Source organism: Rutidosis leptorrhynchoides, chromosome 3, assembly GCF_046630445.1.
Source record: "Rutidosis leptorrhynchoides isolate AG116_Rl617_1_P2 chromosome 3, CSIRO_AGI_Rlap_v1, whole genome shotgun sequence".
In the NCBI taxonomy this organism is placed as follows: Eukaryota; Viridiplantae; Streptophyta; class Magnoliopsida; order Asterales; family Asteraceae; genus Rutidosis; species Rutidosis leptorrhynchoides.
The window spans coordinates 332,452,239-332,518,787 of NC_092335.1; the positions used below are offsets into that span (position 1 = coordinate 332,452,239).

The window sequence follows — 66,549 nt, forward strand, 5'->3', positions numbered from 1 at the left end:
TGAGTTGAGAAGGTGGTGAGTTGAAGTGGTTGTAACAAGGGTATTCATGTTTTTGGGTTGTTGATCGAGTGAAGTAGAAATAAGAGAGTGAGAAGGGAGATGTAAAATTTGTACGTCAATATGCAAATGCATATGTGAATATATATAGAAATAGATACATGGTTGTGAATGAAAACAAAACCACCAGTAATCCTAAATCAATAATCAATTTTCATTCATGTCAAATAGTGGATAATGTTTTAATATTACAAGTGGAAATGAATGATTCATAAATATCCAGCGCAGCAGTGAGAATTCTTGGTTTATTCTACCGACAGTTTTCACGGACTGCTAAATCGTACTCCGTTGTTAAATCAGTGGCGGATAAAAAGGTCTCAGAAAAATCCCAAACTTTTAGATTAACTATATTTATTTATTTTGGTCATTATGGTATAAAATTCGATCCTTAATTTGTTAAATAAAAATTACATCAACTGTCCCTCTCATTTCTGGGTAAAATATAAAAAGTGTTAAAACTTAACAAATAGTTCTTAAATACATTTTTAATAAGCCTAAAATTTATAGAACTCATTTTCGTATCACCGTTTATTTTAAAATTACATAAGTTTGAATTTAACTTGCTTAATATCAATCGAAACATCAAACGAGTATTAAAATCATTTAATATTTATTTTTAATATACTTTATTTATATACAGAGATATATTTTAAATAATAATTATTATAATATCCTATTTTTATTTTATTAATTTTTAATAACAACAATATATAATACTTCAAATTATATTTTGAATTATTATATATATATATATATACATACACACATATATATTTACAATTAATTATTCGTGAATCGTCGAGAGTAGTCGAAGGTCAATTGAATATATGAAACAGTTCAAACTTTTTGAGACTCAACCTAACAGACTTTGCTTATTGTGTCAAAAATATTAAATCATATCGAGAGTTTGGTTTTAAATTAGTCGAAATTTTCCGGGTCGTCACATAAGGAAGAGAAAGTTTTAGTTTTTTTTTATTGATTACTGATTTTTTTATTTTCTTGATATAATATGTATTATGTTATGATATTCTATAATCATATTATATTTAATACACTAATTAATATGTTTGATTATGTATATAAGTTTACTATCATATTTTACAAAGTTAATACTATATTATTTGTTAATCTCGTGAGAAAAAAGTTATAATTTGATTTTGAAAATCAGATTCGGTTTAAATCGAAATCGAATCAAATTCAAATTCATTATTTGGTTCAGTTTTGATATTTGAATTCGATTTTGGTTTGGTTTTCATTTTAAAAGTTTTTAAACCGAAGAAACCGAACTGAATAAATAAAAAAATAAACCCAAACCGATTAGCGCATCCCTAATTTTTTCTATTTTTATTTATTATGTGTGAGGAATATTCAAATGAATCCAACTTTTTAAGTTCAGATTCAAGGGACCAATCAGAGTGCGACATGTTGTGCGACGATCACAAGTGATTGAAAAAAAAATTATTTCAAAAAAAATTAATTTTTTTATTTTAAAATTAATTTTTTTGAAAATTTATTTTTTTCCAAAAAAAATTTTCCAATTTGTTTTTCTTTCAATCACATGTGATTGGATTTGACATGAAGTAAATCACATGTGATTCTGCATGCCAATCACATGTGATTGTAATATTTGATTTACTGTATATCAAAACCAATTACATGTGATTGTAAAACCCAATTACATATTATTCTGCATGTCAAATCCAATCACATGTGATTGAAAAAAAAAATTATGAAAAAAAATATTGCGAAATTTTTTTTTCAATCACATGTAATTGGATTTGACATGCAGAATCACATGTGATTGAGTTTTACAATCATATGTGATTGGATTTGACATACTAAATTTTTATTTAAAAAAATTTAGAAAAAAATAATTTTAATCACACGTGATTGTCATACCACATGTCACACTCTGATTGATCCGCTTAATTTCAAGCAAATTCTTTAAGAGAAATTCTAGAAACACAAATGTTTTACTAACATTTTTTTACAAACTGACATGGAATGGTGAGTTGGCATCCCACTCATCTAATTCTCTATTTTATAATTAAATATTTAATTTAATACGTATTTACATAGTCTTCAAATATGGATAATATTTACTAAATAATTACTTGATTTTTGATAGCTAATATTACATAGGTAATTTAACACCCTAAACAATCATCTTTTTCTTCACACTCGCAATTCATCGCCTTAATATGAATCGATCTTCATCTTCCTCACTAAACATAGATGAGTCATCTTACACATCTTCTCCTTTACATGATGATGGATTGTCATCGGGTACACAAGAATCTCTTAACGAAGAAAACGAGTAAGTCCGTTAATCCGTTATTGTTTCAATTGAATTCGTAGGTATTTATAGTCTTTTTTCTGTTATTTTGCATTCATGTTGTAATTGAAAAGGGTTCATGAAAACCTGGATGATGATGATGGAAATGATACTAGTTGTTGTGATAATGATAATAAGAATAATATGAATTTTCTTTCATTGATTCTAATATATAAACTTTGGTGACTGTAAGCATACATTTACTAGCATTGAAGAAAAAGAGACATATTGTAAATTAAACTTAAATGAGGATGAATGTCATGGAGAAATTTCTCCTGAAGATAACCAAAGAAACAGTGAGCATTGTGATCAAAATACTGAATTTGAAAGTCAAGAAGATGTCAATGTTCAAGAAAAATTTGAAAAAAAATATGCACCATGAAGAAAATATTTTAGAACCAAAAGTAGGTATGGTATTTGACACAGTTGAGGAACTAGCCAGCTTTTATGCAAATTATGGTAAGAAAACAGGATTTGGAGTTTCTAAAAGGTCTTCCCGAAAGTCTCTTGAGGATGAGGAGAAAAGGTATGCTACAATTTCGTGTCATCGAGCTGGAAAGTCACAATCAAAAACAAAAAATAGTTTGAATCCACGTCCTATTACAAAAACAGAATGTGGAGCGAGAGTTAATGCAAAATGTGGAAGTGATAATAAGTGGTATGTTTCAAAAGTTCAACTCAAGCATAATCACCCCTTTAGCCCGAGCAAAGGACGATTTTATCGATGTAATCGGGTCATAAATGTTCGTGTGCGAAGGCAACTTGAAATCTTTCAAAGAGCAGGAGTAAGAATGAATAAGGGTTTCAATACATTGGTAGTGGAGAATAAAGGATATGAAAATATACCATTTACCGAAAAAGATTGTCGCAATTACATTGATAGAGTAAAATGGTTAAAGTTTGGGGAAGGGGATGCCGAAGCAATTCAAGGTTATTTTATGAAAGTTCAATCTACTGATCCTAACTTTTTTTATGCATTGGAGTTGGATGATGAAAATCAGTTGAAGAGTTTGTTTTGGGCAGATGGAAGGTGTAGGGCAGCTTATGAAGAATTTGGGGATGTTGTCACATTTGATACAACTTATTTGACAAATAAGTATCACATGCCAATGGCTCCATTTGTAGGTGTAAACCATCATGGACAATCCGTATTGCTCGGTTGTGGATTGGTTTCAAATGAAGATACTAAGTCTTTTATATGGCTTTTTCAAACATGGCTTACATGTATGTCTAGACGTGCTCCTGCAGCCATCATAACAGACCAAGATCAGGCAATGAAAAAAGCAATTGAAGTTGAATTTCTCGCTGCACGTCATAGGTACACCATTGAACATATGATTATGTTTAAATTTTTAAAAACAATACTACTTATTTGTTATCTATAATTGTAGAATCAAATTAATACACTAGTGCATTTGATCACGTCATACTTGCAGGTGGTGTTTATGGCATATACTTAAAAAGCTACCTGACAAGCTTGGTAGGCATAAGAGATATAAATTAGTTAAGTACAAGCTTAAAAAATCCGTGTATGATACTTTTACTCCTATTGAATTTGAAACCGCGTGGAATCGTATGCTAGAAAAGTGCCACCTCGAAAATAATAGGTGGTTGAAAGGTTTGTTTGATGAAAGACACCGTTGGGTCCCTTGTTTTGTGAAAGATATTTTTTGGGCGGGGAGGTCTACTACTCAAAGAAGTGAGAGCATAAATTCATTTTTTGATAAATATGTAAACAAAAAAACGACGTTGAAGCAGTTTGTTGAACAATATGAAAATGCATTAAGGGACATGGCCGAAAAGGAAAATGTAGAAGATTTTAATTCTTACAATTCGTGGTATCCGCCAATCACCCGTTATGCCATGGAGGAACAAGTAAAGGCTGTTTTCACAAATTCTAAGTTTAAAGAGTTCCGAAATGAGTTAATGGGAAAAATGTATTGTGAGATTGGTTCTTCAAAATTAGAAGAGGAGTATTTACAATATGAAGTAGTTGAGGATATTATGATTGATGAAAATATAATAAAGAAGTCATTTACTGTTAGGTTGAAAAAGGCTGATTGTGTGGAAGAATGTGATGTTAAATGTGTTTGTCGCTTGTTTGAGTTTCGAGGAATGTTGTGTAGGCATGCACTTACGGTACTCATCGGTAATAACATATATTCGGTACCAACTAGATATATCCTAAAAAGATGGAGAAAAGATGTGAAGAGGAAGCATACTAAGGTTAAGGTAAGTTATAGTGATTAGGAGGGCTCAGAAGTTGGGAGTCGTTATGATAAAATGTGTAGTGCTTTCTCTGAAGTGGCAGACTTGGCATCAGAGTTTGAAGAAAAGTGCAGTCTTGTACTTAATAGAGTCAACGAATTAAAGAATGAGGTCTTAGATGGAAAAAGTAATGATGGTATTTTTGTCTATACTCAAAAGGCGAGTCCTTCTAACAAGGATAAAGTTACGATCCGTGATCCGGTGTGTAACACCCCGTTTTTCAGTTACGCATTATTTCGAACGTCATTCGAAATACGAGACATGTAAGCGTATATTTGGATCCCAAATAAATTTGGAATTGAGGTTCTAAAACCTTACCATTGGATAGTAAATCTCATTACGTTTCCAACGATATTTGATTCATCAAAAACGGAGTTACGATTTGAAAGTTACGACCAAAACAAGTTCAGAAAACTGAGTCAGTTAATCTGGACGCCGTCCAAGCTTTTTGGACGCCGTCCAAAAGGCCTGACGGGCCAGCTGTGACATTTTGAAGTTGTTAAAAGTGGGTATTTAGGTCTTTTCACTTGGGGGTCGTTTGGGCCATCAAAACTGATCTAAACTCACCCTTATCCTCATTTTCACCCACAAACACTCCCAACCAAACCCTAGAGAGAGAGAGAGGTTCTAGAGAGAGAGTTAGGGATTTGGAGAAGAAGAAGTGTGATTCGGGTCGGGTCACGAGAGTTAAAGTTGTTCTCCTCGTTCACGGCTACGTTGTAGTAGTGTTGGTAAGTTCTAACTCCGAGTTTTTATTGTTTGATTTGATAATCAATTTGGGGTTTAAACTTGTATGTTCTTGGGATAACCCGATTAGCCATTAATGGAAGATTTGAACTAGTAGTCGGGTTTATTGTTGATGATTGCGGGTTTTGGGTTGGTGAACGACTTAGCCTTTCTTAGAGCTCGTAAATAGTGTATAATCACTAGTGTTAGTGATTAAAGGAGTGTTGGAAACCATTTGAATATATTTGGTTGACTACTTTTGAAATAAGTCAAAATTAGGGTTCGTTAGTGATCTTGGATCGGTTGTCGATTTTGTAAGGTTTATAAACCTAAAAGGGTTAAGTTAAGAGTATAAACTTGAATTAAAAAGTGTTTTGGCGTCAAAACTAGCAAACGTTGGAAATTGACTTTGTTAAGGGTCGAAATGGGTTTTTGGTGCAAAACTCGAGCTAAAGAGTGTTTAAAGGCTAATTGTGATGTCATAGGGCATTTAGGGAAAACGGTCAAGCCTTGTTAATTTTGGACCCTCGGATATCGTTAAAAGTGCAAAAAAGGTGTAAATTGCACTTTATGGCAATTTGAGCGGGTCGTGAGTCCAAATGGGGGAATGGTTGATCAAATCTTTTGTAACATGTGTTATTGGAACATAATCACAAGTTGATTGTGATTATGAGAAGTTCGGGTGAGTTTTGACTTAGTCAAAGTTAGTGCATGTGTAAATGGTCGAAAATTGCACTTATGGTGATTTGAGTATAAGCTTAGGTGTAAAGCTTATTCTTTGTGAATCTCTTAGGTTATTTACTTTTGGATGATTAGGAGCTCAAGCGGGATTGGCTCTTCATGTAATCAAGGTGAGTGGAGTAATTATATGTATGTGTATATGGCATGTTTATTTGTGGGTGTTATGGCATGAACCATCGAGCCGGTAGTGCCATAACATGTGTGCGATAAGATGTGAACCACGAGCCGATAGCATCGAGTGTGAACCACGAGCCGGTAGCACTATAAACTAAGATGTGAACCACGAGCCGGTAGCATCGAGTGTGAACCACGAGCCGGAATGTAACGACCCGGAAATTTCCGACCAAATTTAAACCTTAAACTCTATATGTTTCTGACACGATAAGCAAAATCTGAAATGTTGAGTCTAGAAAGTTTGAAATCCACATTCGGATAATTAGTTACCCTTTGACCAAGCCTGACGATTCACGAACAATTAATTATACATAGATTGTGTGTATATATATATATATAAATAATTATTGAACCCTTTTTGATCAGGTTTTAAACAGGTAATGAGTGAAATAATTAAATATATTTAATCTAAAAATTTAGAGTTTTTAGGAACAACTTTATACGTTACCTGTTTAGCAATAGACACGATATAACACTCTTAATAGGACAAACCTCTACTTAGCTATTTAATTGTGTTACTATTTGTCCTGTGATTCTTATTTGTTCTTGTCCCGTGATGTTTTTATCCATCATCTATCTTTTTATATATACACATATACATGTCTTACATATACATATATCATTATATATAGGCTCGATCAAACCCACAAAACATGGTATCCAAATCATTGTTTGACTACTTTCCTAAAAATTATGAACTATCTTATACCCACCACTAAACACCCACTTAATCATTTGTCTTCGGTCTTGAACCATCATCACAAATCGAGCCACCCTAATGACCACCATGAACAACCACATCGACCACCCATCATCAAACCACCATAATCACCATAGTAAACTACCTTGTGTATCCTAGTTTCTATTTCGGTTTATGATCGAACCCATCATCACCATGACAACCACGATTCACCAATTCACCCCGTTCATTAGAATCGATCACCTCATGTCTCTCTTCTTTGAATCAACCACCACTTTGAACCACCACAACCATAAACCGCCATCTTTCTCTCTTTACGTCTCTCTCTCCTCTCTCTTAAACCTCATCGCCACCACTTCACACCTTGAATCCCTACAAAACCGTCACCATTAAACCATCATGATACCGCCGCCATTTGCTTCTGTTTCACCACCATACAACCGCCCCTCAACCAACATAATTACTACTGCTTTACAGCTTATCCAACAAATCATGTATTTGTTTCCATCTGTTTCTGTTTTGGATCAAAACCACCACCACGAAACCCACCTGTATAATATTCCTGTCTCCTTCAATTCGAACCCCAACCTGCAAACCGAACCAATTTGGGTGTTGATTGCTTCCTTCTGTTTTGTTGTTCGAAGGTCTAAAACCCAACATAATCATCACCGCTACTATAATTTTTTTTTATTTCCTCCTGTTTGTCGCTATAGCTACAACCTGTTTTGGTTTTGGTGTTGTGAAAATCATATCACGACCACCATCAAGAGCCTGATACGATTACTGCAATACCACCGTATCATATATTTATTCTTCTTTCTTTTCCTCTACTTTGTTCACCCTCATTCGAAACAGGTTGTAACCATCCCCGTCTGTTTCTATAAATATTTTCTGTTAACGATGATGATAAATAATGATGGTGAGTGGCTGTGATGATACATGATAATGATATTATATAAAAAAAAAAGAGATAATATTAATAAACGATAGGCTGTAAACCACTTGTGGTGTTTGTCCCTTTGTGTGTACCGAATTGTTTTTAAAACCTATCCATAATAATAGCCGTCGGTGGACTTCCAGAATGGAATTAGGATATCGATCTCATGGGCTAATCTTTAGGTCGAAGAATTAATTTGCTGTTTGTGCCGAAGATATTTTGTTGGGATGTGACCCGAAATTCAAGCAGGCTGCTGTTAATCCGGCCATATAGAAATAAATTAGGAGTTGATTCAAGAAAATAGAAGGCAGATGGACGGTCTAGGGTGTTGCTGAGTTATCTAGAGGTCTGGAGTTCAATCCTAGCTTTCAGCAGTTTTTTTTTTATTATTTAACAATCAACCTGCTATTGGACTGGAGCAACATGTTGGGCCGAGGTCCAGCTTATATCTGCTGTTGGGCTGTGTTTCGTTTCTGTAACTGGACCGAGAGATTTAATAACGAGGACAATACTTGATAATAAAAAATTGAAGTCGATATTATAACAAATAAATTCGGACAGAGGAGTGGTTAGGAGTATTTTGTGTTGAGCGGAAGGTTGCGGGTTCGAGCCCTGATTTGTGCATTTTATTTTTAAAAGGAGTTTTCTAAGGTAGATTTCAGTTTTATTATTATTATTATTATTATTATTATTATTATTATTATTATTATTATCATTATTAATATTACTATTATTATTATTAATATTTTTATTATTGAAATGTTTTTTTTTTAAAAAATATTAGTATTTTTAATATTATTATCATTAATTTACAATATTATTAAAAACTATCATTATTATTATCATTTTTATTTTAACTATCATTATTAATTCAATTATTATTTTTGTTATTAGTTTATAACAAATAAATATTATATTTATATTACATATAATTATATACTAAACATAACAACATCATTTTTATAAATATTACAAATAACAAATTATTGATAAAAATACTAATATACATATTAAGATATTTATATGCATTAATATTAATTATTTTAAATATATACAAATTAAATACATATAAAATAAATTAGGATATATTATATATATGTTCGATTACAATTACGTGTGTTAATATATATATATACGAATGATATAGGTTCGTGAATCCGAGGCCAACCTTAAACTTGATCAATGATGTTATATGTATTTTTACTACAAAATACAGTATGGTGAGTATATAGTCCCTTTTAAACTCTACATATTTTTGGGCTGAGAATACATGCGCTATTTTTATAAATAATTTACGTTATGGACACAAGTGATCAAAAATAAATTCTACGTTGAGTTGTACCATGACATATCTCTTTATACTTGGTAACTGCTAATTATGTGAGGAGCGTAAACGCGAATCCTGTTGATAGATCTATCGGGCTGACATCCCCAACCGGGCTGGACGACCAGCATTTAACGGTTGCACAGTACTTCGTTCTCGTTACTACACTTTGGTACGGTGTAGGGTTTATTTAAGAGTATGCTGCTGTGACTTTTAGTTAAGTATGGTTACCAAGTGCTCAACGTCTTTTCTATACACGAGGAGTGTATTATGTATAAACTTTAAATCTTGTGGTCCATTGTTATAATGCTGCTAGCATCAAACCTATATATCTCACCAACTTTATGTTGACGTCTTAAAGCATGTTATTCTCAGGTACGAATTAAGTCTTCCGCTGTGCATTTGCTCATGTTAAGGACAATACTTGGAGTCGATCATCGCAAAGGAACCAAATGTTGATGACTTCGTCCGGGGGATAAGGACGGGTCCTCACAGGTGGTATCAGAGCGTTGGTCCTAGCGAACCAGGTCTTGCATTAGTGTGTCTAACTGATAGTTGTTAGGATGCATTAGCGAGTCTGGACTTCGACCTTAGCTGCATATTATATGTATTGTTTATCATACCTAGTGGAAAATTATCTGCTTATCATTCCTAAGTCTAGACACGCCTTATTGCCTTTATTGCATAGATAGTGTATAGACAAATTTATATCTTAGCGTATCTATTACGGTAAACTTTACCTGATATCTTCCGTAAATTTCTCCGTAATTTAAGGGATCCTGGTACTATATATATCTAGGCATATTATGCATTAAAAATACCACCCAACTATCATTTGCTGTCACAAAGCTTTTCATATCAAAAATCTTTTCTGTGATCGCGTACGATGGCTTCTACGAATCGACCAAGTTCTTCTGACTCCGAAGATAGCGTGACGGGAGCGCACCAACCGATCAACTACCGTGATTTCTTTAGAAAGTAGGGATGGGTTCGCGAAATACTTACCCTATTTAGAAATGAAGAAGGTACTCCATATCACGAGCCGAACTTACCACCTAACGTCGGAGTGCTCGACCCGCTCATCGGCGAACCTGTTCGCAACACCGTTTATACCCTTTTTGCAAGAATTTTTCGTCTTGAGGCTACCATTAACGGAACTAGAGAAGATATCCGACCTCTACCTCACACTGATAACCAACCAGGGTTAGTAGAAGAAGGTAAAGAACTCCGAGCTCGAGTGTTAACTTTAGAGAGCACGGTACACAATTTGCAAGCACTAGCAGTATCATCAACACCAGTAACATCACCAGCCTCAGCACCAACAGCACTAGTACCACCAAGAACAACATTCGCGTCACCAGCTTCGACATTTCATTCTGTACCTCGAGTATAATCATCGTTCTACGAATCGTTCTACATCGATTATCTTCGCTCGACATGGCGATTATGTAATTTCTAAAGTTTTAGAGATTATGTAATCTAGTATTAACGGTAAATCAAATGAGTTTAATATCTTATTGACTCATTAAATCCATGATTACATCTGAAGAAAATATATATGCAAGTATATTTTCATAAAGATTGTAATTAAAATTCTTTTGTACAAACTGCTAATGGTGAAAATATTTTAACGAGTAGGTAATACCCGAGGAATATTTAGATTTCACATTAATCAGCTACACGGTACATTCTTCGACTCTGATTCAACAGTCAGTCACTATCCTACTTTTATCCATCGATGTACGTATCCGTTCACCACAGAATCCATTTTTGTTCAATTTCATATTTGGATTTTGACCTATCAGAATCCAACAAGTGGCATAATGAAGAAAACATTGGACAAAATAAAATTTGTTAGAAACAAACGAATTAACTAATTGAAATTTTGTTAAGAATCTACGCTAACTGTTCCAGCTAACTGTTCCTAGCTAACTAATTACATTTTATTTATCGCAATTTAATTATCGCAATTTTATTTATCGTCATTTAATTTCTGTTATTTACTTTACGCATTTAATTTATCGTCATTTAATTTCTGTTATTTATTTTACGCACTTTAAATATCGGGACACGTATACAAGGTTTTGACATATCATATCAACGCATCTATATATATTATTTGGAATAACCATAGACACTCTATATGCAGTAATGCGGGAGTTAGCTATACAGGGTTGAGGTTGATTCTCAAATAATATATATACTTTGAGTTGTGATCGAGTCTGAGACATGTACACGGGTCACGATAAGTATTAATTAATTCGAATGTTATATATTAAACTATGTACGAACTATTGGACTATTAAATGTGGACTATAGACTGTGGGCAAATAATATTGGACAATTAAAATGAATTAAAATATTGATTGTAACATATGAAACTAAACATTTCTTCAAGTTTGCCACTTGATCTCATTTTAAACCTCATTTGTATCTTGACGATTACAATCTGCGTTCAAATCTTTCATGATTCTTGAAAACACCTCGATCGAGTGGATGAACCAGCCGCATTTCATCTACGGAAGAAAAGGTTGATGCATATAGTTATGCACCTGAAAAACCCTCGGAAACTGAATAAACGTTTAACACATAGCTGTGTTAATTTCTTTAGTGTTATTATTATCCAAAATAACTTTGCAATTCTTCTTCAAATTAGCCAAATTTGTCACAGTTCCAGCAAGTCAATTCCGACTTTTCATCCGAAACAACCTTATTATAACCTTGATATATATGCGTACTCTTTATTGATACTGGGGAACCTTTCATATTTCACCATATTACCATCAGCGTTTAATCATCTAAAAACACAATTCTCTTGAAATCACCTCGGATTGATAACCGATGATTCAGATACGGCTGCATTAAATGCAGAGGAAACAGTGAAATTATAGATGGCCTAAATGGTCAAGAGTTTAATGATAAAGAATAGAGTGTTGGGAACGCTCGGTAGAAAATTTGGTACTGAAAAAAAAAAAGATTTAGCTAACCATGAAGGAAACAAAGAACAAATACAAGGACCAAACTCTATAAAATCCAGGAAAATCTGGATCCGATGAAATCTTTAGAAAATATTTTGCTCCGAGCCCACGTTAAAATCTTGCGGAAAAATTTTTCTTCATCAAGCTCCGAACTTAGAAACTCTAAAATATCATCAAAAATATCTTCGATATTTCAGAGGATATTTTCATAAATATTCTTGTCCGAAATTATCTACCTCTTCGTGTTTTCTGTATTTCATTATATGGGAAACTCTAAGTATAAATTATGAATGAATTGTGGAGAAGTGTTGGGAATTGAAGCATGAGTTAGTATAATATAATGACGCTCGGCCAACGTGATTATATCACAGTAAGTCATGCTGAGTTTCTAATGAAACATGATGATGTTTCACAGTAGATTATACCATCATCATGTGTCATGTAACCTAACTCTTTCATTCTACATAACCTCCGAACATATCAAGAAGAATATATTCTTGACAGTTCTATCTTCAGTAATTTTGATAAATTTGAAAATCAAATCGTGCTATCACGTTCCTTCCTGCTTAGAACATTATAATCATTCGAAATTCTATATCTACGAATTCTGGACCATTATTCGCTTGACTAGAAGCCGGGAAGAGAAAACAAAAGCATAGAGCCTCGAAATATAAGGGAGAATATAAAGCCCGATAACAACGCATAAATTACAAACCTTGTATGTCAACGTTTATCGCAACATAAAGACACGGAAGAATTAAAAACACTATAACCCCAAAGGCGAAGTAAAAGAAAGTAGATTCCTCTGGTGGAAGTTGAAAAAGGAGAATGAATGTTGCGATAGTAAGGATGAGGACAAGGATCAGAACTGGATTAAGCATTTTCACAATCGTTTGAAAGTATGGACCGAGAAAGAAAGAATTGGAGTGATGAAAATAATGGAACGAAAGAAGTTCATTTATAGAGAAGATACCAGACAAAGCAATCGAGACAAATAATCGCATTAAATTAAAGAGGATCTTAATTTTCCATAAATTCTGAGGAATCATATCCTATAGATTTCCAAGATTTTCTTTTAAATCCCTTGAATTCCGGAATTCAATCGAGACAATGTCAAAAGTTAAGACAAACCTTATTCTCCAAAAATTCAACTATGACTAGTCAAAAGTTATGATGAAATTTGCCTTTCTCGTTTCACTCTTTTGTGATAGCTTCACTCGTGCGCTTCACATGATCGAATTATTTTATCTATATCTTTCAATACTAATAAAACTCCATTAATACCTCATATTTGTCATGAAAACATTCCTATTGTTTCTATGACAACCTCTACAAAATTTCGGGGACGAAATTTCTTTAACGGGTGGGTATTGTAACGACCCGGAAATTTCCGACCAAATTTAAACCTTAAACTCTATATGTTTCCGACACGATAAGCAAAATCTGAAATGTTGAGTCTAGAAAGTTTGAAATCCACATTCGGATAATTAGTTACCCTTTGACCAAGCCTGACGATTCACGAACAATTAATTATACATAGATTGTGTGTATATATATATAAATAATTATTGAACCCTTTTTGATCAGGTTTTAAACAGGTAATGAGTGAAATAATTAAATATATTTAATCTAAAAATTTAGAGTTTTTAGGAACAACTTTATACGTTACCTGTTTAGCAATAGACACGATATAACACTCTTAATAGGACAAACCTCTACTTAGCTATTTAATTGTGTTACTATTTGTCCTGTGATTCTTATTTGTTCTTGTCCCGTGATGTTTTTATCCATCATCTATCTTTTTATATATACACATATACATGTCTTACATATACATATATCATTATATATAGGCTCGATCAAACCCACAAAACATGGTATCCAAATCATTGTTTGACTACTTTCCTAAAAATTATGAACTATCTTATACCCACCACTAAACACCCACTTAATCATTTGTCTTCGGTCTTGAACCATCATCACAAATCGAGCCACCCTAATGACCACCATGAACAACCACATCGACCACCCATCATCAAACCACCATAATCACCATAGTAAACTACCTTGTGTATCCTAGTTTCTATTTCGGTTTATGATCGAACCCATCATCACCATGACAACCACGATTCACCAATTCACCCCGTTCATTAGAATCGATCACCTCATGTCTCTCTTCTTTGAATCAACCACCACTTTGAACCACCACAACCATAAACCGCCATCTTTCTCTCTTTACGTCTCTCTCTCCTCTCTCTTAAACCTCATCGCCACCACTTCACACCTTGAATCCCTACAAAACCGTCACCATTAAACCATCATGATACCGCCGCCGTTTGCTTCTGTTTCACCACCATACAACCGCCCCTCAACCAACATAATTACTACTGCTTTACAGCTTATCCAACAAATCATGTATTTGTTTCCATCTGTTTCTGTTTTGGATCAAAACCACCACCACGAAACCCACCTGTATAATATTCCTGTCTCCTTCAATTCGAACCCCAACCTGCAAACCGAACCAATTTGGGTGTTGATTGCTTCCTTCTGTTTTGTTGTTCGAAGGTCTAAAACCCAACATAATCATCACCGCTACTATAATTTTTTTTTATTTCCTCCTGTTTGTCGCTATAGCTACAACCTGTTTTGGTTTTGGTGTTGTGAAAATCATATCACGACCACCATCAAGAGCCTAATACGATTACTGCAATACCACCGTATCATATATTTATTCTTCTTTCTTTTCCTCTACTTTGTTCACCCTCATTCGAAACAGGTTGTAACCATCCCCGTCTGTTTCTATAAATATTTTCTGTTAACGATGATGATAAATAATGATGGTGAGTGGCTGTGATGATACATGATAATGATATTATATAAAAAAAAAGAGATAATATTAATAAACGATAGGCTGTAAACCACTTGTGGTGTTTGTCCCTTTGTGTGTACCGAATTGTTTTTAAAACCTATCCATAATAATAGCCGTCGGTGGACTTCCAGAATGGAATTAGGATATCGATCTCATGGGCTAATCTTTAGGTCGAAGAATTAATTTGCTGTTTGTGCCGAAGATATTTTGTTGGGATGTGACCCGAAATTCAAGCAGGCTGCTGTTAATCCGGCCATATAGAAATAAATTAGGAGTTGATTCAAGAAAATAGAAGGCAGATGGACGGTCTAGGGTGTTGCTGAGTTATCTAGAGGTCTGGAGTTCAATCCTAGCTTTCAGCAGTTTTTATTTTATTATTTAACAATCAACATGCTATTGGACTGGAGCAACATGTTGGGCCGAGGTCCAGCTTATATCTGCTGTTGGGCCGTGTTTCGTTTCTGTAACTGGACCGAGAGATTTAATAACGAGGACAATACTTGATAAAAAAAAATTGAAGTCGATATTATAACAAATAAATTCGGACAGAGGAGTGGTTAGGAGTATTTTGTGTTGAGCGGAAGGTTGCGGGTTCGAGCCCTGATTTGTGCATTTTATTTTTAAAAGGAGTTTTCTAAGGTAGATTTCAGTTTTATTATTATTATTATTATTATTATTATTATTATTATTATTATTATTATTATTATTATTATTATTATTATTATCATTATTAATATTACTATTATTATTATTATTAATATTTTTATTATTGAAATGTTTTTTTTTAAAAAAATATTATTATTTTTAATATTATTATCATTAATTTACAATATTATTAAAAACTATCATTATTATTATCATTTTTATTTTAACTATCATTATTAATTCAATTATTATTTTTGTTATTAGTTTATAACAAATAAATATTATATTTATATTACATATAATTATATACTAAACATAACAACATCATTTTTATAAATATTACAAATAACAACTTATTGATAAAAATACTAATATACATATTAAGATATTTATATGCATTAATATTAATTATTTTAAATATATACAAATTAAATACATATAAAATAAATTAGGATATATTATATATATGTTCGATTACAATTACGTGTGTTAATATATATATATATACGAATGATATAGGTTCGTGAATCCGAGGCCAACCTTAAACTTGATCAATGATGTTATATGTATTTTTACTACAAAATACAGTATGGTGAGTATATAGTCCCTTTTAAACTCTACATATTTTTGGGCTGAGAATACATGCGCTGTTTTTATAAATAATTTACGTTATGGACACAAGTGATCAAAAATAAATTCTACGTTGAGTTGTACCATGGCATATCTCTTTATACTTGGTAACTGCTAATTACGTGAGGAGCGTAAACGCGAATCCTGTTGATAGATCTATCGGGCTGACATCCCCAACCGGGCTGGACGACCAGCATTTAACGGTTGCACAGTACTTCGTTCTCGTTACTACACTTTGGTACGGTGTAGGGTTTATTTAAGAGTATGCTGCTGTGACTTTTAGTTAAGTATGGTTACCAAGTGCTCAACGTCTTTTCTATACACGAGGAGTGTATTATGTATAAACTTTAAATCTTGTGGTCCATTGTTATAACGTTGCTAGCATAAACCTATATATCTCACCAACTTTATGTTGATGTCTTAAAGCATGTTATTCTCAGGTACGAATTAAGTCTTCCGCTGTGCATTTGCTCATGTTAAGGACAATACTTGGAGTCGATCATCGCAAAAGAACCAAATGTTGATGACTTCGTCCGGGGGATAAGGACGGGTCCTCACAGGTGGTATCAGAGCGTTGGTCCTAGCGAACCAGGTCTTGCATTAGTGTGTCTAACTGATAGTTGTTAGGATGCATTAGCGAGTCTGGACTTCGACCTTAGCTGCATATTATATGTATTGTTTATCATACCTAGTGGAAAATTATCTGCTTATCATTCCTAAGTCTAGACATGCCTTATTGCCTTTATTGCATAGATAGTGTATAGACAAATTTATATCTTAGCGTATCTATTACGGTAAACTTTACCTGATATCTTCCGTAAATTTCTCCGTAATTTAAGGGATCCTGGTACTATATATATCTAGGCATATTATGCATTAAGAATACCACCCAACTATCATTTGCTGTCACAAAGCTTTTCATATCAAAAATCTTTTCTGTGATCGCGTACGATGGCTTCTACGAATCGACCAAGTTCTTCTGACTCTGAAGATAGCGTGACGGGAGCGCACCAACCGATCAACTACCGTGATTTCTTTAGAAAGTAGGGATGGGTTCGTGGAATACTTACCCTATGGAGAAATGAAGAAGGTACTCCATATCACGAGCCGAACTTACCACCTAACGTCGGAGTGCTCGACCCGCTCATCGGCGAACCTGTTCGCAACACCGTTTATACCCTTTTTGCAAGAATTTTTCATCTTGAGGCTACCATTAACGGAACTAGAGAAGATATCCGACCTCTACCTCACACTGATAACCAACCAGGGTTAGTAGAAGAAGTTAAAGAACTTCGAGCTCGAGTGTTAACTTTAAAGAGCACGGTACACAATTTGCAAGCACTAGCAGTATCATCAACACCAGTAACATCACCAGCCTCAGCACCAACAGCACTAGTACCACCAAGAACAACATTCGCGTCACCAGCTTCGACATTTCATTCTGTACCTCGAGTATAATCATCGTTCTACGAATCATTCTACATCGATTATCTTCGCTCGACATGGCGATTATGTAATTTCTAAAGTTTTAGAGATTATGTAATCTAGTATTAACGGTAAATCAAATGAGTTTAATATCTTATTGACTCATTAAATCCATGATTACATCTGAAGAAAATATATATGCAAGTATATTTTCATAAAGATTGTAATTAAAATTCTTTTGTACAAACTGTTAATGGTGAAAATATTTTAACGAGTAGGTAATACCCGAGGAATATTTAGATTTCACATTAATCAGCTACACGGTACATTCTTCGACTCTGATTCAACAGTCAGTCACTATCCTACTTTTATCCATCGATGTACGTATCCGTTCACCACAGAATCCATTTTCGTTCAATTTCATATTTGGATTTTGACCTATCAGAATCCAACAAGTGGCATAATGAAGAAAACATTGGACAAAATAAAATTTGTTAGAAACAAACGAATTAACTAATTGAAATTTTGTTAAGAATCTACGCTAACTGTTCCAGCTAACTGTTCCTAGCTAACTGATTACATTTTATTTATCGCAATTTAATTATCGCAATTTTATTTATCGTCATTTAATTTCTGTTATTTACTTTACGCATTTAATTTATCGTCATTTAATTTCTGTTATTTATTTTACGCACTTTAAATATCGGGACACGTATACAAGGTTTTGACATATCATATCGACGCATCTATATATATTATTTGGAATAACCATAGACACTCTATATGCAGTAATGCGGGAGTTAGCTATACAGGGTTGAGGTTGATTCTCAAATAATATATATACTTTGAGTTGTGATCGAGTCTGAGACATGTACACGGGTCACGATAAGTATTAATTAATTCGAATGTTATATATTAAACTATGTACGAACTATTGGACTATTAAATGTGGACTATAGACTGTGGGCAAATAATATTGGACAATTAAAATGAATTAAAATATTGATTGTAACATATGAAACTAAACATTTCTTCAAGTTTGCCACTTGATCTCATTTTAAACCTCATTTGTATCTTGATGATTACAATCTGCGTTCAAATCTTTCATGATTCTTGAAAACATCTCGATCGAGTGGATGAACCAGCCGCATTTCATCTACGGAAGAAAAGGTTGATGCATATAGTTATGCACCTGAAAAACCCTCGGAAACTGATTAAACGTTTAACACATAGCTGTGTTAATTTCTTTAGTGTTATTATTATCCAAAATAACTTTGCAATTCTTCTTCAAATTAGCCAAATTTGTCACAGTTCCAGCAAGTCAATTCCGACTTTTCATCCGAAACAACCTTATTATAACCTTGATATATATGTGTACTCTTTATTGATACTGGGGAACCTTTCATATTTCACCATATTACCATCAGCGTTTAATCATCTAAAAACACAATTCTCTTGAAATCACCTCGGATTGTTAACCGATGATTCAGATACGGCTGCATTAAATGCAGAGGAAACAGTGAAATTATAGATGGCCTAAATGGTCAAGAGTTTAATGATAAAGAATAGAGTGTTGGGAACGCTCGATAGAAAATTTGGTACTGAAAAAAAAAAGATTTAGCTAACCATGAAGGAAACAAAGAACAAATACAAGGACCAAACTCTATAAAATCCAGGAAAATCTGGATCCGATGAAATCTTTAGAAAATATTTTGCTCCGAGCCCACGTTAAAATCTTGCGGAAAAATTTTTCTTCATCAAGCTCCGAACTTAGAAACTCTAAAATATCATCAAAAATATCTTCGATATTTCAGAGGATATTTTCATAAATATTCTTGTCCGAAATTATCTACCTCTTCGTGTTTTCTGTATTTCATTATATGGGAAACTCTAAGTATAAATTATGAATGAATTGTGGAGAAGTGTTGGGAATTGAAGCATGAGTTAGTATAATATAATGACGCTCGGCCAACGTGATTATATCACAGTAAGTCATGCTGAGTTTCTAATGAAACATGATGATGTTTCACAGTAGATTATACCATCATCATGTGTCATGTAACCTAACTCTTTCATTCTACATAACCTCCGAACATATCAAGAAGAATATATTCTTGACAGTTCTATCTTCAGTAATTTTGATAAATTTGAAAATCAAATCGTGCTATCACGTTCCTTCCTGCTTAGAACATTATAATCATTCGAAATTCTATATCTACGAATTCTGGACCATTATTCGCTTGACTAGAAGCCGGGAAGAGAAAACAAAAGCATAGAGCCTCGAAATATAAGGGAGAATATAAAGCCCGATAACAACGCATAAATTACAAACCTTGTATGTCAACGTTTATCGCAACATAAAGACACGGAAGAATTAAAAACACTATAACCCCAAAGGCGAAGTAAAAGAAAGTAGATTCCTCTGGTGGAAGTTGAAAAAGGAGAATGAATGTTGCGATAGTAAGGATGAGGACAAGGATCAGAACTGGATTAAGCATTTTCACAATCGTTTGAAAGTATGGACCGAGAAAGAAAGAATTGGAGTGATGAAAATAATGGAACGAAAGAAGTTCATTTATAGAGAAGATACCAGACAAAGCAATCGAGACAGATAATCGCATTAAATTAAAGAGGATCTTAATTTTCCATAAATTCTGAGGAATCATATCCTATAGATTTCCAAGATTTTCTTTTAAATCCCTTGAATTCCGGAATTCAATCGAGACAATGTCAAAAGTTAAGACAAACCTTATTCTCCAAAAATTCAACTATGACTAGTCAAAAGTTATGATGAAATTTGCCTTTCTCGTTTCACTCTTTTGTGATAGCTTCACTCGTGCGCTTCACATGATCGAATTATTTTATCTATATCTTTCAATACTGATAAAACTCCATTAATACCTCATATTTGTCATGAAAACATTCCTATTGTTTCTATGACAACCTCTACAAAATTTCGGGGACGAAATTTCTTTAACGGGTGGGTACTGTAACGACCCGGAAATTTCCGACCAAATTTAAACCTTAAACTCTATATGTTTCCGACACGATAAGCAAAATCTGAAATGTTGAGTCTAGAAAGTTTGAAATCCACATTCGGATAATTAGTTACCCTTAGACCAAGCCTGACGATTCACGAACAATTAATTATACATAGATTGTGTGTATATATATATATAAATAATTATTGAACCCTTTTTGATCAGGTTTTAAACAGGTAATGAGTGAAATAATTAAATATATTTAATCTAAAAATTTAGAGTTTTTAGGAACAACTTTATACGTTACCTGTTTAGCAATAGACACGATATAACACTCTTAATAGGACAAACCTCTACTTAGCTATTTAATTGTGTTACTATTTGTCCTGTGATTCTTATTTGTTCTTGTCCCGTGATGTTTTTATCCATCATCTATCTTTTTATATATACACATATACATGTCTTACATATACATATATCATTATATATAGGCTCGATCAAACCCACAAAACATGGTATCCAAATCATTGTTTGACTACTTTCCTAAAAATTATGAACTATCTTATACCCACCACTAAACACCCACTTAATCATTTGTCTTCGGTCTTAAACCATCATCACAAATCGAGCCACCCTAATGACCACCATGAACAACCACATCGACCACCCATCATCAAACCACCATAATCACCATAGTAAACTACCTTGTGTATCCTAGTTTCTATTTCGGTTTATGATCGAACCCATCATCACCATGACAACCACGATTCACCAATTCACCCCGTTCATTAGAATCGATCACCTCATGTCTCTCTTCTTTGAATCAACCACCACTTTGAACCACCACAACCATAAACCGCCATCTTTCTCTCTTTACGTCTCTCTCTCCTCTCTCTTAAACCTCATCGCCACCACTTCACACCTTGAATCCCTACAAAACCGTCACCATTAAACCATCATGATACCGCCGCCGTTTGCTTCTGTTTCACCACCATACAACCGCCCCTCAACCAACATAATTACTACTGCTTTACAGCTTATCCAACAAATCATGTATTTGTTTCCATCTGTTTCTGTTTTGGATCAAAACCACCACCACGAAACCCACCTGTATAATATTCCTGTCTCCTTCAATTCGAACCCCAACCTGCAAACCGAACCAATTTGGGTGTTGATTGCTTCCTTCTGTTTTGTTGTTCGAAGGTCTAAAACCCAACATAATCATCACCGCTACTATAATTTTTTTTTATTTCCTCCTGTTTGTCGCTATAGCTACAACCTGTTTTGGTTTTGGTGTTGTGAAAATCATATCACGACCACCATCAAGAGCCTAATACGATTACTGCAATACCACCGTATCATATATTTATTCTTCTTTCTTTTCCTCTACTTTGTTCACCCTCATTCGAAACAGGTTGTAACCATCCCCGTCTGTTTCTATAAATATTTTCTGTTAACGATGATGATAAATAATGATGGTGAGTGGCTGTGATGATACATGATAATGATATTATATAAAAAAAAAGAGATAATATTAATAAACGATAGGCTGTAAACCACTTGTGGTGTTTGTCCCTTTGTGTGTACCGAATTGTTTTTAAAACCTATCCATAATAATAGCCGTCGGTGGACTTCCAGAATGGAATTAGGATATCGATCTCATGGGCTAATCTTTAGGTCGAAGAATTAATTTGCTGTTTGTGCCGAAGATATTTTGTTGGGATGTGACCCGAAATTCAAGCAGGCTGCTGTTAATCCGGCCATATAGAAATAAATTAGGAGTTGATTCAAGAAAATAGAAGGCAGATGGACGGTCTAGGGTGTTGCTGAGTTATCTAGAGGTCTGGAGTTCAATCCTAGCTTTCAGCAGTTTTTTTTTTATTATTTAACAATCAACCTGCTATTGGACTGGAGCAACATGTTGGGCCGAGGTCCAGCTTATATCTGCTGTTGGGCCGTGTTTCGTTTCTGTAACTGGACCTAGAGATTTAATAACGAGGACAATACTTGATAAAAAAAATTGAAGTCGATATTATAACAAATAAATTCGGACAGAGGAGTGGTTAGGAGTATTTTGTGTTGAGCGGAAGGTTGCGGGTTCGAGCCCTGATTTGTGCATTTTATTTTTAAAAGGAGTTTTCTAAGGTAGATTTCAGTTTTATTATTATTATTATTATTATTATTATTATTATTATTATTATTATTATTATTATTATTATTATTATCATTATTAATATTACTATTATTATTATTATTAATATTTTTATTATTGAAATGTTTTTTTTAAAAAAAATATTATTATTTTTAATATTATTATCATTAATTTACAATATTATTAAAAACTATCATTATTATTATCATTTTTATTTTAACTATCATTATTAATTCAATTATTATTTTTGTTATTAGTTTATAACAAATAAATATTATATTTATATTACATATAATTATATACTAAACATAACAACATCATTTTTATAAATATTACAAATAACAAATTATTGATAAAAATACTAATATACATATTAAAATATTTATATGCATTAATATTAATTATTTTAAATATATACAAATTAAATACATATAAAATAAATTAGGATATATTATATATATGTTCGATTACAATTACGTGTGTTAATATATATATATACGAATGATATAGGTTCGTGAATCCGAGGCCAACCTTAAACTTGATCAATGATGTTATATGTATTTTTACTACAAAATACAGTATGGTGAGTATATAGTCCCTTTTAAACTCTACATATTTTTGGGATGAGAATACATGCGCTGTTTTTATAAATAATTTACGTTATGGACACAAGTGATCAAAAATAAATTCTACGTTGAGTTGTACCATGGCATATCTCTTTATACTTGGTAACTGCTAATTACGTGAGGAGCGTAAACGCGAATCCTGTTGATAGATCTATCGGGCTGACATCCCCAACCGGGCTGGATGACCAGCATTTAACGGTTGCACAGTACTTCGTTCTCGTTACTACACTTTGGTACGGTGTAGGGTTTATTTAAGAGTATGCTGCTGTGACTTTTAGTTAAGTATGGTTACCAAGTGCTCAACGTCTTTTCTATACACGAGGAGTGTATTATGTATAAACTTTAAATCTTGTGGTCCATTGTTATAACGCTGCTAGCATCAAACCTATATATCTCACCAACTTTATGTTGACGTCTTAAAGCATGTTATTCTCAGGTACGAATTAAGTCTTCCGCTGTGCATTTGCTCATGTTAAGGACAATACTTGGAGTCGATCATCGCAAAGGAACCAAATGTTGATGACTTCGTCCGGGGGATAAGGACGGGTCCTCACACGGTAGCACTATAAACTAAGATGTGAACCACGAGCCGGTAGCCTCGAGTGTGAACCACGAGCCGGTAGCACTATAAAACAAAGTGTGAACCATGAGCTGGTAGCACTATAAAAGAGTATGACTCAATTGCATATGGTGTGAACCACGAGCCGGTAGCACCATAGCGTTTACGGTTAACCATATCATGTTGTTGGATTTTGTTTAGCATGCTATACGTTTATATATATTGTGTTGAGTATATGCTAATGTGGCATTGTGATAGTGTACGAGTTGTTAGCATTATGAGTATGACGGCATGCTATTTGAGTTATATTTTCCAATGAGGTGTTTGGTGGGTGCGATTGCAAATAGATGGGTTATATATGTGTATGTATAATTGTTGCACTCACTAAGCTTTGCTTACCCTCTCGTTGTTTACCTTTTTACAGGTATTGTGATTATGAAGCTAGCTAGTTGTTAGACTAGATGCTTAGGGGCGCTTGGACTCGACGGGGTAGCTGATGTGCGCAGAGGTGTATATGAAATAGCTTATATTTTACTAGGAAAAACTATTAAATACGATACAATTTTACACAAGATATTTATTTATTTATAGAATGGATATACTTAAACCTTGCTACAACACTTATAGGCAGTGTACCTAATCGTACAGTAGTGTAGTTTTTAGTAAGTCCGGTTCGTTCCACAGGAAAAATCTTTAAACAAAGCTTAACGCTATATTAGTTTTAATTTATAAAAATACAAATATATATATATAAGTAATATTATTATTATAAAGGAGGGTTTTTACCGTTTAATGACCGGTTTGTCGATTTTAAAACTTAGTCGCAGTTAAAACCTAATGTAAAATATTAAATAAATAAAAGACTTAATTTAAAGCGTAAAGTAAATAACGATAATGAAATTGCGATAAATAAAAGTGCGATAAAATAAAATTGCGATAATTAAAAAGTACGATAATTAAAAGTGCAATTAAATACAAAAACAATAAATAAAAGTGCAATAATTAGAAGTGCAATTAAATATAAAATAAAGGAAATTAAATATGAAATAAAAGAATTATGCTTATTTGAACTTCCGTAATCATGATGTTTGACGTGTTAATTTTAGTTTTATGCCCATGGGTTAATTGTCCTTTGTCCTGGATTATTTAATATGTCCGTCTGGTTTTTGTCCATAACAGTCCATCAGTCATAAATATAAAGTGCGAGTGTCCTCGTCAAATTATCCTTATACCCGAAGTCAAATATTCCAACTAATTGGGGACTTAAACTGTAACAAGGTTTTAATACTTTGTTTAATAATTACACCAGGTTATCGACTGCGTGTAACCCAAGGTTTTAATACTTTGTTATCAATTATGCCAAGTGTCCTTGTACATAATTTCACCCCTGTTTTAATAATTCAAGTGACTATTAATTCATTCCCGTGTCCGGTTAAATGAACGATTATTCGTACATATAAATACCCCGCCCATCGTATCTGATCGAGTGTATATGGTTATTTATAGGGACGTCCAATTGTAAATATTTATATTAAAATTAACAAACTATCATTTAGTTAAACAAATATAAAGCCCATTATTAGCCCATAGTCTAATTTCCACAAGTGTCGTTCTTTTGTCCAAACCCCAATTATGGTACAAAGCCCAATTACCCATTTTTAGTAATTAGCCCAACATCATGATTACTTTGTTTTAAATAAGCATAATAATAACTTAGCTACGAGACATTAATGTAAAAAGGTTGAACATAACTTACAATGATTAAAAATAGCGTAGCGTTACACGGACAGAATTTCGACTTACACCCTTACAACATTCGCTAACATACCCTTATTATTAGAATTAAAATTATAATATATATATATTACGTATGAATGAGGAGAAGAAAAAGATGTTTAAAACGTTCAGAATGCGCGAGCTTTTATAGGCATTTTTGTCCAGGACAGCTCCGCGAGTTGCGGTATTTTTGCACTACAAACTCCGCGAGTCGCGGAGTTCGTAAATCCAGCTCACACAAGTTTGGATCCTAGTCTGCCGACGGTTTTAATATATAAAAATAATATATATATAATTTATATAATTAATTATATATTATATTATATTTATATACATAGTTAACTTGTAATTTTTAGTCCGTTGCGTCGAACGTTGAGAGTTGACTCTGGTCCCGGTTCCAGATTTTCGAACGTCCTTGCGTACAATTTAATATCTTGTACTTTGCGTTTTGAATCTTGTACTCTTGTAATTCTGAGACGTTTCTTATCAATAATTGGAACCTCTTTGATTTTATTTTGTACTTTTGAGCTTTTTGGTCGTTTGCATCTTCAATTCGTCGAATCTATCTTTTATCTTCACCTTTTATTATTTAACCGAATATCACTTGTAAATAGGATAATTGCAACTAAAAGCTTGTCTTTCTTGAGGAATAATGCTATGAAATATATGTTCGTTTTTAGCATTATCAAATATTCCCACACTTGAGCGTTGCTTGTCCTCAAGCAATATAGTCTTGAAATATACTAGAATCACTTCTTTATTCTTCACACTTTGTACATCAGTGATTTCTATACGGCGGTATAAACAATGGTAGTAACGATGTGGTTTACAGTCCCACATGACTATAAAATTTAGATCCATTAAGGAAATTGGATCTTTATGAAAACATTTGACCTTTTGAAAATTCATTCTAGCTTTTACCCTAGTTAAGTTTTCCGGAATAACCCTTCACCGGTGTTTGCAAAATATTTTTGTGGGTTTGGTGGGTTTCAGATTTGAAAATTTTAGCTCAAAACTTGTGGTTTTGTGTAACCCACTTGCTAACCTTGTATTAGGAAAGCAACACGTCCAGTATACTTGCTCCGTATATTACCTTTCGGTAAACTACCGTTCGGTTGTAAAGGAAAGCGTTGAACAAGCAACTGTTAAGGCAATGTCCCCTGACATGCTTTTAATTATGGTTTATAACGTGTCGGACGCAATTACTATTCTTTGTAGGAGCAATAGTAAAGCTCACCCTTATAATTTATCGGTCTGGCACAAGGTCCTGTCTTTGACCATACTATGCAACCACCGTTCTTACGGTTGACACCCAATTTGGTTCAGGTGACCTAATGAATTCCAGGTGAATTCCTAGGATTTTACGTTCAATGGTAATGAACGCATTGAAAATAGGTTTTCAGAAAACAAATCGGTTTGTAATTTTGATCAAAATATTTTCTTGTTCAAGCTCGAGTTTAGATATCATCGAATTCCATGAGTTTGTAATTCTCAATCTTTAAAGTCAATCTCAAGGATTGAGTAATATCATGCTTAAATGCTGATTTTTAATTTTTAAGGAGATTATCCTCTCTGGAGGTCTGATTCATTAGTCTTATCCAGCTAATTTGCACGGCGTCCTCCCCATTTTACAAGACAGATCCTCTCATGGTTAGGATAAGTCTGACCACTTGATGACCCTGTTTGATGCTGAGGTCCGTAGATTTCCTGCTAATTTTAGTGATGACTTTTCTAGATTTTTCGTCAACCTACAGCTGGTCTGGACGACAACTTCATGACCTAAATCAAGAAGCGCGTGTCTTTTTCGGAAGACTTTACTTCCTTTTAATGATAGAATTGATTCATCGTGTAGATCCATCTTTCTTAAAGAAAATCGGGTAAAACTTTTTATTTTCGTTCAAAATAAAAGTATCTTCAATTATTTGTACAAAAATATGTGATATATAATTTGAATAACTTGGTAAATATTTCCCACACTTGGCTTTTATTTTCCTTTCTTTGCCTTTTTATTTTCCTCTATTCCATTCTTAAATGAATTCTAACATTTTGGGTTGTTTCTCAATTTATGTCCTTTCCAAGGTAACAATAATTTCGGTGTTAACACCTAGTTTTATCGTTCATAAATAAGTATAAACATGATTTTGAATTCATTTAGTTGAAAATTTTGAAAATTTTTACTAGAATTGGGTAGTCAGTATATAAGACTAGGGCTGTTCTTTATTATCAGAGAGCACTAGATTCTAATACAACTACTGCGTTACTAGTATTTTTAATGGTAACCAAGTGTTTAGATTAAAAAAATTTAAAATTTCGAAAGAATTTAACCCCTTCCCACACTTAAGATCTTGCAATGCCCTCATTTGCAAGAAATCAGTAACAATTTAAATTATTGAGGGTGATTAGCGTAGAAAAATGATTAAATTTTACCAAAGTTTTCAAACATATTGGATTTTTTTTCTTTTTTTTTTATCTTTAACTTATAAAACAAATAATTAATTAATTTTAAAATTTTGTTTCTTTTAAGAATGAGGGCGTTTCGGTACGTTGACCTAGTCCGTCCCTCGACAAAATTTTAAAATTTGTCAATTTAAAACGCGGTTTTAAAAGCAAAGATTTTTTTGGGTTTTTTAAATGTTTTTGGTATACTTTAATTCAATAAGATTAAAAATAATGATAATAAAAGTTCTCGTCCCTCCCTCGGGTAAAGCAATTTCGGTTCAACGACCTAGTCTTCAACTTACGACGAATTTTTAAAAATCATATTTTTAACTTAGCAAAATAAAGTAAATTTTTGTTTTTTTAAATTCACACCAAACTTAAATTTAAAATGCATAAAATTAAAAATTCATATTTTAAAAATTCACACCAAACTTAAATTATATTTTTGTTTTTATACATACAAACTTATATTAATTTTTCAAATATTTACAATTTTAAATAAGTTTACAATATGAAATTAATATTTATATATTAATTAAAAAAAACATGGTAAAAATAAAATTAAAAATCTTTTTGGCTTTTATTCCACTTTAATCAATCAAATATTATCAAAAATATGCGCCCCTCTTTTCGGTAAAGTAATTTCGGTTCATTGACCTAATTTAACTCATGACGAATTTTTGAAATATTTTGGGTTGATTGATTAAAGATATTTATACATTAAGAATAAACGGTAAATTTCACAGTGATGTAATAAATTTTTGTATGATATCAATAATTTCGGTCGCAAGACCTAATTTTATTGAATACCAATTTAATACTTTATAGCGAACAAATTAGCGTTTATTATCAAAAGGTTAAAAATAAAAATAAAAACTGTACAAACTTACCTGTAAAATAGATTTCTTAGCGATATGCTCTAGCCCACTCATAAGATAGTCGGACTAATTGATTTTCCATGGCTACATAGGCGTAACCTCGAGCATTCAATGTTTTTTCTTCTAAACATATGAACGGTCCATCTCTGCATAAAGTAACAAATTCGGTGTTTGAATAGGTTTGATTATTTGAACATTTACCTTCGTGTGACCATTTTCCGCATTTGTGACATCTTTCAAGGTGCCGTGCTCTTCTCTTCGCTGCGAATTTTGATTTTCCTTTACCAAATTGTAACTTATTATCTTCGCATCTTGATTCTTTTCTTACTCCGTCCAATTTTTCTCTGATTACTGATACCAGTTCACTCGGAAGGGTGTCATTATTACGTTTAGTGATCAAAGCGTGTAGCATTAGACCATGGTTTAGTTCACAGGAAGTCTTCATTTTGTAAAAACCTAAAAAAATAAAAATTCAGAATGGGGGGAGAAGACTAGTTCTTTAGGGTCTGCTCGGGAAAGACCATTCGGGTTCCATTTTCGAGAACTACACGAAAACAGAAAATCTAACTCTAACAGAAATACATATTATCCTTTAAAGACTTGATTCTCCCCACACTTAGTTAGTTGTGGTATCGAAATTGTGATTAACTTCGTTGTCAACTTCCATTGGACTATCTATGTAATGTTTAACTCTGTGACCATTAACTTTAAATTCAATCCCATTTGAATTTATTAATTCTACTGTTCCGTATGGGAAAACTCTTTTGACTATGAATGGTCCAGACCATCTTGATTTCAATTTTCCAGGAAATAGCTTGAATTGTGAATTGAAAAGAAGAACTCTGTCTCCTTCTTTAAATTCTTTTGGACTTCTGATTCTTTTATCATGCCATTTCTTTGTTCTTTCCTTATAGATTAACGAATTTTCGTATGCTTCTTGTCTTAATTCTTCTAATTCGTTTAGTTGACTTAAGCGTAGACGTCCAGCTTCATGTAAATCAAGATTACATGTCTTCAAAGCCCAAAATGCTTTGTGTTCAATTTCTACTGGAAGATGACATGCTTTTCCGTAAACGAGTCTAAAAGGTATGGTTCCAATTGGAGTTTTGTAGGCTGTTCTAAAAGCCCAGAGTGCATCCTCCAATTTAATGGACCATTCCTTCGGATTTGATCCTACGGTTTTCTCTAGAATACGTTTTAAAACTCGATTGGTATTTTCAACTTGTCCACTTGTTTGTGGATGATATGCGGTGGAGATTTTATGAGTTACTCCATATCTTTTAAGAACTTTCTCAAGTTGATTATTACAAAAATGAGTTCCCCGATCACTTATTAAAGCTTTCGGTGTTCCAAACCTTGCAAAAAGACGTTTTAAAAAATTGACTACAACTCGTGCATCGTTATTTGGGAGAGCTTGTGCTTCCGCCCATTTAGATACATAATCAATGGCTACGAGAATGTAGAGATTATTATGAGATTTTGGAAATGGACCCATAAAGTCAATACCCCAAATTTCAAATACTTCACATACTTGAATGACGTTTTGTGGCATTTCATCACGTTGACTTATTTTTTCGGCCCTTTGACATGCATTACAGGATTTTCAAAGAAGGTGTGCGTCTTTGTAAATTGTAGGCCAATAGAATCCAGCATCATAAACTTTTCTTGCTGTTAGTTGAGGCCCATAATGCCCTCCTGTTGGTCCTGTGTGACAATGGTTTAAGATTTTACTAGCTTCATCTCCGAATACACATCGGCGTATTATTCCATCGGGACAACTTTTAAACAAATGTGGATCCTCCCAGAAATAGTGTTTTATATCACTGAAGAATTTCTTTCATTTTTGGTACGATAATCCTTTTTCAAGGAATCCACATACTAAGTAGTTTGCATAGTCTGCAAACCGTGGTATTTCATTATAATCTATCTTCAATAGATATTCATCAGGAAAGTTGTCTTGTATGGCCGATTCATTTAGAACTTCTAATTCAGGATTTTCAAGACGAGAAAGATGATCAGCGGCGAGATTTTCTGCTCCTCTTTTATCTCGGATTTCAATATCGAACTCTTGTAAGAGTAAGATCCAACGGATTAATCTTGGTTTGGCATCTTGTTTCGAAAATAGGTATCTAAGAGCAGAATCGTCGGTATAGACCACCGTTTTTGCTAGAACGAGATATGAACGAAATTTGTCAAAAGCAAAGACAATAGCAAGGAGTTCTTTTTCAGTAGTTGTATAATTTGTTTGTGCTCCTTGTAATGTCTTACTAGCATAATATATAGGTTGAAATCATTTTTCAATCCTTTATGTTAAAACAGCTCCCATTGCAAAATCACTTGCATCGTACATTAGTTCAAACGGTAGATTCCAATTTGGTGTTATCATGATCGGCGCATTAGTGAGTTTCTCTTTAAGAATATTAAAAGATTTGATACATTCATCTGAAAAGATGAATGGAGCATCTTTTTCTAGGAGTTTATTCATAGGAGTGGCAATTTTAGAAAAATCTTTTATGAAACGTCGGTAGAAACCGGCATGCCCTAGAAAACTCCTAACTCCTCTAACATTGGTGGGATGTGGAAGTTTAGCAATTACATCTACTTTAGCTCTATCCACTTCAATTCCTTCCTTTGAAATTTTATGACCAAGAACGATGCCTTCTTTAAGCATGAAATGGCATTTCTCCCAATTAAGAACTAGATTTGATTGTTCGCATCTTATAAGCATTCGTTCAAGATTAACTAGACATGATTCAAATGTATCACCGAAGACTGAAAAGTCATCCATGAAAACTTCCATGCATTCTTCTATCATGTCATGAAAAATCGCCATCATGCACCTTTGAAAGGTTGCAGGGGCGTTGCAAAGTCCAAATGGCATGCGTTTGTAAGCAAAATTACCATAAGGACACGTGAACGTGGTTTTCTATTGGTCTTCGGGTGCTATTGGAATTTGAAAATATCCAGAAAATCCATCAAGAAAACAGTTGTAACTGTTTCCGGCTAATCTTTCTAACATTTGATCAATAAAAGGTAAGGGAAAGTGATCTTTTCTGGTGGCGTCATTTAATTTTCTATAATCAATACACACACGCCATCCTGTTATAGTCCTAGTAGGAATAAGCTCATTTTTCTCATTTGTAATGACAGTCATGCCACCCTTCTTAGGCACGCATTGAACTGGGCTTACCCATGGACTATCAGAAATTGGATAAATTAAACCTGCATCAAGCTGTTTAATAATTTCTTTCTTAACTACATCTTGCATATTGGGATTTAGTCTTCGTTGGCGTTGCACATATGTTTTATGACCTTCTTCCATAAGGATTTTATGTGTGCAATACGAAGGACTTATTCCTTTAATATCATGAATTTTCCATGTAATAGCTGGTTTATGAGCTTTTAACATAGAAATGAGTTGTGATTTCTCATTTTCAGTAAGAGAAGACGATATTATTACAGGTAATTCAGATTCACCATGTAAATAAGCGTATTCCAAATGATTTGGAAGTGGCTTTAACTCTAATGTTGGTGGTTCTTCTATCGATGATTTATATCGATATCTGTCTCCTTCTTTTAGCATTTGAATTTCTTCTGTTGTTGGTTCATATCCATTAGCTATTAGTGTAGCTAACATTTCAATTTCATCAATTGGTTCAGTTCCTTCTCCTAAAGAACATTCTCCTGTTCCTTGTAATTCTGGAAATTCTTTTAACAATTCTGCATGTGATTCTATAGTTTGAATATAATAACATGTATCATCTACAGATTGCGGTTGTTGCATTACTCTATCAACTGAAAAGGTAACACTCTCGTCCTCTATACTTAGGGTCAGTTTCTTACCAAACACGTCTATCATTGCTTTAGCCGTGTTTAAGAATGGTCTTCCTAATATGAGAGGAACTTGAGAATCTTCTTCCATGTCCAGAACAACAAAATCTACTGGAAATACTAAAGTACCAACTTTAACTAGCATGTTCTCCATTATCCCTCTAGGATATTTTATTGATCGATCGGCTAGTTGTATACTTATTCTTGTTGGTTTTAATTCTCCAAGGTCTAGTTTAGTGTATAGTGAATACGGCATTAAATTTATACTAGCACCTAAGTCTGCCAATGCTTCTATTGAACTAAGACTACCCAGAAAACATGGAATTGTGAAACTTCCTGGATCTGATAATTTTTCTGGTATCTTATTCAACAGCACTGCTGAACAATTAGCATTCATAGTAACGGCCGAGAGTTCTTCCATTTTCTTTCTATTTGAGATTAGATCTTTCAGAAATTTAGCATATCTAGGCATTCCTGAAATTACATCAATGAAAGGAAGATTTACATTTATCTGTTTAAACATATCCAAGAATTTGGATTGCTCGGCTTCAAGTCTCTCTTTTTTCATTTTACTCGGGTAAGGAAGTGGTGGTTGGTATGGTTTAACATAAGGTTTAGCCTTAACTGTGTTATCTTCATTAACCTTTTCAACTACCGGTTCTTTTTCCTTATCTTGATCAGGTTGTGGTTCTTGTGGAGTAGGAATAGCTTCCTCAGAAATTACAGGTATTTCAAGTGGTTTAAGTGTAATACCACTTCTTGTGGTAATGGGTTTAGCTGTTTCATTCCGGGGGTTAGCATTTGTATCACTAGGTAGACTTCCCGGTTTTCTTTCACCTATTAACCTTGCTAGATTACTTACTTCTTGTTCCAGATTTTGAATAGAAGCTTGTTGATTTCTAAATGCTTGAGCATTTTCTTCATTGGTTTGTTTCTAAGATGTGAAAAACTGCGTTTGAGTTTCAACTAGCTTCGTCATCATATCTTCTAAATTCGGCTTTTTATCATCGGTTTGTGGTGGTTTGTTTTGAAAATTAGGTCTTTGCTGATTGTAAGTATTATTGGATACTTGTTGATTACTAGGACCTTGTTGGTTGTTGTATGGAACATTTCGGTTATAATTCTGGTTTTGAATGTAAATCGGTCTTGGCGGTTGATAATTATTCTGATAATTATTTCCAGGCCTTTGGTTTATGTTTGAAACATTCTCTCTTTGTTCCATTGTTAGTTCAATACTGAGACAATCTTTTGTCAAATGTGGTCCTCCACACTGCTCACAACTAATTCGTATTAAGTGTATATCATTAGTCATCTTTTCCATTCGTCTCTCGACAGCATCTATCTTTGCAGAAATGGAATCTAAGTCATGGCTAGAATCGGCTCTAGCTGCTTTAGATGATCTAACGATATCTTTTTCTTGGTGCCACTCATGTGAGTGGGAAGTAGTGTTATCAATAATTTTGTAAGCATCAGTTTCTGTTTTCTTCATAATAGAACCACCAGCAGCTATATCGATGTCTTTCCTTGTAGTGATGTCGCATCCTTGGTAGAATATTTGTACTATTTGACAAGTGTCTAAACCATATTGCGGACATCCTCTTAATAACTTTCCAAATCTTGTCCACACCTCATATATAGTTTCGTTTGGTTTCTGTGTGAACGTAACAATTTCTCCTTGAAGTCTTACGGCTTTAGATGCCGGAAAGAATTGTTTAAGAAATTTTTCAACTAAAACGTCCCATGTATCAATCGCCCCTTCAGGTAACGATTCCAACCAATCTTTGGCTTCTCCCTTTAAAGTCCAGGGAAATAACATGAGATATATCTGTTCATCCTCAACTTCCCTTATTTTAAATAATGTGCAGATCCTATTAAAGGTACGAAGATGTTCATTTGGATCTTCCTTCGGCGCACCACTAAATTGGCATTGATTAGTCACCATGTGTAGAATTTGTCCTTTGATTTCATAATCTGGTGCATTAATGTCAGGATGAGTAATTGCGTGACCTTGGCCAGTGCGTTTAGCTCGCATTCGGTCTTCCATACTTAAAGGTTCCAGATTCTCCATGATTGAATTTGTTGAATCTGAATCACTAGAGGATTCTGATTTAATGGTTCGTTCCTCAACAATCTCTGTTTGAATGATTGGTGGTTCCGGAGGAAAAATTAATGGTTCAGGATCTATGAATCGTCCCTGAATATTCTCCGGATTCTCAATTGTGAGATCGGGTTCAAAAAATGGATTATCAGAAATTTGAATTGGAGTACTTGGTCGACTGGATGACGATTCTAAAGAAAAATCAACGGCGACAATATTAGCTAGATGTCTTGATCGAGTTACAGGTGGTTGATGTCGTAGCGTGGGGGTACGTGATAGTACTATATTTTACTACGAAATATGTTACAAATTACACAAGTTTTAATTATTTATTTACAAATGGGATATACCTAAACCTTGCTACAACACTATAGGCAGTGTACCTAATCGTAGAGTAGTATAGTTTTTAGTAAATCCGGTTCGTGCCACAGGGAGCGGGCTTATTGCACACTATATTTTTAAACAATTATATTTGTACAAAATATATTATATTAATAATATATAAAAGGGGGTTTTTACCGTTTAATGACCGGTTTGTCGATTTTAAAACTTTAGTCGCAGTTAAAACCTAATGTAAAATATTAAAAATAAATAAAAGACTAAATTTAAAGCGTAAAGTAAATAACGATAATGAAATTGCGATAAATAAAAGTGCGATAAAATAAAATTGCGATAATTAAAAAGTACGATAATTAAAAGTGCAATTAAATACAATAACAATAAATAAAAGTGCGATAATTAGAAGTGCAATTAAATATAAAATAAAGGAAATTAAATATGAAATAAAAGAATTATGCTTATTTAAACTTCCGTAATCATGATGTTTGACGTGTTGATTTTAGTTTATTCTCATGGGTTAATTGTTCTTTGTCCTGGATTATTTAATATGTCCATACGGATTTTTCCATAATAGTCCATCAGTCATAAATATAAAGAGCGAAAGCCTTCGTCAAATTATTCTTATTCCCGAAGTCAAATATTCCAACTAATTGGGGATTCGAATTGTAACAAGGTTTTAATACTTTGTTTAATGAATACACCAGGTTATCGACTGCGTGTAAACCAAGGTTTTACTACTTTGTTAACAATTACACCAATTACCCTTGAATGTAATTCACCCCTGTTTCAACAAGTCTATTAACTATTAATCCAGTTCCGTGTTCGGTAAAATGAATAATTATTGGTATTTATAGATATCCCGCCCACCGTACCCAGTCAAGCGTATGTGTTTATATATAAATACGTCAAATTATAAGTTTGTATATTAAATTAACAAGGTATTGTTTAGTTAATATAAAACCCATTAATAGCCCATAGTCTAATTTCCACAAGTGTCGTTCTTTTATCCAAACTCCAATTATGGTACAAAGCCCAATTACCCAATTTTAATATTTTTAGCCCAACATCATGATTACTTCGGTATTAAATAAGCATAATAATAACTTAAGTACGAGATATTAATTTAAAAAGGAGAACATAACTTACATTGAGTATTTATCGCGTAGTGTTACACGGACAGAATTTCGACTTCAAAAACCCGTAAAATAACCTTTACATAACCCGAACTAATCTAATATAAAACTACCCTATACTATATATATTATATATATATTTAATTATTTATTTATTACAGAGTATTATTATTATTATTTATATATATATTTTTAAAACTGCAGAAGCTCGTGGCCTTTTATAGGCATTTTGGAATCTGGCTGCTCCGCGAGTCGTGGAGTTTTTGGCCTTCAAACTCCGCGAGTCGTGGAGTTTGATTTTTCAGCTCACAATTTTTTGGATCTTAGCTTGTCGACGTAATTAAATAATAATATAATATATAAATAATTTTAAGAATTATTTAAATATTATATTTTATTTATGTGCATAGTTGACTTGTAATTTTTGCACCGTTGCGTCGGGCGTTGATAGTTGACTCATGTCCCGATTCCGGATTTTCGAATGTCCTTGGGTACAATTTAATATCTTGTACTTTGCGTTTTGTAACTTGTACTCTTGTCTTTTTTAGACGTTCTTCATCAATAATTTGAACCACTTGGATTGTATCTTGTACATTTGAGCTTTTTGGTCATTTGCGTCTTCAAATCGTCGTTTTCGCCTTTTGTCTTCGCACTTATTTAATATAAACGATTACAACTGAAAATAGGACAATTACAACTAAATAATTTACATATTGGGAGGATATTGCTACTAAATATATGTTCATTTGGAGCACTATCAAATATCCCCACACTTGAACGTTGCTTGTCCTCAAGCAATACATAACTTGAAATAATATAATACATCACACGAATCACTTCTTTATTCTTCACACTTTGTACATTAGTGATTTTGATATGGCGGTATAAATAATGATAGTAACGATAGAACCATGGTTAAAGGTGGGTGTGTCATCCACAGTTGCCTCGGGTTTAGGTCAACGACACTTGCAATCAAATAGCCGATTTACTTTCGATTTCTAAAGCAAAGTGCACATTTGAAAGGCGGTTTACAGTCCCACATGACTATGAAAATGTAGATCCTTAAGGAAATTGGATCTTTATGAAAACATTTTATCTTTGAAAATTCAATCTAGCTTTTACCCTAGATAAGTTTTCCGGAATAACCCTTCACCGGTGTTGCAAAATATTTTTGTGGGTTTTGTGGGTTTCAGATTTGAAAATTTTAGCTCAAAACTTATGGTTTTGTGTCACCCACTTGCTAACCTTGTATTAGGAAAGCAACACGTCCAGTTTACTTGTCCCGTATATTACCTTTCGGTAAACTACCGTCCGGTTGTAAAGGAAAGCGTTGAACAAGCAACTATTAAGGCAATGTCCCGTGACTTGCTTTTGATTATGGTCTATAACGTGTCGGACGCAATTACTATCCTTTGTAGGAGCAATAGTAAAGCTCACCCTTATAATTTTTCGGTCTGGCACAAGGTCCTGTCTTCGACCATGCTATGCAACCACCGTTCTTACGGTTGACACCCGATTTGGTTCAGGTGACCTAATGAATTCCAGGTGAATTTCTAGGATTTTACGTTCAATGGTAATGAACGCATTGAAAATGAGTTTTCAGAAAACAAATCGGTTTGTATTTTTGATCAAAATATTTTCTCGTTCAATCTCGAGTTTAGATATCATTGAATTCCATGAGTTTGAATTTTCAATCTTTAAGGTCAATCTCAAGGATTGAGTAATATCAGTCTTAAAAGCTGATTTTTAATCTTTAAGGAGATTATCCTTTCTGGAGATCTGATTCATTAGTCTTATCAAGCTAATTTGCACGGTGCCCCCCCATTGTACGAGATAAATCCTTCTCATGGTTAGGATAAATCTGACCACTTGGCGACCATGTTTGATGCTGAGGTCCGTGGATTTCCTGCTGATTTTAGAGATGACTTTTCTAGATTTTTCGTCAACCTACAGCTGGTCTGGACGACAACTTCTTGACCTAAATCAAGAAGCGCGTGTCTTTTCCAGAAGACTTTACTTCCTTTTAATGATGGAATTGATTCATCGTGTAGATCCATCTTTTCTTTTCTTTCATCGGGTAAAATAGTTAATTTAGTCCAAAACAAAAGCACCTGCAATAAACTTTACAGAAACATGTGCTAGATAGTTTTTAATTGAATAACTAGGTACATTCTCCCCACACTTAGTTTCTTTCTTTGCCTTTTTATTCTCCTTTATTCCATTTTAAATGAATTCAAGCGTTTTAGGGTGTTTCTCAATTTATGTCCTTTCCGAGGTAACGATAATTTCGGTATTAACACCTAGTTTTCATCGTTCATAAATATGTATAAACATGATTTTGAATTCATTTAGTTGAAAATTTTTCAAATTTTCACAAAATTTGGCAAATAAAACCAAGTGTAAACCCGAGAGAATTTATAACCCTTCCCCACACTTGAGATCATGCAATGCCCTCATTTGCATGAAATCAGACTCTAATTATAAATTCATGAGGGTGATTAGTGTAGAAAAGTGATTGAAATTACCCAGTTTGTAATTACAAAGCTCGTCGAATGATAGATAGCGCGCCTCATCGTTCATTCCTTCTTGTTTTATCACACATGCTTTTTTCAAAAACGGCTGCTTTTCTGAACTGTTTACTAATATTTGAAAAAGCATCTTTTACCCTAATCATGCATTTTTATTAACGAGTTATGCACTAACCTGAACCCCTAATTTAACGTTAAGTGGGGTTAGACTTCCCCATACTTAGCTGACGACATGTGAAGTCGGTAGAATAAGTTCCACGAATTAAAATAGTGAGCCAGTTATTTACATCTCGGGTGGTGTATAATATATCAATGGGTTTAAAGTTTAGACTCACCCGATCGTCACTACTTAATTATTTTTTAAGTGTAGCTTTTAGTAAATGGATATGTCTCTTTTCTGGTTCTTGGTCAAATGGATCGATATACACCAACATACATATTATAGGGTGGACAATTCCTAACATTTCCTTCCTTTTATTCTCGGGATCGAAGTTTTCACCTCTATTACCCAATTGGGTGAAATCCAAGCTGTCATTATCTATTATAGCTCGTAGTTCATCTTTGGTAGATGACTCGTCTATTGAGAATATTGGGTTGGAAAGTTGTGGAATGGTGAATTTCGGGATCGAAGTAGATTCTTCTTCATTAACGGTACTTATCGGTCCCACTATTTTGGTCTCGGGGGTAAAATTTTCAACGTTATCGTTTTTCCAAGAGTACCAATTTGTCACCCTTACTTCTTCTTCATTCATTGATTGGTCGATGATTTCGTCGGTAGAGGCTAATGTGTCATTATGTTGTGAAATTGGTAAGACTGAATAAAAAGTATCATCGGGATAGTTGGTGATTTCGGAGCTCTCGAATTCATCAAAATTCGATGATATGAGATTTTCTTGCACAATACTCCTCAGATCAACAGGTGTAGTAGTCTGATAGAGTTTCAGATTGCCGGTTTACAAACTCTCTCATTTGTTCATTTTGAGCATTGAGTTCTTCGAGTTTGATTTTCATATTGTCTAATAAATTTTCAGACACGTAATTTTCCTCGTCTACTGGTTGTTGAGTTTGGAAATATTCTTAGGAATAATCCCAATTTAAATTGTATTCTTCATAATCATTCCATTCAGGTTCCGTGGGTGCATAATTTTCCATAGGAACGTAATAGTAATATTCCCATGTTGAGTGATAATCTCCACAGATTTCACAACCAGTTATTGTTTCGTCGTTCGTGATCCAAGATTGACTGATCGAATTGTCATCAACACTCGGTTGAGAGTATTGATTTTGTATTTCATAAAGAATTTCCAAAATATCTTCAAGACTTTTCATAATGCGCTTATTACCAAATTTTAATTATCCTATTAGTTATAAAAATAGAAAAACTTATATAAGTTGTCCAATTAATAGACTTTTCTGCTTTTGCCCACGTTTCGAATAGCCAATAGATGCAGCAGGGAGCCAGAACCCTTTAAATCGGAAGCTCACAACTCAGCCACTAACAAATCCAACTATTACTACGAAGCAGAAAATTTGAATGTCTATCAATTTAACCGCTTAAAATAATTTTTTGTTTTGAAATTTTAGAGAAGAAATAGAGAAAATTTCTAAGTCCTAAAAACTAGCGTGTCGAGAAATAAGAAAGAAAAAGAGTGCGCGTCGAAAAACGTCGAAAAATAAAAATAAGAAAATAGCGCGTCGTAACTTAAAAGTCTAAAAATTAAATCTAAAAAGTTACGCCTAAAGGTATTAAAGCTTAAAGGAATTCTATATCCAAAACGGCAATAACTTAATTAGGCACTAAAATCTAAAAACGGCGTCGCAAAATTCTAAAGCGCCTAAATCTTAATCTAAAGAAAAAGCACTTAAGGGATTTTACGGCAAAGCCTAAAAATCTAGAAATAAAAATAAGCTATGGCAAAAACTATGTCTTAAAACTAAATACGAGCGAAAAATACAAATATTACACTAAAAATAAATAAAAATAAACAAAAAATAAAAATAAACTTAAAGTTGTAAAAAGTACAATTTTTATAAAAATATTATTTTTATATTATTTATTTTATAAAACTATTAATTTTACAATTTAAATAAAACTAATTAAAATTAATTATTACAAATTAATTAAAACTTAAACTAAATAATAAATTAATTAACCCTAAATACTAAATAATTAATAATAATAATTAAAACTCCGTAATAAATGCAAATTTAGGGTTTCTGCAGGCGCGTCAGGGTGGCTCCGCGAGTCGTGGAGTTTTAAGCCTGCAAACTCCGCGAGTCGTGGAGTTTGAAAAATGTGTTTTTTTTTTTTAAATTTTATATTGTTTTTCTAAAAATATATTTAAATATATTTATACAAAAATAAATTAAAAATATAGCGTTTCGCCGAGTCCCCGGCAGCGGCGCCAAAAACTTGATGTCGTAGCGTGGGGGTACGTGATAGTACTATATTTTACTACGAAATACGTTACAAATTACACAAGTTTTAATTATTTATTTACAAATGGGATATACCTAAACCTTGCTACAACACTATAGGCAGTGTACCTAATCGTAGAGTAGTATAGTTTTTAGTAAGTCCGGTTCGTTCCACAGGGAGCGGGTTTATTGCACACTATATTTTTAAACAATTATATTTGTACAAAATATATTATATTAATAATATATAAAAGGGGGTTTTTACCTTTGAATGACCGGTTTGTCGATTTTAAAACTTTAGTCGCAGTTAAAACCTAATGTAAAATATTAAAAATAAATAAAAGACTAAATTTAAAGCGTAAAGTAAATAACGATAATGAAATTGCGATAAATAAAAGTGCGATAAAATAAAATTGCGATAATTAAAAAGTACGATAATTAAAAGTGCAATTAAATACAATAACAATAAATAAAAGTGTGATAATTAGAAGTGCAATTAAATATAAAATAAAAGAAATTAAATATGAAATAAAAGAATTATGCTTATGTAAACTTCCGTAATCATGATGTTTGACGTGTTGATTTTAGTTTATTCCCATGGGTTAATTGTTCTTTGTCCTGGATTATTTAATATGTCCATACGGATTTGTCCATAATAGTCCATCAGTCATAAATATAAAGAGCGAAAGCCTTCGTCAAATTATTCTTATTCCCGAAGTCAAATATTCCAACTAATTGGGGATTCGAATTGTAACAAGGTTTTAATACTTTGTTTAATGAATACACCAGGTTATCGACTGCGTGTAAACCAAGGTTTTACTACTTTGTTAACAATTACACCAATTACCCTTGAATGTAATTCACCCCTGTTTCAACAAGTCTATTAACTATTAATCCAGTTCCGTGTCCGGTAAAATGAATAATTATTGGTATTTATAGATATCCCGCCCACCGTACCCAGTCAAGTGTATGTGTTTATATATAAATACGTCAAATTATAAGTTTGTATATTAAATTAACAAGGTATTGTTTAGTTAATATAAAACCCATTAATAGCCCATAGTCTAATTTTCACATTAAGTACGAGACATTAATTTAAAAAGGAGAACATAACTTACATTGAGTATTTATCGCGTAGTGTTACACGGACAGAATTTCGACTTCAAAAACCCGTAAAATAACCTTTACATAACCCGAACTAATCTAATATAAAACTACCCTATACTATATATATTATATATTTATTTATTTATTTATTTATTACAGAATATTATTATTATTATTTATATATATATTTTTAAAACTGCAGAAGCTCGTGGCCTTTTATAGGCATTTTGGAATCTGGCTGCTCCGCGAGTCGTGGAGTTTTTAGCCTTCAAACTCCGCGAGTCATGGAGTTTGATTTTTCAGCTCACAATTTTTTGGATCTTAGCTTGTCGACGTAATTAAATAATAATATAATATTTAAATAATTTTAAGAATTATTTAAATATTATATTTTATTTATGTGCATAGTTGACTTGTAATTTTTGCACCGTTGCGTCGGGCGTTGATAGTTGACTCATGTCCCGATTCCGGATTTTCGAATGTCCTTGCGTACAATTTAATATCTTGTACTTTGCGTTTTGTAACTTGTACTCTTGTCTTTTTTAGACGTTCTTCATCAATAATTTGAACCACTTGGATTGTATCTTGTACATTTGAGCTTTTTGGTCATTTGCGTCTTCAAATCGTCGTTTTCGCCTTTTGTCTTCGTACTTATTTAATATAAGCGATTACAACTTTAAATAGGACAATTACAACTAAATAATTTACATATTGGGAGGATATTGCTACTAAATATATGTTCATTTGGAGCACTATCAGTGGTGAACGTACAAAAGGTGGTGAACGTCTTGCTCGGTGCATTCACTGAATATCCTATTAGTTTTTAAAAGGAAAGAAAAATTATATAAGTTATCCAATTAATAGACTTTTCTGATTTTGCCCACATTTCGAATAGCCAAAAGATGCAGCAGAGGGGCAGGATTCGTTTGGTCTCAATATAATTGAGTACTGTTTGGCTCCAATAACCCGGTCCACGTACAAATCCAACTATTACTACGAACCAGAAAATTTTGATGTCTATCAATTTAACCACTTAAAATAATTTTTTGTAATTTTAAGAAATTTAGAGAAGAAGTAGAAAAAAATTCTATGTCCTAAAAACTAGAATGTCGAGAAATAAGAAAGAAAAAGAGCGCGTCGAAAAAGGTCAAAAAAAGGGTTGAAAAATAAAAGGCGTCGAAAAATAAGAAAGAAAAAGAGTGACTATAAAACTTTAAAAAACTCGACTAACCCAACCTTATTACTATCACTAACTTAAAATTAAAATTGCAAATTGAGATTACTAATTGGAGTGATAATTGATACATAGGTAAAAGGCGTCGAAAAATAAAAATAAGAAAGTAGCGCGTAAAACGGCGTCGCAAAATTCTAAAGCACCTAAATCTTAGTCTAAGGAATAAGCACTTAAGGGATTTTACGGTAAGGCCTAAAAATCTATAAATAAAAATAATAAGCTACGGCAAAACTAAACTTAACACTAGCTACGAACGATAAATATACAATATTACGATTAAACGATTAAAAAGTTACGAAATATGAAAATATATAAAAAGTGATAAATTTATTTATTTTTATAAAAATATGATTTTTATATTTATTATTTTATAAAAGTATTAAATTTTATATATTTAAAACTAATTAAAACTTTTAATATTACAATTAATTAAAACTTAAACTAAATACTATTTTAATTAAAACCTAAATACTAAGTAATTAATAATAATAATAAATACTCCGTAATAAATGTGTTTTAGGGTTTCTGTCAGTGGCCTGACACAGCGGCTCCGCGAGTCGCGGTGAACCCAGTTCAAAACCCCTGCAAGTCGCGAAGATTGCAGGTTCAAAACAGACAGGTCAAGTTTCGACAGGTCAGTTTTTTATTTATTTGTTTTTATATTTTTCTGTTTTATATTTTCTGTTTTAATAATTAAATAAAATATTTATATAAATTATATAAAAACTTATGTTTTGAAAACTAAAATAAAAATAGAAATACTTTATAATTTTATAAAAATCTTAAATATAGATTTATATATATATATTTTTTTTGGTTTTTAATTTTTTTATATATATTTTTTTTAATATTTAAAAAGTATATATTTTACAAAAACTAATTAAAACTTAATAAAAAAAATTTTTTTATGTGTGTGTGGCGTTTCGCTTCTTCGATCCCCGGCAGCGGCGCCAAAAATACTTGATGTGCGCAGAGGTGTATATGAAATAGCTTATATTTTACTAGGAAAAACTATTAAATACGATAAAATTTTACACAAGATATTTATTTATTTATAGAATGGATATACTTAAATATTGCTACAATACTTATAGGCAGTGTACCTAATCGTACAGTAGTGTAGTTTTTAGTAAGTCCGGTTCGTTCCACAGGGAAAATCTTTAAACAAAGCTTAACGCTATATTAGTTTTAATTTATAAAAATACAAATATATATAAGTAATATTATTATTATAAAGGAGGGTTTTTACCGTTTAATGACCGGTTTGTCGATTTTAAAACTTAGTCGCGGTTAAAACCTAATGTAAAATATTAAATAAATAAAAGACTTAATTTAAAGCGTAAAGTAAATAACGATAATGAAATTGCGATAAATAAAAGTGCGATAAAATAAAATTGCGATAATTAAAAAGTACGATAATTAAAAGTGCAATTAAATATAAAAACAATAAATAAAAGTGCAATAATTAGAAGTGCAATTAAATATAAAATAAAGGAAATTAAATATGAAATAAAAGAATTATGCTTATTTAAACTTCCGTAATCATGATGTTTGACGTGTTGATTTTAGTTTTATGCCCATGGGTTAATTGTCCTTTGTCCTAGATTATTTAATATGTCCGTCTGGTTTTTGTCCATAACAGTCCATCAGTCATATATATAAAGTGCGAGTGTCCTCGTCAAATTATCCTTATACCTGAAGTCAAATATTCCAACTAATTGGGGACTTAAACTGTAACAAGGTTTTAATACTTTGTTTAATAATTACACCAGGTTATCGACTGCGTGTAACCCAAGGTTTTAATACTTTGTTATCAATTATGCCAAGTGTCCTTGTACATAATTTCACCCCTGTTTTAATAATTCTAGTGGCTATTAATTCATTCCCGTGTCCGGTTAAATGAACGATTATTCGTATATATAAATACCCCGCCCATCGTGTCCGATCGAGTGTATATGGTTATTTATAGGGACGTCCAATTGTAAATCTTTATATTAAAATTAACAAACTATCATTTAGTTAAACAAATATAAAGCCCATTAATAGCCCATAGTCTAATTTCCACAAGTGTCATTCTTTTGTCCAAACCCCAATTATGGTACAAAGCCCAATTACCCATTTTTAGTAATTAGCCCAACATCATGATTACTTTGTTTTAAATAAGCATAATGATAACTTAGCTACGAGACATTAATGTAAAAAGGTTGAACATAACTTACAATGATTAAAAATAGCGTAGCGTTACACGGACAGAATTTTGACTTACACCCTTACAACATTCGCTAACATACCCTTATTATTAGAATTAAAATTAAAATTAAAATTAAAATTATAATATATCTATATTACGTATGAATGAGGAGAAGAAAAAGATGTTTAAAACGTTCAGAATGTGCGAGCTTTTATAGGCATTTTTGTCCAGGACAGCTCCGCGAGTTTCGGTATTTTTGCACTACAAACTCCGCGAGTCGCGGAGTTCGTAAATCCAGCTCACACAAGTTTGGATCCTAATCTGCCGACGGTTTTAATATATAAATATAATATATATAATTTATATAATTTATTATATATTATATTATATTTATATACATAGTTAACTTGTAATTTTTAGTCCGTTGCGTCGATCGTTGAGAGTTGACTCTGGTCCCGATTCCGGATTTTCGAACGTCCTTGCGTACAATTTAATATCTTGTACTTTGCGTTTTGAATCTTGTACTCTTGTAATTCTGAGACGTTTCTTATCAATAATTGGAACCTCTTTGATTGTATTTTGTACTTTTGAGCTTTTCGGTCGTTTGCGTCTTCAATTCGTCGAATCTATCTTTTGTCTTCACCTTTTATTATTTAACTGAATATCACTTGTAAATAGGACAATTGCAACTAAAAGCTTGTCTTTCTTGAGGAATAATGCTATGAAATATATGTTCGTTTTTAGCATTATCAGTAGCTTTTGGATATTTGGATGCGGATGGGGGATTTGGTAGTCCCCGGGATTATGCTCTTGGTATTGGGTTGGGTTATTCAGTCTTAACCCGTATTTGTGGTGTAAATACTTTTAATTAACGTTTGTGATGTAAAACCCATTTCTAATGAGGAAATCTCTTAATTATAATTATTATAGTATGTTGTGAAAACCATTTCCTTTAAAAGTGTCGGGAGGCGAGTTTTCCGCCCGCGTGAATTTGTAAAACTGATCATGAACTTTTAGTTCATTTGGACGCTGTCCAAATGGCTTGGACGCCGTCCTGGGCATCACTGCTGGACGCCGTCCAGATGCACTATATAAAAAAAAAAATTAAGACGCGTTTTTGGTAAAACGAGATTGGGTCGTTACAAGTGGTATTAGAGCATAGTCTAAGGGAATTAGGTGACCTTGGAATAGGTGCCTAGTCTTAGACTTATTGTCGGTTGTGCGTTATTTGCGGGACTTGTAGCATTATGGGTCGGATTGAGATTTGTTAGTGCCTTAGAGTAGGTGACTAACTAGGATTTGCGTTTGTCCAAAGTGTGTTTATGTGGGGCCTTATTTCGTGTGTAAATTAGTGCCTTAGATTGCTAGTGCCTAATGTAAGTAGGTGAACTTGGACGCTGTTTTAGTGATAGTCACCTAGGTTGTAGGTTGACTTGTTGTTGTGGTGTACTTGTGTACGTTTATTATTATTGTATATTGGTGTATATATACAGGTATCTTTTGGTGTGATGTCCTATGGACGAATCTATTAGAGAGATTCACATGTTGGCGGTTTGAGTGATCGAGTTCACGGTAAGGACTTGGGTCATTCAGGTACTAGGAGTTATCGCGTGTTATTTTGTGTGAATGTTGCGTCAGTCCGGGTAAAGTACTTTGCATGACCATGTGGAAATGGTAAGGTACGCATTTGTAATAGTAACCGATCACCATTATTAGAACCGTGTATCTTGACACTAAGCATGACATGACAAGTACCGAATGGAGGAAACGTTACATGGTTGGGGTAGAACAGGACGAGTTAGGAATCTTTTATTGGTTCCTAGTTTATAGTGGTCTGCTGATGTGCTTGTTATCACATCAGGTTCTTTGTGAGTCGGGAAGTGTACGATGGATTCGGTTAGTTAAGTGAGCGAGCCAACTCACGAGTTTGGTGAGTGTTTAGTCACCCTAAGTAGTGGGTGCACTGTTGAGATTGTTATTGGTTTTAGTTACCCATCGTAACTAGGATGACCGATTTACGCTTGCGTATGTGCAACGAGGATTTGAATTCTGTAATGGAATGCGACAAGTCTAATGATTGTAGTTTTGAGTTACACTCGGTAGAGTGTGTGGTTAGAGAATCGTGTTAGGATTCTAGTGGTGAATCGCCTTGGAATTGGCGAATCGAGGAGTCTGCGGGTCGTTAAACTCATGGGAGTGGGACTCGTATAACGATGCTTTGTGTTAGTGTGTTGTGGCTTATAAGATAACATTCCTAATGGAATATCCCTTGTAGTAGTGGTTTTATCGAGATCTAGAAGGGTGTAAGACTTGGTGTTCCCGAGCATCTCCTTAGTGTTAGATGAAGGGCCTCATTAGGCCATATCGTTTGGCCTTGTGGAAATTGCGGGTAGCGTGTGATCGCTTGGAACTTTCGACAAGACAATAAACCGTAAGGTTGTCGGGTAGGTATGACTTCGGGTCATTATTATAGAGAGATGGGTGACATCGGGTGTATGGAACCTAAAGATCGATTTTCTAAAATTCGATTGATTGTGGTGGGAGTCTGCATGACACTGCGTCAGGTGCCCTTTTATACCTGCTAGTGTAATGGTCAACTCCGGTAGTGGTGTGATCACATTGTGCTTAGGGTGCCCGTGAGATACCCTTGGAAGCATCGGAGATTATAATAGTGATCGACGGGTGATAGTAATTCAACGGTTGCGAAAGTCGAAGTTTAAGAGCATTGTGATGAATACTTCTTATGAAGTGACGGGTGAGCGAATCTTGTTGCTCTTAAGTGATAGAAGGGTAAAGATGACCGGTGAGCCGGTGACGGACTTAATGGTCGGTTAGTCCGAAAGGTATGATGAGGTGTTGATATTGTGGTGGACACAATTAGGGTGTCGAAATTGGTCACTCTTCTCCATGAGAGTGAGCAATTGTCGATAAAGGCTCGTTGCGTGGAATGGCGGGTGATCTCGACTGAGATGCACGACTGATTAAGTGGAGTGGCATATGCCTAGTCGTAGAGGCGTATGTGACACTTTGATGGAGTTCGCTTTGCGAACGATGAAGGACTATTAATTGTATTTATGGTATGAGGATGCGATGTTATCGCGTGTACGTCACTTCAAGCGAATGTGTATGTCGGCTCTGGGAGCCTGAATTGAATTCGTAGTGATTTGGACTGTATGATCAGTGACGAGAATGCTCATGTGTTTCATGGAATGCTAATTCCTCATGATGTTATCATCTTGGCGGTGAGAATGTGGAGCCAAATTCTAAGTGGGGGAGTTTTTACTGCCGCCCGAGGAAGCTCCAGTGGTGTTATATATAGCAAAGTGTCGGAGTGTACCGTGCTAAGCCACAATAGGTATTCGGAGTTCCTAACAAGGAAGAGTGACGGGTTGCTATTGTCGACTCGAGATCGTGCTTTACGATTGTGAGTTACAACTCTAGAATGTTATGAGTGAAGATTGTGATGATGGGATCGAAGGAAGTGTAAGGCTTCCTATGTAAGGTGGTCATGTAGTACCAATGTGCGGTATGAGACCAAATGTGAAGTTTGAGATCCCGGAGTGAGAGAATGAAGTTGTCGTTGCGGGCGCTCTTGTAGTGAAAAATCTGGGTTGTCGTGAAGCCCGGACAGTATAATTGAATGAGAACGAGTTCGATATCGTGGTGAATATCGTATTTTCCCTGTCAGGAAACGCAATAGTGGAGATTGTCAGTGGATTATTCCACTTTACGGATGATTGTGAAGAGGAAAGTGTCGATTCTGATTGTCTCACATCGAGACACGCGGATGTTGTTTGTTTGCGAGAGTGTTTTCCCTAGTGATGTGACATGTTGGTTGTATCAAAATGTCGAAGCCATCCTCAATGGACGGTCTAGGTAGGAGGATTCACCCGGCGTTGGTGAATATTTTGTGGGTCGTGTGGCGAATTGCGAATTGTTATGTTGATAATTCTCTGCTGACGGGATTCTAGTACACGAATAGTTTCCATGATAGTATTAGGAAGCGATAGTGTATGGTTGTGTTGTAGGGTTTAAGGGAGAAACCTTGTGTCGAGTGTTGATGTTTCGTCTAACTCGTGGTGTATTATTGACGTCCTGGATTAATCCAGTGACGGATGGTCGTGTGCGGATCGATTGGTGGGAAAGTAGTGCTCCTAAGTGATTATTTTGGCGGTACCGAAATTTCTTTGTTGAAGGAATAACCCGGTTATGGTGACTGTAAGAAGTACTAGTCGGAGGAGTGTGTCGATTACCCCGTTGGCATCGACTTGTAAAATTGAGAATCACGGGTTTCTGGGGTGGAAAGCAAGTGTTTGCACATAAGCGGATGTGCGATCGTTGAGTGATACGGTTATGGACCGTTGAAAGTACTAAGTTTCGATGCGGCATGAATCCTTCTCGATTTGGAATAATGCAAGACTTGGTTCGCGGCGTAGTGGACCTAGTAGATCGCGTTGGGTGATATAGTTATGGTTGTAGCTTGTTGCGAGTTTTAGACGAGAGAACTTGAAGGGATAATGGTGTTTTCCGTATTTTTCCTAAGTGGGAATTCTGAACGTTGAGTGTATGAGATACCGTTTGTTGCGGTAATGCGCGCTAGTAATTATTAGCGTGTGGTGAGATCTTAGAGTTCACGGAAGATGTTATGGATGTCGGGCTTGGTTGTGTTTCGTAGGATTGAAAGGCACGACGACGATGGTTGTCGGTGAAATGCTCTACTTTTAAGACGATTGTGAAGTGTATGGTACTAGTTTGGACACTCGGCGTAGGAGCAAACGGTTGCAGTTGTTTTGACTCGAGGGTTGATTACCCGATATTGTTATTAAATGTTGAGTCAGTGCACGAAGCGAGAATTCGGGTGCGTGATTACTACGTGTGTGACTTCGCGTTGGAAGCGAAAATGTGCGAGGGAGAAGTGCTTAACTTCTAGTGTGGTGCGAATCACGAGGACGTGATCCAATTTAAGTGGGGGAGAGTTGTAACACCCCGTTTTCAGTTACGCGTTATTTCGAACGTCATTCGAAATACGAGGCATGTAAGCGTATATTTGGATCCCAAATAAAGTTGGAATTGAGGTTCTAAAACCTTACCATTGGATAGTAAATCTCATTACGTTTCCAACGATATTTGATTCATCGAAAATGGAGTTACGGTTTGAAAGTTACGACCAAAACAAGTTCAGAAAACTGAGTCAGTTAATCTGGACGCCGTCCAAGCTTTTTGGACGCCGTCCAAAAGGCCTGACGGGCTAGCTGTGACATTTTGAAGTTGTTAAAAGAGGGTATTTAGGTCTTTTCACTTGGGGGTCGTTTGGGCCATCAAAACTGATCTAAACCCACCCTTATCCTCATTTTCACCCACAAACACTCCCAACCAAACCCTAGAGAGAGAGAGAGGAGGTTCTAGAGAGAGAGTTAGGGATTTGGAGAAGAAGAAGTGTGATTCGGGTCGGGTCGCGAGATTTAAAGTTGTTCTCCTCGTTCACGGCTACGTTGTGGTAGTGTTGGTAAGTTCTAACTCCGAGTTTTTATTGTTTGATTTGATAATCAATTTGGGGTTTAAACTTGTATGTTCTTGGGATAACCCGGTTAGCCATTAATGGAAGATTTGAACTAGTAATCGGGTTTATTGTTGATGATTGCAGGTTTTGGGTTGGTGAACAACTTATCCTTGCTTAGAGCTCGTAAATAGTGTATAATCACTAGTGTTAGTGATTAAAGGAGTGTTGGAAACCATTTGAGTATATTTGGTTGACTACTTTTGAAATAAGTCAAAATTAGGGTTCGTTAGTGATCTTGGATCGGTTGTCGACTTTGTAAGGTTTATAAACCTAAAAGGATTAAGTTAAGAGTATAAACTTGAATTAAAAGTGTTTTGGCGTCAAAACTAGCAAACGTTGGAAATTGACTTTGTTAAGGGTCGAAATGGGTTTTTGGTGCAAAACTCGAGCTAGAGAGTGTTCAAAGGCTAATTGTGATGTCATAGGGCATTTAGGGAAAACGGAAAAGCCTTGTTAATTTTGGACCCTCGGATATCGTTAAAAGTGCAAAAAAGTTGTAAATTGCACTTTATGGTAATTTGAGCGGGTCGTGAGTCCAAATGGAGGAATGGTTGATCAAATCTTTTGTAACATGTGTTATTGGAACATAATCACAAGTTGATTGTGATTATGAGAAGTTTGGGTGAGTTTTTACTTAGTCAAAGTTAGTGCATGTGTAAATGGTCGGAAATTGCACTTATGGTGATTTGAGTATAAGCTTAGGTGTAAAGCTTTTTTGTTGTGAATCTCTTAGGTGATTTACTTTTGGACGATTAGGAGCTCAAGCGGGATTGGCTCTTCATGTAATCGAGGTGAGTGGAGTAATTATACGTATGTGTATATGGCGTGTTTATTTGTGGGTGTTATGGCATGAACCATCGAGCCGGTAGTGCCATAACATGTGTACGATAAGATGTGAACCACGAGCCGGTAGCATCGAGTGTGAACCACGAGCCGGTAGCACTATAAACTAAGATGTGAACCACGAGCCGGTAGCATCGAGTGTGAACCACGAGCCGGTAGCACTATAAACTAAGATGTGAACCACGATCCGGTAGCATCGAGTGTGAACCACGAGCCGGTAGCACTATAAAACAAAGTGTGAACCACGAGCCGGTAGCACTATAAAAGAGTATGACTAATTGCGTATGGTGTGAACCACGAGCCGGTAGCACCATAGCGTTTATGGTTAACCATATCATGTTGTTGGATTTCGTTTAGCATGCTATACGTTTATATATATTGTGTTGAGTATATGCTAATGTGGCATTGTGATAGTGTACGAGTTGTTAGCATTATGAGTATGACGGCATGTTATTTGAGTTATATTTTCCAATGAGGTGTTTGGTGGGTGCGATTGCAAATAGATGGGTTATATATGTGTATGTATAATTGTTGCACTCACTAAGCTTTGCTTACCCTCTCGTTGTTTACCTTTTTACAGGTTTTGTGATTATGAAGCTAGCTAGTTGTTAGACTAGATGCTTAGGGGTGCTTGGACTCGATGGGGTAGCTTTTGGATATTTGGATGCGGATGGGGGGATTTGGTAGTCCCCGAGATTATGCTCTTGGTATTGGGTTGGGTTATTGAGTCTTAACCCGTATTTGTGGTGTAAATACTTTTAATTAACGTTTGTGATGTAAAACCCGTTTCTAATGAGGAAATCTCTTAATTATAATTATTATAGTATGTTGTGAAAACCATTTCCTTTCAAAGTGTCGGGAGGCGAGTTTTCAGCCCGCGTGAATTTGTAAAACTGATCAGGAACTTTTAGTTCATTTGGACGCCGTCCAAATGGCTTGGACGCCGTCCAAATGGCTTGGACGCCGTCCTGGGCTTCACTGCTGGACGCCGTCCAAATAACTGGACGCCGTCCAGATGTAGTGACCCGAACTTTTCCATGTTTATATATATTAATTGAGATTGATATTTACATGATTAAATGTTTCCAACATGTTAAGCAATCAAACTTGTTAAGACTTGATTAATTGAAATATGTTTCATATAGACAATTGACCACCCAAGTTGACCGGTGATTCACGAACGTTAAAAATTGTAAAAACTATACAATGACATATATATGGTTATATATATAGTTAACATGTTTTTATTATAAGTATGTATCTCATTAGGTATTTTAACAATGAGTTATACACATAAAAATGAGACTATTAATTTAAGAAACTCGAAAACGATATATATAACGATTATCGTTATAACAACGTCTTACTAGGTACATATGAATCATATTAAGATATTGATACACTTGGTTAATTATGTTAAATGATAAGTAAATATATTATTAAGTGTATTAACAATGAAATACATATGCAAAAATAAGACTACTAACTTAATGATTTCGAAACGAGACATATATGTAACGATTATCGTTGTAACGACATTTAACTGTATATACATCATACTAAGATATATTATATATCATAATATCATGATAATATAATAATTTAACATCTCATTTGTTATAATAAACAATGGGTTAACAACATTCAACAAGATCGTTAACCTAAAGGTTTCAAAACAACATTTACATGTAACGACTAACGATGATTTAACGACTCAGTTAAAATGTATATACATGTAGTGTTTTAATATGTATTCATACACTTTTGAAAGACTTCAAGACACTTATCAAAATACTTCTACTTAACAAAAATGCTTACAATTACATCCTCGTTCAGTTTCATCAACAATTCTACTCGTATGCACCCGTATTCGTACTCGTACAATACACAGCTTTTAGATGTATGTACTATTGGTATATACACTCCAATGATCAGCTCTTAGAAACCCATGTGAGTCACCTAACACATGTGGGAACCATCATTTGGCAACTAGCATGAAATATCTCATAAAATTACAAAAATATGAGTAATCATTCATGACTTATTTACATGAAAACAAAATTACATATCCTTTATATCTAATCCATACACCAACGACCAAAAACACCTACAAACACTTTCATTCTTCAATTTTCTTCATCTAATTGATCTCTCTCAAGTTCTATCTTCAAGTTCTAAGTGTTCTTCATATATTTTACAAGTTCTAGTTACATAAAATCAAGAATACTTTCATGTTTGCTAGCTCACTTCCAATCTTGTAAGGTGATCATCCAACCTCAAGAAATCTTTGTTTCTTACAGTAGGTTATCATTCTAATACAAGGTAATAATCATATTCAAACTTTGGTTCAATTTCTATAACTATAACAATCTTATTTCAAGTGATGATCTTACTTGAACTTGTTTTCGTGTCATGATTCTGCTTCAAGAACTTCGAGCCATCCAAGGATCCGTTGAAGCTAGATCCATTTTTTTCTTTTCCAGTAGGTTTATCCAAGGAACTTAAGGTAGTAATGATGTTCATAACATCATTCGATTCATACATATAAAGCTATCTTATTCGAAGGTTTAAACTTGTAATCACTAGAACATAGTTTAGTTAATTCTAAACTTGTTCGCAAACAAAAGTTAATCCTTCTAACTTGACTTTTAAAATCAACTAAACACATGTTCTATATCTATATGATATGCTAACTTAATGATTTAAAACCTGGAAACACGAAAAACACCGTAAAACCGGATTTACGCCGTCGTAGTAACACCGCGGGCTGTTTTGGGTTAGTTAATTAAAAACTATGATAAACTTTGATTTAAAAGTTGTTATTCTGAGAAGATGATTTTTATTATGAACATGAAACTATATCCAAAAATTATGGTTAAACTCAAAGTGGAAGTATGTTTTCTAAAATGGTCATCTAGACGTCGTTCTTTCGACTGAAATGACTACCTTTACAAAAACGACTTGTAACTTATTTTTCCGACTATAAACCTATACTTTTTCTGTTTAGATTCATAAAATAGAGTTCAATATGAAACCATAGCAATTTGATTCACTCAAAACGGATTTAAAATGAAGAAGTTATGGGTAAAACAAGATTGGATAATTTTTTTCATTTTAGCTACGTGAAAATTGGTAACAAATCTATTCCAACCATAACTTAATCAACTTGTATTGTATATTATGTAATCTTGAGATACCATAGACACGTATACAATGTTTCGACCTATCATGTCGACACATCTATATATATTTCGGAACAACCATAGACACTCTATATGTGAATGTTGGAGTTAGCTATACAGGGTTGAGGTTGATTCCAAAATATATATAGTTTGAGTTGTGATCAATACTGAGATACGTATACACTGGGTCGTGGATTGATTCAAGATAATATTTATCGATTTATTTCTGTACATCTAATTGTGGACAACTAGTTGTAGGTTACTAACGAGGACAGCTGACTTAATAAACTTAAAACATCAAAATATATTAAAAGTGTTGTAAATATATTTTGAACATACTTTGATATATATGTATATATTGTTATAGGTTCGTGAATCAACCAGTAGCCAAGTCTTACTTCCCGACGAAGTAAAAATCTGTGAAAGTGAGTTATAGTCCCACTTTTAAAATCTAATATTTTTGGGATGAGAATACATGCAGGTTTTATAAATGATTTACAAAATAGACACAAGTACGTGAAACTACATTCTATGGTTAAATTATCGAAATCGAATGTGCCCCTTTTTATTAAGTCTGGTAATCTAAGAATTAGGGAACAGACACTCTAATTGACGCGAATCCTAAAGATAGATCTATTGGGCCTAACAAACCCCATCCAAAGTACCGGATGCTTTAGTACTTCTAAATTTATATCATATCCGAAGGGTGTCCCGGAATGATGGGGATATTCTTATATATGCATCTTGTTAATGTCGGTTACCAGGTGTTCACCATATGAATGATTTTTATCTCTATGTATGGAATGTATATTGAAATATGAAATCTTGTGGTCTATTGTTACGATTTGATATATATAGGTTAAACCTATAACTCACCAACATTTTTGTTGACGTTTAAAGCATGTTTATTCTCAGGTGAATATTAAGAGCTTCCGCTGTTGCATACTAAAATAAGGACAAGATTTGGAGTCCATGTTTGTATGATATTGTGTAAAAACTGCATTCAAGAAACTGATTTCGATGTAACATATTTGTATTATAAACCATTATGTAATGGTCGTGTGTAAACAGGATATTTTAGATTATCATTATTTGATAATCTACGTAAAGCTTTTTAAACCTTTATTTATGAAATAAAGGTTATGGTTTGTTTTAAAAATGAATGCAGTCTTTGAAAAACGTCTCATATAGAGGTCAAAACCTCGCAACGAAATCAATTAATATGGAACGTTTTTAATCAATAAGAACGGGACATTTCACCAGATGCACTATATATAAAAAAAAATTAAGACGCGTTTTTGGTAAAACGAGATTGGGTCGTTACACGGTGCCGGTGCGGGGAAAAGGTCGTCCTCCAAATAGTAGGCTCAAGTCCAAGTCTGAGAAAGTCATTACCAAAATGCAGAAGAAAAATAAGGTATTATAACTATATTTTTTCAATTTACTTAATTGTTTTCGAGTATATTGATAAATGCCCAATTGCAATTGTAGAAGTCACAAGGTTCTGATCATAAAGAAGATGTTGGTGGTTTTGATGATAATGGACCAGTGAAGAAACGCACAAAGAATGGGAAAGAGGTAATTTACTAACGAAGTAAATGTGTACTATCAAACTTGTTTTATAGTACACTGACTATAACAATCCACCATGTTTTATATCGATTGTAGGCTATTCAAAATGTCTACCATGTTGAGAATGAATATAGTCATACGTAATATGCTAACTATCCGCATCACTATGGTGGATTTGTTCCGCATTATGCTAGTCAAGAGCCATACTATCCTTTACAAATGAATCATATGTTTCACCAAGTATCACAACTACAACATTTAGGCGTCCAAGTCAACTCTCTGAATGCAGCCATTAAAGATTCAAATACGACATTTATCTATCCAAATACATCTGAATTTTTTGGTCCATAGTTAGAGTCTTGTTATTTAACTCGTATATTAAATATGTCACAATTTCCATTATAGACTGCTTTATTATCTACCGTGGATATTGTCTTGTGTGGATATTGTTTTTTATTTGTTCTTATCTTTGAGTTATTATTAGTTTATCACCTTGTAAGTTCATGGATCTTTATGGTCTCTGTTATTTAAAGTTGTTCTAAAGTATTACTTCTAGTAAACACTTGACAATAAATGTATACGAGCTTATAATATGGATGCTGCACTATAATGTACACCATAATGTACGTACATGTATGAATATGATCTTATAATGAAGGTACTAATCCCTCAATTGTTTCCTGAATTTTCAAGATAAATAGGAAAAAACATATATATTGTGACATTTCATCAAACATGTAATGTGCACTAGAAAATTATACAGTTAGTAATTAGTGTGTTAGTAAACGATCCATATGACTAAGAAAGTTCAACAACAAATTTATGAACTGATGAAGTGAACTGACGCTATTACGAAAACAAAAAAACAGTTTAAATTAATTAACCTACTTATACATGTGAATAAACCCAGAAGAAAGTTTCAAACACCATGAATTAATTTCTCCATTGATTAACAACTTAAGGTAATGTTTAGCTTCAGAGTGATTCACAAATTTAACCCAAAAAAAAAAATCGTAGATGCTAATAATCGTGTGTGACTCAAGAGTGTATAAATTTGGAGGAGAAATGTCCAAGTAGAAATATATAAGAAAATAAAAGAGAGGTTATTTTATTTTTGGTTAATAGAATTAGTGGGATTGTCAACTCACCATGCCATGTCAGTTTCTATACAAGTGTTAGTATAAATTGTTTGTATTTCTAGAATTTCTCATTCTTTAATTCAAGAGATTACAACTCTTCTGTAATTTTTAAGGATAAAAATTTAATTGTAAGTCATATTTTCATGATTAGTACGGATAGGTGTTACTTTCCATGTGATTTCAATGTGAAAATGATGTGAATTGATGTGTCTAGCTTTTTTCGGACCACTCTTTTTATTCTAATAATGTCCAAATTAATGAGTAAATGAATGGTATTTTTTATGATTCTTTAACACTATTTCTAATAGTTAGCGGTGTCACTTGTAGTATAACTTGTTTTTTTGCACTTTTTGGATGAGTATGACGTGTTTCTTTGTTAAGTGAAGTATTGATGGTGTTACCTTTTGGTATTAGTTAGGAGTATTGTGATAATGTGTTAAAATATAATTGGGTTAAGTATTAAATGAGAATATAAATAATATTTTTAAAATAATAAAAAGCAAGAAACGGGTGTTTCTTTTGGTGTTTCTTTCCAACACACGCCTATGAAACGCCTCAAAGAGACACACCGATACTTCACAATATGGTGTTTCTTCCCCTCCACATCATCCCACCTTGGCATTTCTTGTACCCGTTACAACTAGCCTAAGATAATGGTGTCGTTAATACGTAATTAGTATAATTTCATAATCGTCACTTTAATTCAAATACATAGTGTTCGAGCTATATAGGTTGTTTGAGGTATGCCGGATGTGAGATGTCATTCATCTACTCTCAAATAGAATAAAATCGTTTCTCCACCCATATATAGAAAATGATTATTGTCCTACGGGGAAAAAGTCATCTCTCTTCACTCGAGGGCAAAGAAATTGTTTTCATAAAAACCGATCAATAAGAGTATTAGTTAACTATTGTTATTATATATTCTGTATCATATAGATTTTAAGTATAAACTTAAAGTAACCGGTAACTCAAGAATTTTATTTATTACTTATCTTCATATTTCTTCAATATTTTTAGTAAAAAAATTTAACTTCGTGTATATGTTCTTTTATTCTTAATAAAATTAGTGAACACCATGTGTCATAGAACCCAGACTCGAACGCAAGATGTTCGCAACCTCGAGACCCACGAAATTAGAAGGTAACCTCAAGGGAAATATCTCGTAGCTCATTAGGGATCGAACCGAGCTGAGCAATGTAACCAGCATAAGCCCAACTTCTGTCACACTTGAATCAAGCCAAACAATGGTCGTGCTATCATATCTTTATCATAATCTAAGTGTTTTTGAAGTTGATTCGGGAGACTCGAGAGTTACCCTACTTTAGTCCTTAAACTAAAGTAGTAAAGTTTAAGAATAACTGTTTTGATATATGAAGGTAAGCCAGCTTGAAGAAGAGTCAGCAGAAGAATTTTAGTTCAGTTAGCAGCTCTGCTCTTTAGTTCACTCAGCTGAAGAGTCAACAGACGAGTGAGCAGAAGTGTTACTTAGTTGATAAATCTAGTTCACTCAACCGAATGATTGTAGTTCAACCAGCAGACGAACCTTAGTTCAACCAGCAGATGAACCTTGGTTTAACCAGCAGAAGACGTTATTTTCTTTCTAAAGGGTCGGCTTGCTGATACGACTCAAAATTTAAGTTACGCTTTCAATAACCAGTCCAATGCATGTGTTTGACATATGTGTGTCCATGTTCTAGAATGTTTGATTGTCCAAGGAAGATTCTCATCTCTCATTGGCGGTTTTATTTTCATGGGAGGAGCTCTACAAAATGCCAGACTTTTGTAGATTATGTCATTTTTACTTATTGGCTAATTTCTGGATGTTTGTCATCTTTGTCTCTTTTTTTTTTATGTTTTTTTCTTGTCTAGAAAATAACTGTTATGCTTCTCCTATAAAAAGAGAGTTCTTGTAAAGAAAAACTTTGTTGATGAATGAATGAAAGTTTGATATAGCTTATCTATTTATTAAAATCTTTGCGTCTTTATGAATTATTTGATTCTGGTGACTAAGAGTGGTGTCTTTATTAGTGTTTGTAGTGTTGCTTTGTCAAACATTGTGGTGACATTTCAAATCTTTATTTCCGGTTTTATTATAAGCTCTGATTGAAGAGTCTGAATGTTTCTAGATCTCAGATTGTGGTGGTATCTTTATCAATTATGATTTAGATTCTTTATCTTTTGTGTTCTTATTTCCTGATTTTTTTTACTTTGCTTTTCTAAGTTTCATTGCTCGATTTAGGGGGTTTCTATTCAGATCTATTGATTGAAGAAAGCTTGATCGAAAGTATGTTTTAAAAGTCATAATTACGCATGACATTATTACATATTCAAAAGAGCAATGATAAATAAACCAAAAAGGATAAAAAAAAATACACTGTTTAAGAAAATGTCGTAAAAGTACTGTACTTTCTATTTACTTTCCAGTTTTACCCTTACTTTTCTTTTTCATTTAATCTTATCCACATACATTAAAGGCATAATAGAACTTATATTTCTTATTATTTTCTATTAGTGGAAGTAGACTATTAATTTGGGATATCCCAAAATAGAATAATGAACTATTAATATGGAATAGAGGGAGAGATTTTTCTATTCAAACTAGTCGAGGGAGGAAGTACAAGCCACACAACCTAATAATGTATCTTTTAATAATGTTATCTTAGTAAACTTTTTCACCACTTTTCCGGTGGTTCTAATCTTATAAGAACAACTGGATTCGAACTATTTAATTATTAATCTATGCTGGTAAAATTTACAGGTAGGTCTCTAAATTAACTTACGAAAATTATTAAGGATAAAATAGATAATTATATGTAAATGAATCAAAAAGTTGAGTATGAGAATCACCTCTATGGCTCTTTATAAAGAATAAAGATATGATTCATAAATTTTAAGTTTTTGATATCAAACATACGCAATTAAACATAAAATAATCGCTTCTCTCACCAAAAACACGTAATTAACCAGGCTTGAGAGGGAAATGTAACATGTACATATACTTTTTTTTTTTTTTTTATACCAAAAAGACATAATTAATCAGCTTGAGAAGGAACTGTAGCATATACTCCCTCCGCCTTCATATTAATATAAATATTCCGTATGTAACTATGTATGTAACTCCGTAATATATAAAATAATAAATGATAAATATAAATATAATTAATTTAATTAAGTGGTAATGACATGGGAGAAAGAGCTTCTTCAAAAAGTCTTACTAAAAAAGTCTTCCCTCCATTCACATTTAGTCAGGTAACATTTCTCCATTTTTATCCATATATATTTAATTTTAATATTTATATTTAATTCAAATTAATGCTCCCAAACAATTTCTACATTCTGGGTTGCCCAGTTTCAAAATCAATCATTCCCTTCCCCTACCCATACAATCACATTATCACAAACAACCAAAAATCATCAACTGTTTTCCCAATTTCAAGCTCACCACAAACTTTGGATTCTGTTATTCAAGAACACACATCAAAAGATCTATCTATCTATACTTTATATATTATATATATATATATCAACAGTTATTATGCAACTCAAATGGGTAGTGTTTGGTGTGATGTCTTGTGGGCTCTTTCACTTCTTTTTAATGATATAAAAGGTGCCATTTTTTTCTTCATATTTACTGTTCTTTTACTAACTTTCTTGAACTCCCACTTTTTACTCCTCAATTTATGTTTCCTTTATTGCTTTCTTGAGCTTTTAATTACTACTTGTACAATTATAAGATAATAAAGTTTGAATCTTTTGTAAAAGGGTGTTGTAAAATGTATTCAAGATTAATGGGTTTGGTGTTTGAAATGACAATTTGGTCCTTGATTGGCTCCTGCTCACATGTTTGTACAACTATTAATAACTACTAGTATAATAACATAACAATACTTATTGAATGATGTTACTAATGCAATTTATGGTATTTTGCTTCTTTATTTTTTTTTTTTAATTCAGATGTAAGGAGGGAAAATGAAAGTTAAAGATTGGATAGATAAATACAGAATTAGTTTAAGGGAAAAAGTAAGAACCATGATGATGAAATGTTTTCATTCTGGTGACCAATTAGAAGCAAAAAAAATGATGAATGCTTCATCAGAATCTTTAGCCACAAGAGACTTTTCGGCTAGCGGTTATTCGTCTCGACCCGGTGAGCCTGATCCTAAGTTGGATAATAGCAATATAGAAGAAGCTGAGTCGTCTCTTCGCGAAAGCGGATTTCTTAACTATGAGGTTAATTTTTCTCCTTTAAATACCAGTTCTGCTTTATATTATACTTAACACTATTGTGAATCATGTTGTTTGATCACCATTATATAGTAGGTTTTTGGATATTTGTTTTGGAACTGATTATTTGCTCATTGTTATTGGAGGTCACAATGATCAAATTTGTTTGTTTGGATATAAAAGTGTAATCATGACTTATGAGTACTTAAATTAAGAAAAAAATCAGTTTCGTATACACTGCTAACAAATTATCTAATTCTAATGGTAAAATATAAATTTTACTTATTTTTCTCTGTTTTAAATCCTGTCTTTTAAAATGTTTAGTCACATTTCACTAAGGGTGCGTTTGATATTCATAATAATTAACCGCTGAATGGTTCAAAATTTGAATGATTGAACTTGGTTATGAACAACAATAACTTGTTTGATAATCATTATGAGTGAACTGATATATAATCAATGCTGTAACATACTATATGCAGTCTAACATTCACTGCTGAACGGTTCAACATTTCAGTAAACCATTAGCAAACGCACTACTATTGTCTTTCTAATAATAAAATTTGTATATTAACAGTTTGGCTAAACACTAAAACACATGCTAGTTACAGCTTCAAACGACATTAGTACACTTAAAATACTATCTTCTACAGCCGTTAGATATGAACTGCTATCTTTTTATTTACCTTCCATTTTTACCCTTACATTTTACCTATCTTATTGCTACTAACAGGAAGCAAGAGCGTTGTTAGGTCGACTAGAGTATCAAAAAGGAAATGTCGAGGCCGCCCTTCACGTTTTCGAAGGAATCGATATTCCCGCCGTTATTCCAAAAATGATCGACTCACTCGCTACACGATCCGAATCGTCCCGACGCCATTCTCAAAGCGAAATGTCCCCACAAATGTCAGTTCACGCTGTTAGTCTACTATTCGAGGCTATTTTTCTCAAATCAAAATCACTTCAAGCATTAGGAAGGTTTAAAGAAGCTGCTGAATCATGCAGAATAATATTAGAAACAGTCGAATCTGCATTACCTGATGGATTTCATAACTTTTCGTCTTATTCAAAACTTCAAGAAATCGTCAATAAATCAGTCGAGTTATTACCCGAATTATGGAAATCGGCTTCTGATCCACAATTGGCGATTTTATCATATAGACGTGCGTTGCTTTATTATTGGAATCTTAATAATACGACACGAATGAATATCGAAAAAGAGTTTGCGATATTTCTTTTGTATAGTGGTTGTAACGCGAATCCTCCAAACCTAAAATCGCAAATGGAAACTTCGTATGTTCCGAAGAACAATCTAGAAGAAGCTATTCTTTTGCTACTGATTCTTTTAAGAAAGATTGTTGTCGGGATCATCGAGTGGGACCCGACAATTTATTATCATCTTTCGTTTGCATTATCGGTTGCAAGTGATTTAACGACACTTTCTCATCAGATCGAACAATTTCCACCAGGAATTATCGAAAGAAAAGAAATGTACAACACGTTGGCATTATGTTACTATGGTGAAGGCGATGAAATGGCGTCGTTAAACTTATTACGATGTTTGTTTCGTGATAAAGAAAAACAAAATCATCATGATTTTACTTTCGAAATGTTACTTGCTTCCAAAATATGTAGCGAACAGTCCGATTTCATCGAAGAAGGAACAATGTACCTTCACAAACTGATCACGAAATCCGAAGGAAATTGTAAGCAGACGATTAGTGTTGCGAATAACTTACTTGGAATCTCGCTTTCTGCACATTCGAGAAACGCGAATTTGGACTCTGAGAGGATATCGATGCAAACGGAAGCTATACACGCGTTTGAAACTGCACGCAAAATGATAGTATACGAAGATGTTAACGTTGTGTATAATCTTAGTCTCGAATATGCAGAACAGAGGAAATTGGATATTGCTCTGTTTTATGCTAAAAAGCTTGTGAAAATTGAAGCTGGGGCAAGTGTAAAAGGATGGATTCTGTTAGCTCGAATTTTATCGGCTCAAAAAAAATATTTCGATGCAGAAAACATCATTGATGCTGCTATTGATGAAACTGGGAAATGGGATCATGGCGAACTTTTAAGAACGAAAGCTCGATTGCAGATTGCGCAAGGTAATTTGAAAAATGGAATAGAGACGTATACTCGTCTTCTTGCTGTTCTTCAAGTTCATAGCAAGAGTTTAAACCTTCAAAACAAGTTTTCAAAGGTAGTTGTATAACTTTACTTTTTCATTTTATCTTAATTATATAACTTCATTAAGAAAAACAAGCATCAAAGATGGTTTTTAAGAAATTTTTTCGGTTTTTGTAGAAGAGGGCCCACAAAGAAAGAGGATTGGAAATCGAAACGTGGCATGATCTTGCGAAAGTGTACATGAGTTTGTCGCAATGGCGTGATGCTGAGGTGTGTTTGTCGAAATCTAAAGCCATTAATCCTCATTCTGCTTGGAGGTGGCATGTTACAGGTAGGGCTGTTAATGAAATGAACTCGAGTCAAGCAGTAAAAATATGAGCTCGACTCGTTCGATATTTACTTCGTTCGAGCTCGACTTGAATTCGATGAAAAAGTTTGTAACTTGATTGAGTTCAAACTCGATTATTTTTTCTATGTTCGAGCTCGAAATCACTATTCGTTTAAGTCGGATGTTTACAAGCTCAAATTTGAATTCGCTCGATTCGAGCTAGATTAAGCTCGTTTAAGATTATAACTTGATATCTATTTTGATTAGGAAATATTCTCTCCGTCCCATATTAATAATCTCGGTCAAAAGACACACAGTTTAAGAAATCTCATCATTACACTCTACTTTTTCTTTACTTTACAGTTTTACTCTTTACTTTTTACTTATATTTTTGTCTTATATGCAAAAGTTTTAAAGAACATAAAAAAACTTTACCTTCTTATTCTTATCTATTTATTGAAGTGGACTATTAATTTGAGACAGCCTAAAATAGAATACTAGACTATCAATATGAGACGGAGGGAGTATGATGTAAGAACTTTCAAACATACATATCCAGAAAAACTAAAACATCCTAGTTTGGGGCAAATTTGGCACTTTAGATTATGCAAATTACTCAAATATTGTCTGAACTTTCTACTTTTGTAGGTTTACTCCATCAAGCAAAAGGCGAAAAGGAAGAAGCATTAACTTCGTTTGAGAAGGCATTAGATGTTGATCCAAATCATGTTCCAAGCCTAATATCGACAGCCATCGTTCTAATAGAACTTAATGATCGATCGTATCCAGTAGCCAAAAGCTTTATAACTGATGCACTAAGGCTTGACAGAACAAATCATAGTGCATGGTTTAATCTTGGTTTGATTTATAAGGCTGAGCATGGTTCATCGTCCTTAGAAGCCGCTGAATGTTTTGAGGCTGCAATCATACTTGAAGAATCTGAACCTGTTGAACCATTCAGATGAAAAATAGACTTTTGATTGACCCCATTTGTTTTGACACAAAATGATTTGTTATAAGATGGCTGTTTAGCTTATAACATGATTAGTGCCTACATCACAAAATATTGTGTATGATTATATTCGCATGTATTTATATTATAATCTTCATATGTGTATATCATATCCAGGATTAATCTACTTCATTTTCTAGTTGTGTATTTGTTGTTTACAAAATACATATTTACATCAAGAAATCACCAAAATGGCTCCGACATATTGAGGTACTTTAACATTATAGGTTGTTTATGTGGTAACACTTAACAAATTAACTTAGTGGTTACCGCCCTTTACTGCCCTTCCGGGTGTTCGTGAGGTATCGAGTTCGAGTGTCATCTGAAGATTTCATAATGCAATTTGCTTTGCAGTTGTTTATGTAATCTTCCAAAGGCATCGCTACCAAAAAAAAAAAAAAAATATTCAAAAAAAGATAATTACTCCAGCTGGCTTTGCTACATATACTGA

The 66,549-nt window shown here is 33.6% G+C and overlaps 2 protein-coding genes across 2 annotated transcripts; both read left to right on the forward strand.

The window, feature by feature from the left end:
- The first annotated feature begins 2,637 nt into the window (after positions 1–2,637).
- LOC139901134 (protein FAR-RED IMPAIRED RESPONSE 1-like) lies at positions 2,638–57,400 on the forward strand. Its single transcript, XM_071883873.1, has 4 exons — positions 2,638–3,710; positions 3,829–4,624; positions 57,176–57,262; positions 57,353–57,400. The coding sequence occupies exons 1-4, from the start codon at positions 2,638–2,640 to the stop codon at positions 57,398–57,400; spliced, it is 2,004 nt and encodes a 667-aa protein (XP_071739974.1).
- A 4,349-nt stretch (positions 57,401–61,749) lies between these two features.
- Positions 61,750–66,210, forward strand: LOC139897514 (protein NPGR2-like). The gene is made up of 5 exons (XM_071880211.1): positions 61,750–62,005; positions 62,353–62,628; positions 63,356–64,831; positions 64,936–65,089; positions 65,735–66,210. The coding sequence occupies exons 2-5, from the start codon at positions 62,368–62,370 to the stop codon at positions 66,049–66,051; spliced, it is 2,208 nt and encodes a 735-aa protein (XP_071736312.1). The 5' UTR covers positions 61,750–62,005; positions 62,353–62,367; the 3' UTR covers positions 66,052–66,210.
- Positions 66,211–66,549: the final 339 nt, after the last annotated feature.

Excerpts from the sequence above, each read along its gene's own strand:
- LOC139901134 (XM_071883873.1), top strand. The coding sequence starts at position 2,638 with ATGAGGATGAATGTCATGGAGAAATTTCTCCTGAAGATAACCAAAGAA. Across the intron at positions 3,711-3,828 it reads TTTCTCGCTGCACGTCATAG|GTGGTGTTTATGGCATATAC; the intron begins GTACACCATTGA and ends TCATACTTGCAG. Across the intron at positions 4,625-57,175 it reads GGAAGCATACTAAGGTTAAG|AAGTCACAAGGTTCTGATCA; the intron begins GTAAGTTATAGT and ends TTGCAATTGTAG.
- LOC139897514 (XM_071880211.1), top strand. The coding sequence starts at position 62,368 with ATGAAAGTTAAAGATTGGATAGATAAATACAGAATTAGTTTAAGGGAA. Across the intron at positions 62,629-63,355 it reads GCGGATTTCTTAACTATGAG|GAAGCAAGAGCGTTGTTAGG; the intron begins GTTAATTTTTCT and ends TGCTACTAACAG. Across the intron at positions 64,832-64,935 it reads TTCAAAACAAGTTTTCAAAG|AAGAGGGCCCACAAAGAAAG; the intron begins GTAGTTGTATAA and ends CGGTTTTTGTAG.